General features: G+C 39.7%; 1 protein-coding gene, 1 pseudogene and 2 gene segments (V, D, J or C); 2 read left to right on the top strand and 2 right to left on the bottom strand.

The window, feature by feature from the left end:
- Positions 1-1150: 1150 nt before the first annotated feature.
- On the top strand, positions 1151-8675 carry LOC120568497 (the record flags this gene model as incomplete). The annotated part of the gene is made up of 5 exons (XM_039816057.1): positions 1151-1203; positions 2572-2818; positions 6882-6966; positions 8188-8277; positions 8392-8675. Coding segments are annotated over exons 1-5 (759 nt in total), but the record flags the coding sequence as incomplete, so codon positions are not given.
- Positions 8676-21456: 12781 nt separating this feature from the next.
- Positions 21457-21996, top strand: LOC120567890 (the record flags this gene model as incomplete). The annotated part of the segment is given in 2 exon segments: positions 21457-21583; positions 21671-21996. Coding segments are annotated over 2 exon segments (372 nt in total), but the record flags the coding sequence as incomplete, so codon positions are not given.
- Positions 21997-43004: 21008 nt separating this feature from the next.
- On the bottom strand, positions 43005-43837 carry LOC120568495. The segment is given in 3 exon segments: positions 43005-43027; positions 43327-43671; positions 43760-43837. Coding segments are annotated over 3 exon segments (414 nt in total).
- Positions 43838-65854: 22017 nt separating this feature from the next.
- Positions 65855-68342, bottom strand: LOC120567881 (annotated as a pseudogene).
- Between the last annotated feature and the right edge of the window lie 3747 nt (positions 68343-72089).

Below are 72089 nucleotides of genomic sequence, written 5' to 3'. Positions count from 1 at the left end.
TCCGTTAGAACACCGGCCCTGATCATCACAGCTGAAGTGTCTGACTCTGCTGTGTACTACTGTGCTCTGCAGCCCACAGTGACAAGGAAACACTAAGGGCCCTATTTAAAAGATCTGAAACGCAAGAATAAAACATGAAACGCAAGTAGTTTTGTGGGTGGATCTTGGGCGCTGTTGCTATTATACCGGCGGGATAAATTACGCAAAATGTTTTGCTCTGAAGTAGCTAGGTGTGGTTTGGGCATAACGTGCAACCACGCAAGTGGCCCAGCAGTGTCCACTTTACTTCTGTCCTGAAGATAATCTTTCATTTCATCGCAAGAGGATCTTTGTGCGCTTGGCTCATCAGGGACAACCTCTGCACCATGTCCACAAAGAAGCATTGCTATCTCCTTCTCTTTTGCCGTTTTCTGTTTTATTGCCAACGGGTCCTCATCATCCCCCGTCTGCTCTGCTCTTTCTCCTGAGAGGCTTAGCCTTTGTGCAAGTTTTATGACTTCAGAATAGGCCTCATCCCATTTCTTATCATTAAGAAAAGGTAGCTGTTTGAAGCGCGGGTCTAGTACTGCAGCTAAAATGTACAGGCTGCTTGTCACCACAACTCAGTCTTTGAGTTTCCATCGACTATCTATTTCCTGCACAAGCTTAAGTTTCATCTTCTTCTTTGTTGGACTATCGTTATCTGTGACGGCAAGATGACATTTTTTTAGATTCTCAATCATTGGGAAGGCCGCAGACAGAGATATGTTAGTCTCCTCCGACAACAGCTCGGTCAGTGTAATAAAGGGCTTAAGAACGTCTGTGATGTCTTCAGCCATATTCCACTGCTCTGTTGTCATGTCCAAACTGCTGCTGTCACTCCACTCAGTGTAATTGGGGTCCAATAAAACGGCGGTGATGGGCCAGCGCTGCTCCAACAGTCGCTCCAACATAAAGCAGGTGGAGGTCCACCGGGTGGCCACATCCTGGATGAGTTCGTGCTCAGGAGCTTTTTGCTGCACCTGTTTCTCTTTGAGACCCTTTTTTGCTTTGTGTCCCTTTTTGAAGTAAGGCAGCATTTACGCACAGCTGCAGGGTGTGGCCTGCATACCTAACCAACTCCACGTCTGGCCACTGACCGGATCCCTTCAGTAATTCCACCGGGAGGACCATGTTGACAGCGTTGTCCATTACCACTGACACCTGCTTCACTGGTGGAATGTGGTAAGTGTCCGCGACTTGAGTGAGGCGTGCAGTTCCAGAGTGTTCTACGTGGTGCGGTAAACTGTGGTGCTGTTACAAAATAGCCTAAATTAAAGCATTTAAAGTTGGGGATAAAACATAGGCTAATTATATTTGGAATACAGTAATATATAACTGCTTATAAAGGAATAAATATCAAGGAGTAAATCAATGAAAATTTCTTTAGTGGTAAATAAAATAAATCCATGCGTGGGCCTCCAAACGCACAACCTACTCCTCTTGTGCCCCTTCCTCCTCCCCCCACTCCATCTCTGTCCACCCACTCCACCAGGAGCTCATCGCGCATTGCCAGTTCAACATCACGTCTCCTTAAGTCCTCTAATATTTTCTCATTTATGTCATCAACACATTCCATTCATGGAAATGTTGTGTAAAACACAACAAGCCATAAAGAATGCTGGGACTTTTTGAGGACTGTGCTGTAAAGTGCCTCCTGACCTTTCCAAACACCTGAAGCGCATTTTCAGTAATATTTTTCTTTGTAATTATGTATGGTTTGCAAAAATGGGAAGTGCTGAGTCTGTGTAGATAAAGTACAGAAGCAAAGTGTATGCGTGTTGTGCACACGCTACATTATATATACATATACATTATGGCCAAACATGTGCCCCTAAAATAGCATCTGAATAATGTGCCACTGACTTTAGACTAGCACCACTGACTTTAGACCAGGTTTGTCCTGGTCTGTGCCAGAATTGTTTTCTGAAACTGCAAAATAGCACCAGGGAACGTTTGCGCCTGAACACGCCTCCTCTTTTCGCTGGACCGCCCCCGGGAGCGCAAATACATTCCCTAATTTACCGACGTGCGTCTGTGGAGGGAAAAGTCCGCTGTGCATCGGGTGCAAAATAGGAATATACACGCGTCAGTGTACAAAGTCAATTGCGCTGAGTGCAAGATAGGGCCCTTAAACTCTGTACAAAATCGTTTGGAGCAGAGACAACACAATACTCCACAACGTCCACCAGAGGGAGTCACACACTGTTAAACGTCAATATTTTTCATGATTTAGTCAAGAATCACTTTAGAGAGAGAGTCAGGGAGGAGCTAAGTTGTTACTAAACTATAGAAGAGAGAGGAACTTCTACATTCAACAGAAATCAATACACAAACCATCAACATTACCTTTATTCAACATGCTGTCACTGCAGCATTGTGTGTTTTCTCTGATGTTTCTCTCTATTCTATCAGGTATGTTAGATTATGCAGGATGAACAAGTTTTATTCTAATAACATCTAAATGTGAATCATTTATTATGTATTTTACAACATGAAATAACAGTTATCTCTTCCTTTAGGTATCAGCTGTGAAGAACTCACTCCAGCTGAGAAAGAAAAGAACAGTTTAGAAGGCAGCTCTGTTACTCTGTCCTACAGATATTCATCTGCTAATTATTTATTCTGGTACCGACAATATCCAGGAAAACCGCCAGAGTTCATCATTTCCCACTCTGCATCAGGAATAGTAGGAATCAACAATAACGTAATTCCTGGACTGAAGATTAAAATGGAGGACAAACAAATCCATATGACCATCCCCTCAGCTAAGCTGTCTGACTCTGCTGTGTACTACTGTGCTCTGCAGCCCACAGTGACAGGAAACACCAAAACTCTGTACAAAAACCTTTGGAGCAAAGACAACACAATACTCCACAACGTCCACTAGAGGGAGTCACACACTGTTAAACTTCAATATGATGAGTCTAGAATCACTTTACCCTAGTAGAGTAACTGTGAGAAGTGAAATACAGAGTTACGAGGAGACGGAGAGACTCAGGGAGGAGCTGAGCTGTTACTGAACTATAGAAGAGAGAGGAACTTCTATATTCAACAGAGATCAATACACAAACCATCAACATTACCTTTATTCAACATGCTGTCACTGCAGCATTGTGTGTTTTCTATGCTGTTCCTTTCCATCCTCACAGGTATAGGTTAGAATATGCAGCTTGAAAAAATGTAATTCTGATAACATCTGATTGTGAATAAGTCTTTTACAACATTATATAAAAGTTATCTCTTCCTTTAGGTGTCAGCTGTGAAGAACTCAAACCAGTGAAAAATGAAGTGAACAGCTTGGAAGGCAGCTCTGTTACTCTGTCCTACAGATACTCCAAACAAGCAACTGGTAATGATGAGTTTTACTGGCATCGACAATATCCAGGAAAACCACCAGAGTTCATCATATTCATCTCAGGGATGAACTTTACAAAAAAAGCTGAATCTCTGACATTGGACACAAGGTTCTCTACTAAACTGTCTGATGAAAAGCATCGTGTGGATCTTCAGATCTCCTCTGCTGCAGTGACAGACTCTGCTCTGTACTACTGTGCTGTGAGGCCCACAGTGACAGCAAACCCACAGTCTCTGTACAAAAACACAAACTGACACACTGACAAGCTGCTGGAAGACTTTTTTCTACACTGCTGTACTGAACTTTGTACCTCCCCTAGATGGTGGCATTATCAAGTAGGCGGTGCACTACTTCTGCACTGTGTTCAACCATTCAGTCAAAAATAAGTGCTGCTGTGAAGAGAACAATTCTCAGACTGAATGTTGAACATCAGCTAGTTTCTCCTGTTGATTTAAACCTTGTTGTAGAGATGGAACATTGGCTGTGGATTATTCTTGCTGCTCTTTTCCTTGGTAAGATACTCAGAACAACATGGTTTTATTATTTTCTAAAGATTTATATAAACTGCAGTTCAGAGCAGAAATCTCTGAACAGTTGAGTTGTTTCTGTCCAGAGTAAAAATGTACGTTGACATTTGCTCTGTCTTCTCCTCCCAGCCTCATGAACAATGTTAGTCTAATGGCTTCATTTTCTCTACTTTTTTTCAGGAATAATAGCTGGAGACAAAATCTCTCCAGTAAACCCACATGAAGTCAGGAAAAGAGAAGGAGAATCTGTTACACTCTGATGTGAATATGAGACAACGTATAGTAATCCTTTACTTTACTGGTACACACATCATTCTGACCTTCAGGCACTTCAGTTTATACTCAAGCAAGCGACCATAGTAGTATGGAATACATCCCAGATAAGCAATATATCCAAAACAACAGTGAAAACAACTGAACTGACCATAAAGAGACTAACCCTGGCAGAACAGGTCTTTACTACTGTGCTCTAGAAACACAGTGATACAAAGTGTAGAAGAGGCTGTACAAAACCCTGAACACAGATATCTGACTACTCTTCAAAGAGGAGGGAAGTGGTATTCAAACCACAGCTTCATATCAGATGGATTCTGATTATTCCAGTTTTATCAGAGTCCCTGTGGTTACAGCTGCTAATGTAACACTGTGGGAGGATCCACATGAGCAGCAAATCCACATCAATGACAAACCAACTGTATGATGGTTCAAACACAAGACATCATGACAACAAATAAATTGACTCTGACTTACCTACTAAATCCTCTTCATACCCTGTGGGCCATTAGGCCACAATGAGCTCCTTCTATTGTTCAACATGTTGATCTGCATCCTAAATAGATACTGAAACACTAATAAAACAGAAAACACTGGTAGGTTATATTCAACATCTTTGAATTTGACCTCAAACTGCTGCAGAGGACCAAAAGATCCTGAACTGTCACTTTACATTCTAGTAACATTCTGAAAAGAGCAAAAAACTTAACATGTTGAAACCATAGACTTTAAATATTAATGGAGAGAGCATTTTTGACGTCACCCATTGGTTTGTGCAGAGCTTCTCTGAGTCGTTGAGTTTCTCTATAGCCTACAATATGATACCTTTCTCACTATTACAATTTGTTTTTACACCCAGCCACAGTCTGGATCATTGGGGACAGCTGCGTGGGGCCAAGAGAGCAACAGAGACCATAGAGAACAACCTTGGTCTGAGTAAAGTTTACATCCAATGGTTCAGCGGGGTAGTCTGAGATGAAGAGCCTTTTCTTCTTCTTGAACCGGTCCCTACGAGGAAGACCCGCCACGGATGTCCTCCTTCTCTCTAACATAAATACACTTCAGAACAGTTTCTTCCTCCAAGTTTTGAGCCTGCTGTATATAAAATGTCTCATGGTATAGTTTGAAAGTTAATTTGCAAAACAAAACTTGTAGTTAATTGAAAATGCAGAAGCTGCTGTTTATCAGTGCAGGTTTGGTAACACTTTACTTGAAGGTATCTACATAAGAGTGACATGACACTGTTATGAACACATGAACTTTAACTCTAACCCTAACTCATTATGACAAAAACCGAATGACACTTAATAAAAGAAGCATAGTCATAAACGTTTATGACTTGTTTATAATATTTATGACATGTTTATGACATTGTCATGTCACTCTTATGTAGATCCCTTCAAGTAAAGTGTAACTGCAGGTTTATTGTAAATTCATTGTAACAGAAAAGAATGATGAACATTTAAAAATGGCATGTTAAAGAACTTATTCAACTACCAAAACTGTTATGATTCAATCTAATGTACATGAGGTTTACTACACTGACCTTTTTGAAGTCTGAAAAGAATAAAGCATACAAGGACATGCAGTGTCAATAACTAATAAATCTAAGTAAATAATATATTTTGTATGCCTAAAAGCTATTAATGCTTCTTGCGTTCAGCTCGACCTGGGCGCTGCAAAACTGCCAGGTTTTTTCCACTGATTTTATCGGCTCAAAGAACGGACGTATTCTCTCCTGTAGCCAATCATTGCTACGCGGTCCGTGTTGTTGCCAGATCTTGGAGATGCTCGGCTCAGCCAGTCACTCAGACCGCGTTTGCGTCATATCGTGTCCACACATCATCAGAAGCATTAAACGGCCATAATACATACTTCTAAAGTGGTGACACGAGTACACACACAATACATGTAACCTCTGAATACTGAGGACAGAATAATAAACTACTAAAAGTTGGCTTGTCCTTAAGCAGAAAAAGCTGAACTAATAAATCAAGTGAGAAGTTGGTCATATCCCCAATAGACTTCTATAGAAACCGACCTCCTTTTAGCAACTGCATGTCTAGCCCCGCTGGAATTCAGATAGAATGCAGGTTTAAGCTAGCCTGGATGCCAGCCAAACTTAGCCCCGCCCACAACATTCGAGGTCGGGAAGTTCACATTCACATTCTGACTAGAATCTGAGTATGACCATGTCAGGCTAGGTTTAAGCATTTGCAGCAGGTCATTAATTTTACAGTTTGTGGTTGAAATATTAATTCTCAGTTTACTTTCAATCTTTTTGTTGAGAAATATTCAAGGGGACGTAGCGGATTAACAACAGTTACCACCTTTTATACGTTCGGGAACAAAGTTAACCCGTACCATACGGTGGCCGAGACGGTTCAACACAAATACAAAAGCCACAACACAAACACAAAAGCTAAAACACAAATACAAAAGCTTAAACACAAATACAAAAGCTACAACGCAAAAGCCACAACACAAACGCAAAAGCCACATACGCTCACTTCTGTTGTCACTCGCTTATGTATTTGTCTTGTAGCTTTTGCGTTTGTGTTGTGGCTTTTGTGTATGTGTTGTATCTTTTGCGTTTGTGTTGGAGCTTTTGCATTTGTATTGGAGCTTTTGCGTTTGTGTTGTGGCTTTTGCGTTTGTGTTGTGGCTTTTGTGTATGTGTTGTATCTTTTGCGTTTGTGTTGTAGCTTTTGCGTTTGTATTGGAGCTTTTGCCTTTGTGTTGTGGCTTTTGTGTTTGTGTTGAACCGTCTTGGCCACCGTAGTACCAGCTGTAAAACATGAAACGAGTAAGCTGAAACTTTTAATGATGACAATGTACGAGAGAAGTCACACTAGGAAAGGAGAGACGCACAAAATGTGTTCAGTGTAAAGTTTGGGTAGGGGGAATAACCCAGGGCTGTGAATGAGCCCTGTCACTATGATGAGGTTACTCCTTCTGATCCACCAACTGAGGGCCCTTATCTTGCAACCGGCACAGCCACAATGTCCACCAGATGGAGTCACACACTGTTAAACTTCAATATTTTTCATGATTTAGTCTAGAATCACATCTTAGGAGTGTATCAGAGAGAAGAGAAAATAAAGAGCTACGAGGAGATGGAGAGACTCAGGGAGGAGCGGAGCTGTTACTGAAGAGAAGAGGAACTTCTATATTCAACAGAGTTCAACATTACCATTAATCAGCATGCTGTCACTGCAACATTGTTTGTTTTCTCTGATGTTTCTTTCCATTCTAACAGGTATATTAGATTATGCAGACTGAAAAAGTCTTATTCCAAAAACATCTGAATGTAAATCATGTATTAAGTCTAACAGAGTTATTTCTTCCTTTAGGAGTCAGCTGTGAATAACTCACTCCAGTAGAGAAAGAAGAGAACAGTTTAGAAGGCAGCTCTGTTACTCTGTCCTACAGATACTTGGAATTGTCAACTAGTAATTATTTCTTCTGGTACCGACAATTTCCAGGAAAACCACCAGAGTTCATCATCTCAAACACTGCATCAGGAGCAGAAGTAAACAACAAGAATGTAATCCCTGGATTGAAGATTAAAGTGGAGGACAAACAATTCCATATGAGCATCCCCTCAGCTAAGCTGTCTGACTCTGCTGTGTACTACTGTGCTCTGCAGCCCACAGTGACAGGAAACACCAAAACTCTGTACAAAAACCTTTGGAGCAAAGACAACACAATACTCCACAACATCCACCAGAGGGAGTCACACACTGACAAACTTTAAGACAATCACACAACAACTCCACCAAAGCCAGAAACATCCACCAAAGGTCTTCTTTCTCTTCACTGCTCTTTTATCTTTTTACTTTTCAGCAAAAGGTTATTCTCTGGCCCCGCCCACTGACGTTTAACTCAACCAATGAGATTGTTTCTGTCTCCAGAGCAGAAATGTTTGAGGAACTAAAAGCACAATCAGCTTGATGTTGAGAAGAAGGTCTGCACATCAGAGAGGCTGTTTAGTTTCTCATTCTACTTCAGTGGAAGAACATTGCTCATCTGCTCTGTTTGGCTTTAACAACTCCAAAAACATGTTGCTTTACCTGTTTTTACTTTTCTCTCCCTTTATAGGTGAGTGTTAGAACAGAGATCAAAGTCTCATATAACCTGCTGTATTAACCAGTTATTTCATAACTAGAAGTTTATCTTTTTAAGTTAATGACGTGAATAATACTCATTTTGCAGCCCTAGGTTCCATGAACAGCATACAGCCAGAGAGTACTGAAGAACATGTTGCAGAGGACAGAAACATCAACCTGACCTGTACATATGAGGGTGCTATCTTCAGTATCCAGTGGTACCGACAATACCAGAGATCCAGACCAGAGTTCCTGCTCTACATCACAGAGGGAGGATCAAGTCAGCTAACTAGTTCTGATTTCTCAGCTCACATTGACAAGTCAAAGAAACATGTTAAACTGGAGATCATCTCAGCTAAGGTGTCTGACTCTGCTGTGTACTACTGTGCTCTGCAGCCCACAGTGACAGGAAACACCAAAACTCTGTACAAAAACCTTTGGAGAAAAGAGAACACAATACTCCACAACATCCACCAGAGGGAGTCACACACTGATAAACTTCAATATTTTTCATGATGTATTCTAGAATCATTTTACGTAGAGACTCGGGGAGGTGCTGAGCTGTTACTGAACTACAGGAGAGAGAGAGGAACTTCTATATTTAACAGAGTTTAATACACAAACCATCAACATTACCTTTATTCAACATGCTGTCACTGCAGCATTGTGTGTTTTCTCTGATGTTTCTCTCCATTCTAACAGGTATGTTAAACTATGGAGCTTGAAAACGTTTATTCTAATCACATCTGTGTTAATGTTACTCATGTATTAAGTCTTTTACAACATGAAATAACAGTTATCTCTTCGTTTAGGTGTCAGTTTTGAAGAACTCACTCCAGTCCAGAAAGAAGAGAACAGTTTAGAAGGCAGCTCTGTTACTCTGCCATACAAATATTTGGAAATGTCATTGGGTGATTATTTCTTCTGGTACCGACAATATCCAGGAAAACCACCAGAGTTCATCATCTCAAACACTGCATCAGGAGCAGAAGTAAACAACAATAATGTAATCCCTGGACTGAAGATTAAAGTGGAGGACAAACAAATCCATATGAGCATCCCCTCAGCTAAGGTGTCTGACTCTGCTGTGTACTACTGTGCTCTGCAGCCCACAGTGACAGGAAACACCAAAACTCTGTACAAAAACCTTTGGAGCAAAGACAACACAATACTTTACAACATCCACCAGAGGGAGTCACACACTGTTAAACATCAAACCTTTTCATAATATAGTCTAGAATCAATTTACAGAGAGACTCAGGGAGGAGCTGAGCTGTTACTGAACTATAGAAGAGAGAGGAACTTCTATATTCAACAGAGATCAATACACAAACCATCAACATTACCTTTATTCAACATGCTGTCACTGCAGCATTTTGTGTTTACTCTGATGTTTCTCTCCATTCTAACAGGTACAGCTCAGGCCAAAAGTTTGGACACACCTTCTCATTCAATGTGTTTCTTCATTTTCATGACTATTTACATTGTAGATTCTCACTGAAGGCATCAAAACTATGAATGAACACATATGGAATTATGTACTTAACAAAAAAGTGTGAAATAACTGAAAACATGTCTTATATTTTAGATTCTTCAAAGTAGCCACCCTTTGCTTTTTTTGGTAACTCTGCAAACCCTTGGTGTTCTCTCAATGAACTTCATGAGGTAGTCACCTGAAATGGTTTTACCTTCACAGGTGTGCCTTGTCAGGGTTCATTAGTGGAATTATTTCCCTTATTAATAAAAAAGCAAAGGGTGGCTACTTTGAAGAATCTAAAATATAAGACATGTTTTCAGTTATTTCACACTTTTTTGTTAAGTACATAATTCCATATGTGTTCATTCATAGTTTTGTTGCCTTTAGTAAGAATCTACAATGTAAATAGTCATGAAAATAAAAAGGAAACGCATTCAATGAGAAGGTGTGTCCAAACTTTTGGCCTGTACGGTATGTTAGACTATACATCATGAACAAGTTTTATTCTAATAACATATGAATGTTAATCATTTATTATGTATTTTGCAACATAAACTAACAAGAGTTATGTATTCATTTAGGTGTCAGCTGTGAAGAACTCACTCCAGTCGAGAAAGAAGAGAAGAGAACAGTTTAGAAGGAAGCTCTGTTACTCTGTCCTACAGATACTCCAAACAAGCAACAGCTGGGTATCAATTATTCTGGTATTGACAATATCCAGGAAAACCACCAGAGTTCATTATCTTTCACTATGGAACGCAAAATCCAACAAACTCTGTCTCTTTCAGTGAGTGAGGACAAAACCAAAATTATTCTCCAGATCTCCTCTGCTGCAGTGACAGACTCTGCTCTGTACTACTGTGCTGTGAGGCCCACAGTGACAGCAAACCCACAGTCTCTGTACAAAAACACAAGCTGACACACTGACAAGCTGCTGGAAGACTTTCTTCTTCTTCACTCCTGTACTGAACACACTATTGTTGTATCTCTTTTTGGTGTTGTAGTTTATAGATGTCCCAAAGCAATCGTCTCACTACCGTCTCACTGCAGGCTGCTCATAGAGAATAATGTTATTTCTCCAGGTTGGAGGATGGCTTGTTTTGATGAAAATTAACTTGTAGCTCATTGTTTATGTTACTATGGTAGGAAATATGCATTGTTTGTGATTTAATGACATTTCTCTATAATTTTACATAGGTTTAAAAAACCGAGGGAACAGATTTTTATTCTGTGTGCACGGTTTAGTTTTTTATTTCGCAGCTGACCCCAGGGGGGCTCCGTATCAACAGAAGTGGCCATGCAGGAACTCATAGTGCACCTTTTAAAATAATCACACAACAACTCAACCAACATCAGAAACATCCAACGAAGGTCTTTCTCTTCACTGCTGTTTTATCTTTTTACCTTTCAGCAAAAGGTTATCATCTGGCCCCGCCCACTGATGTTTAACTCAACCAATGAGATTATTTCTGTCTCCAGAGTAGAAATGTTTGAGGAACTAAAAGCACAATCAGCTTGATGTTGAGAAGGGCTGCTAATCAGAGAGGCTGTTTAGTTTTTATTCTACTGCAGTGGAAGAACATTGCTCATCTGCTGTCTGTTTGGCTTTAACAACTCCAAAGACATGTTGCTTTACCTGTTTTTACTTTTCTCTCCCTTTATAGTTGAGTGTTAGAACAGAGATCAACGTCTCATATGACTTGCTGTATTAACCAGTAATTTCATAACTAGAATTATGTCTATAAAGTGTTTAACACACTGTTAAACTTTAAGACAATCACAAATTGTTTAGAGTTCCTCAACAGATGATAAAGAGGAAGGACCAATGATGTGAAGGCCCAGATCCATCAGAGTATCAATGCTCTTCCTCTCTCTCCTCCCCTCTCACTGCAGACATGAAACACTGGCTGACTAACATCCTGATTCTGACTCTCTGGCTAGGTAACTATTTAAACTACTGATTGTTTTTCTTTAGTCAATCATCTTTACTACTTAATCTCTTCCTCTGCATGTTCTCTTCTTCCACAGACATTGTACATTTGAGACAACTTATCTAAGTCCATCTTTATTCTGGTACAAACAACAAGTCAATGATTTCCCAAAGTACATGCTTAATAGGGCTGTCAACGAATATGCTAAATTCAAATATATATTCAAATAGTTTTTAAAAAACGAATTTCGAAGGTGAAAATTAATATTCAAATAAAGAAAAAGTGGAAAAAAAACACTTGCGGTAGCAGAGGCAGTCTGGCTGTCTGCTTTGCGAGTGGGCGCGCTAGACAAGAGTGGAAAGCGCAGACAAAGCAGACTGAAATATCGGTTTCTACATGTTTATGCCTGTACAACAGGTATGTGGGTATACTGATAAGTATTGACTAATTATCTGATCATTGAGGGTTTATTGTAGGCTAGCCTACTTACAGCAACGAGTGTAGCGTTAGTTAATCTGCGCCAGCGGAAGTAAATAATGTATAATCTGTAGCTATCGTTTCAAATCAGTTGCATGTGCTGCGTGAAGTAACACAAACACATCGGCTCTGCTGTGTGTGTGTGTGTGTGTGTGTGTGTGTGTGTGTGAGTGTGTGTGAGTGTGTTTAGCGTGGGCATCACTGTTCAGAATCCTGTCTATCTTCCATAATGCAACGCTTGTATCCAAATGAATTGTGTTGTTACGATGTGATTAGCTTCACTGCTGTTAGCCACCTCCACTGAGCCCCAGGGACTCGCTGTAACGTTAGAGCACTCTAAAGGGTGTCTGCCTTTCATTTGATCGGGTCTGCTTGCTACGTTGCCATCCTCTTGAACGACATTAAACACAACATATAGTTCATGAGTGGTTTCATCTGCCCTGTTTAACGTGTTGAAGCTCCCCGGCGGCGCAGTAGCGCTGCAGCTGGCCGCCGTGACCGCTGAGGGCTGCTTGAAGGTGCCATCCTCACGCTGCTGCTGCCGTAAAACTGGACACGGCAAAGTTAAGTTAACGTTAAGTTAACTTTAAGTGCCGCTGTGGCGACATCGGGTCCTCTTCCAGCATTGCTGGAGGAAAACAGGCATCTTGCATCGTCTTGTTTTTGTGTAGGTAATACATTGTCAAATATGTTTGAACTTAAATAGACTTCCTATACAAGTAGTTATGTCTCTTTGTACTAATTTGTCCTGTTATTGACGTAATGTGCGTCATTGACAAAATGCGCATGCATGTGCAACCAGATGTTCCAATAGTTTGAATATTCAGTGTTATTTCAGAGGCAATATTCGAACATCATGTTTGAGTAATTTTGACAGCCCTAATGCTTAAGCGTTTCTCAAACACAAAAGAGAATGCTCCAGAGTTCCAGATGGACAGATTTGATGCTACAATCAACAAGACATCAGTTCCTCTGAAGATCCAGAAGGTTCAGCTGTCTGACTCTGCAGCCCACAGTGACAAGAAACACCAAATCTCAGTACAAAAAACCTTTGGAGCAAAGACAACACAATACTCCATAATTTCTACACACTGTTAAATATTGAAAAGTATGTAATGATGATTGTCTAGATTATTTGTATAGGTGACAATAACAATAACAGAAATGAAGCACCAAATATGAAAGGAAAAGTGTTTTACTCAACAGTATGATAATGAGATGTTGTGGGATATTATGTTTATGACCATAATATCGTCATAACTGATGTAACAGCAAATCCCCTGACATCCAACAGCTCTATTTCAACTCTGGTTAGCATCACAGAATCAGGTTATAGTTTTGTTCTTATCGTTATAAAAGATGTTTCTCTTAAGGCTGATTTATTGTGGTGTGCCAGAGGGTTCAATCCTATGTCCCCTCATTCCTTGGATGATATTATTTCCGTTTTCCTGACAATCTGTAGTTCAACATTAAATTAAAGTCCAGTAATTGTGGCCACTGTTTTATATCATATAAAGTGTTTCTAAAAATGATTAAGCCTGGAATTGAGATTTAATTTTCCTCCCAAAATTCTGTGAATTAAACTTTACTAAGATATTTAGTGATGAAATTATGTTGTTTCAACTTCTTCATCCTTCTTGTGTTTGTAAACCCTGAAAATCTGATCCAAGCATTAAATCATTGCATTTAAGTTTATGTAATTCTTGTTTTAAAAGGATAATCAACAAAATGTTGCCACTGGTCTGTTAACCGGAGGAAGCATAACAGAGAGGTGAAGATACAGATCTAAGAGGAGATGGAGAGACTCAGGGAGGAGCTGAGCTGTTACTGTACTATAGAAGAGAGAGAAACTTCTATATTCAACAGAGTTCAATATCCACACCATCAACATTACCTTTATTAAATATGACGTCACTGCAGCATTGTGTGTTTTCTCTGATGTCTGTCGTTATTCTAACAGGTATGCAGTGGCGGTTTCTCTAGGAGGCCAAAGGAAGCCTGGCCTCCCCATAAAAATATAAAACATAATTTAAAATATAAAATACATTTTATTTGTAAATAAAATAAAATAAAATAATTTCACGATAAATCTTATAATTTAAAATATATTTGTATATTTTAAATTATGTTTTATACTTTTAACCATAGGAATTATAAATTTACAGTTGTGTCTTTTACTGATTTTGTAATTTCCCTTATCAAAACATTCCATTATTATTTTCTTCTATAGCTGGTAGAGCGAAACAGTGCCCCACTGTCACTGCATTCGTGGTGCAGTCCTGTCTGTACTCTGTCTAGTGACCAGTAAAATGCGACGAACGCTCAAAGGAAGCCAGCTTTTCCTGGCATCCCTTAGAGAAAAAATAAATATTTTCAGCCAATCAGATTGAGGCTAAGTTTGACCGAGCTCGACATTGCGACATAGCTTGACGCCACCCCCATTGCAAGAATTTATTAAATACAGACAGACTCTGATTACTAGAGCTGTTGTAAACAGGGACTGTGAGGTTTCTTTTAGAAAAACTTCTTTTAGCCATAATGCACTATCTATTAAAGGCAGTGCATTATGGAACACACTACCCCCAACTATAATGGAATGTCCCACTCTGGCCACCTTTAAAAGCCAGGTAAAGGTGTGGCGTAGAGCTAACCAAACGTGCAATCACCTCTGACTACATGCTGTACCTTATTAGCCCAGTAGAGTGTGCTAATGAATTGCATCTTTGTCGTAGCACTTACTAATAAATTGTCTTGTTTGTTTTTCTTTCATTTCATTTTTTCCCTGCCTTATATAACAAATGTTATTACTGTATATATTTTGTCTTAGAGCTAACCAAGCGTGGGTCATCTGTACTTGTATGCTGTACTATATTAGCTCAGTAGAGCATATGTATGTTGTGTCTCTGTTTTAACATTTACTAATGATTTGTCCTGTTTTCTTTTATTTCATCCTGTTTTACATAGCAAATGTTACTACTGTATATCTTTTGTCCTTTTATTGTAATTTCTACCTGCCAAATGGACTACATATGGAAATTAGCCCTTGGGCTACAATCTGGCACTTTTACGTGTACTGCTGTTCATCAAATGTGAATGATCAAATGGAATGCTCAATTCATCGTAATTAAAAAAAAACAGGGAAGCCAGGTTGAACCTGGCTTCTCTCCAATCACATGCCTCAGACAGATGTAACTATGGTAACAGTACGCTACTACGCAGCGGTGCCGGCCGGCGTCAGCTGAGCTAAGTCAGTTAACAGCAAGTTTACACAATGGATGGCGATCTTGAGTTTCTTGTTAAAAATGACTACACTAAACTTGCTTTTGAGCTACAACTGAAAGTTAAACAAACCAGTAGGCCTACACCGAAGCTGGATTTAACTCACGGGAGAGTAAAGGGAAAAGTGCGATCTTTTTGTGATAGGAACTATGCCAAAACTGAATGGCTAACAGGAAGCGTTAAATTAAAACGGCTTTTCTGCTGGCCTTGCCTCTAGTTTGACCGGTCAAGCTGCAGCAGCTCTTTGAACAACCCATGGAGCCAAGCCGGATTTGCTGATCTTGCAAACCTCTCACGGGCCATAGAGAGGCATTCAAAATCACAGAGTCACATAACATCTGAACTCAAACTCAAACTTTTTGGACGAGTGAGGATAAATGAAGCACTGGATCAAGCGGCTGTAATAAGTGCGTCAAGGCATAATCAACAGGTGGATAAGAATGGTGCCATTCTGAAGAGACTGATTTCTGACCTCTCCAGCACACACGCTCTCCTTTTCCATGTGAAAGACATTTGATTTGTCATGTATTGCTTTCTATGAATGTGTGCGAACCAATGAAATCAAATAAAAAATCGTGACAAAAGCATTTCGTTTTTACATGCGGGTGAGAGAAGGGCGACATTCATTTATAATTAAACATTACAGTTGGTGCTAAGTGGAGCGTCTGTCATAGTGTGAATGGTTAGGTCAGTTGCATTGATTCTTAATTTCCCACGAAGCTGATTGTGGTTATGTGTCAGTTAAACTTTACATCTCCAATCCTATCTGTCCACGAGGAGTGGCACTGTCCTAAGTTGAAAGACTACGGCTTTATTATCGAGTAAATAGGCGTGTGTGTTCGTGTTGGCCGCTGTCCATTTCCTAAGGTTCTGAAATTAAAGGGCGTTCGCCCATGGACCCACAGAGGAAAACATAAATCGGTGCCTATGTAAGGCAATATGATCTCCATACTAAGCTCACTGGCTTCCTCAGTAAAATTTGCCACGCACCGCCACTGCAGGTATGTTAGATTCTGCATACAGGAAAACTGGAATTGCAATATTTTCTTAATCTGTTGAATCAATGAGTTTTATAAAATGCTATGAGAAATTATCTCCTTTAGGTGTCAGCTGTCAAGAACTAACTCCAGATGAAACAGAAGAAAACCGTTTAGAAGGCAGCTCTGTTACTCTGTCCTACAGATACTCCAAACAAGCGACTGGTGATGATTATTTCTTCTGGTATCGACAATATCCAGGAAAACAACCAGAGTTCATCATATTCATCTCAGGGATGAACATTACAAAAAAGCAGAATCTCTGACATTGGACACAAGGTTCTCTACGAAACTGTCTGAAGAAAAGTATTGTGTGGATCTTCAGATCTCCTCTGCTGCAGTGACAGACTCTGCTCTGTACTACTGTGCTGTGAGGCCCACAGTGACAGCAAACCCACAGTCTTTGTACAAAAACACAAGCTGACACACTGACAAGCTGCTGGAAGCCTTTTTTCTACACTTTGTACCTCCACTAGAGGTATCAAGTAGGAGGTGCACTAGTATTTTCTAAAGATTTAAATAAACTGCAGTTCAGAGCTGAAATCTCTGAACAGTTGAGCTCTTTCTGTCCAGAGTAACAATATACAGTTGACATTTTCCACTGTCTTCTCCTCTCAGTCTAATGGCTTCATTTTCTCTACTTTTTTCAGGAATAATAGCTGGAGACAAAATCTCTCCTGTAGGGAATGAAGTCAGTGAAAGAGAAGGAGAATCTGTCACACTTGAATGTGAATATGAGACAACGGATCGTAGTCCTTTACTTCACTGGTACAGACATCATTCAGACCTTCAGGAACCTCTGTTTATACTCTAAAAAAGATTTCCCAAGCTTTAAACATCCCAAGGAGCACTGTGCAAGCGATAATATTGAAATGGAAGGAGTAGCAGACCACTGCAAATCTACGAAGACCCGGCCGTCCCTCTAAACTTTCAGCTCATACAAGGAGAAGACTGATCAGAGATGCAGCCAAGAGGCCCATGATCACTCTGGATGAACTGCAGAGATCTACAGCTGAGGTGGGAGACTCTGTCCATAGGACAACAATCAGTCATATACTGCACAAATCTGGCCTTTATGGAAGAGTGGCAAGAAGAAAGCCATTTCTTAAAGATATCCATAAGAGTGTTGCACACCAAACATGTGGAAGAAGGTGCTCTGGTCAGATGAAACCAAAATCGAACTTTTTGGCAACAATGCAAAACGTTATGTTTGGCGTAAAAGCAACACCGCTCATCACCCTGAACACACCATCCCCACTATCAAACATGGTGGTGGCAGCATCATGGTTTGGGCCTGCTTTTCTTCAGCAGGGACAGGGAAGATGGTTAGAATTGATGGGAAGATGGATGGAGCCAAATACAGGACCATTCTGGAAGAAAACCTGATGGAGTCTGCAAAAGACCTGAGACTGGGACGGAGATTTGTCTTCCAACAAGACAATGATCCAAAACAAAGCAAAATCTACAATTGAATGGTTCACAAATAAACATATCCAGGTGTTAGATTGGCCAAGTCAAAGTCCAGACCTGAATCCAATCGAGAATCTGTGGAAAGAACTGAAAACTGCTGTTCACAAACGCTCTCCATCCAACCTCACTGAGCTCGAGCTGTTTTGCAAGGAGGAATGGGCAAAAATTTCAGTCTCTCGATGTGCAAAACTGATGGAGACCTACCCCATGCGACTTAGAGCTGTAATCGCAGCAAAAGGTGGCGCTACAAAGTATTAACTTAAGGGGGCTGAATAATTTAATTTTGCACGCCCAATTTTTCAGTTTTTATTTGTTAAAAAAGTTTGAAATATCCAATAAATTTTGTTCCACTTCATGATTGTGTCCCACTTGTTGATTCTTCACAAAAATACAGTTTTATATCTTTATGTTTGAAACCTGAAATGTGGCCAAAGGTCAAAGTTCAAGGGGGACGAATACTTTCGCAAGGCACTGTATTACAGTGCAGTGGTGGCCTAAAGGTTAGAGAAGCGAGCTTGTGACCGGGAGGTCGTCGGTTCAATCCCCAGACTGACAGGATAAAATCTGGGTGGGGAAAGTGAAAGAACAGCGCTTGTCCCTCCCTCATTACCACCACTGAGGTGCCCTTGAGCAAGGCCCTTAACCCCAACTGCTCCAGTGGAGCTGCACAGTGGCCAGCAGATCAGACTGTGGTTGTACTGGGAAGCTTCCAGGGTATGAATGTGTAACTGTGTGAATGAGATCAGGGCGTTCCTGCAAAAGAGAGGCTGCCTCTCAGTGAACCTCCCCTGAATAAATAAAGGTTAAATAAAAAGTTTGAAACAATAATTAAAACTCCAGGGAACACCTCAAAGTCTGCAAAGGCCAGGAGACAGGGCAGAGACAGCAGACAAATTAAATGCGTGTTCCATGTTGTGGTTATATCACTTATTACAGTATATATTCTTTTATTTTCATAATTGCTTAATGTCAGAGTCAGTTCAGGACCCACTAGAACATGGGAACAAGTAAAAGTGAAGTACAAGAATTTTCTTCAAACTGGTAAGATTTTCTACTTCTACTGTTTAGTCTCTTTTACACAAACATTTTAAATTATGTGTTTGTCTGTTTATAACAGCAACCAAGAAAAAGGCGGAGCATAAAAAAACAGGTGGTGGTCCTGCACCCCCACATTATACCCCGGCAGAAGAGCTGGCCCTTGGGCTAAATGCGAACTGACCCATTGTGGAAGGCATCCCTGGGGGCAGTAACAGCAGCACCTTAATTATAGGTAAATAAGTTTGAAATCAACTTGCTACACTGTAAATAATTTGTTGCTGCATTAAATTAAGTATGTCTATGATCCAAATTGCTGGTAGTCATTTCAACAGATACATATTGAGTCAATTGCTGTGACTTGTGAAGGTGAAAACTGCATAACTTAATGTACAAATGTTTTGCAATATGTTATTGATCATATTTTTTCCTAGTGTAGTTCATTGTAATGCCATTGTGTTCTCCTCTTTTGTGTAGTTTTACATAATACACCAACACTTTTACCTGTTCCCAAGGAAGTGGTGGCTGAAATATGTGCAGTAAGTGGACTTTTTCTAACTTTACATCAAAAGGAAAGAGTGCAACACTTTGTAATACCCATTTTTATTTTGCACAGGACAGTGAAGAAACCCTCTCAGATGACTGTCCTTTGGAGGAAGTACTTGTACGTGCATAAATAACTTAATTTTATTCTAGTTGCGTGCATATTATTTCTGACTGCAATATGAGTTGCAGGAGGAAACGCCTACAGACACACAGCACAAAGTGATACAGAGGTGGGCAGTCTACTTTTCCTTTTTATTTCTGTTGCATGAGGCTTGTATTAATTTTTCTTTTTTCTGAATGGCACAGGGTGATATCCGTACCCTATGTAAACGGAATCTTCAACAGAAAATTTTGTATTTTGACCTTAAAAAACTAAAATTAAGGGGAGAAATAGAACTTGACATCTTAATGACTGGCACTATAGATTGAGTTGCTTCAAAAGGAACTTCAGAGTAAGTGCTAAAACACTAATTTTCACAAAGAGTACTATTGCTAACCTTGGATAACAATATATCTTACTGCAGGCAAAAGATGACCATCACTGGCTTATCAAGACAAAAAATAATTGAAATAAAACTCAATAAACTAAGCATGTTGTCTTGTCTTCTATTATTCATTTAATGAAGGTTTAAAAAACCCCATAAAAAATCAAAAATGGTGTTCCACAATTCTGTCCCATGCAGCTCTGCCACTAGATTGGTCCAAGTGCACTGGCTGGAGGTCATGATCAGGCTGCACCTCCACCACAGGGGCCCTTTCTGATAGTGGCAATATTGTGGAGGATGGCACATGCAACAATAATGTCGCAGGCCCTGTCAGGTGCAACCCTCAGACCCTTCAGACACTGAAATCTTCCCTTTAGTTGCCCAAAGGTAATTTCAATGCGTGCCCTTGTCCTGGCTAGAGCTGTATTGAAACAGGTTTGTGGTCCAGGGTTTGGGTCAGGGAATGGCGTCATGAAGTACTGCCTGCAGGCATAGCCCCTGTCACCAAGCAGGATCCCGTCGTAAGCTCCTGGAAAAATGCAGTTTTGTTAGGCTCAGAATAAAATTATGTAATAAAGTGAGTTTGAAATAAAAAATTTTCCTTACCACGTTCAAATAATGTGCATAAACTCTCTGAAAATCCTGGAGTCATGCACAGAACCAGGCCATTTGGCTTCCACATTTGTGATGTGGAACATGGAGTCACACACCATCTAAAATATTGGTAATCAGTCAACTGCATACTTTTTGATTACATATATATATATATATATATATATATATATATATATATATATAATCTGGAATATTAAGGATCGTAATAGCAATTTACCTTTATTCAACATGCTGTCACTGCAGCAATGTGTGTTTTCTCTTCTGTTTCTAGTTATTGTTAAAGGTTTGTTAGATTCTACGTTAAGGAAAAGTTTGACTCCACTGTTTTCTGAATGTAAAACATTTCACGAGGATTTTACAAAAAAAACCATTAAATTAAAGTTTTGTCTTCCTTTAGGTGTCAGCTGTGAAGAAAAGAACAGTTTAGAAGAGAGCTCTGGTACTCTGTCCTACAGATACTCCAAACAAGCAACTGGTGCTGATGAGTTTTACTGATATCGACAACATCCAGGAAAACCACCAGAGTTCATCATCTCTCATTTAGGATCAGGAAGAACATTGAAAAGTCCAATCCCTGGAATGACGATTGAAGTAGAGAACAAAATAATCCATATGAACATCTCCTCTGCTAAGGTGTCTGACTCTGCTGTGTACTACTGTGCTGTGAGGCCCACAGTGACAGGAAACACCAAAACTCTGGACAAAAACCTTTGGAGCAAAGACAACACAATACTCCACAACATCCACTAGAGGGAGTCACACACTGATAAACCTCAAGACAATCATAAATTGTTGAGAGATTTTCAACAGATGATAAAGAGGAAGGACCAATGATGTGAAGGCCCAGATCCATCAGAGTATCAATGCTCTTCCTCTCTCTCCTCCCCTCTCACTGCAGACATGAAACACTGGCTGACTAACATCCTGATTCTGACTCTCTGGCTAGGTAACTATTTAAACTACTGAGTGTTCTCCTTTAATCAATCATATTTATTAATTCATCTCTTCCTCTGCATGTTCTCATCTTCCCCAGAGTGTAAAGGAGAAGACAGAGTGATCCAGCCAACAGGAGATGTCATTACTACTGAAGGAGAGACAGTTACTCTTGACTGTACATTTGAGACCAGTGACACATATCCCTATTTGTTCTGGTACAAACAAGAAGTCAATGATTTCCCAAAGTACATGCTGAAGCGTTCCTCAAACACAAAAGACAATGATCCAGAGTTCCACATAGACAGATTTGATGCTACAATCAACAAGACATCAGTTCCTCTGAAGATCCAGAAGCTTCAGCTGTCTGACTCTGCTGTGTACTACTGTGCTGTGAGGCCCACAGTGACAGGAAACACCAAAACTCTGTACAAAAACCTTTGGAGCAAAGACAACACAATACTCCACAACATCCACCAGAGGGAGTCACACACTGTTAAACTTCTTCATGATGTAGGTTTGTTTGTAAGAAAAGTAACAAGGAGAAGTGAAAATACAGAGCTACGAAGAGACAGAGAGACTCAGAGAGGACCTAAACTGTTACTGAACTATAGAAGAGAGAGGAACTTCTATATTTAACAGAGTTCAACACACAATCTATCAACATTACCTTCATTCAACATGCTGTCACTGCAGCATTGTGTGTTTCCTGTGCTGTGTCTTTCCATTCTAACAGGTATGTTAGATTATGCAGCTTGAAAAAGTTTTATTCCAATAACATCTGAATGTAAATCATGTATTAAGTCTAACAGAGTTATCTCTTCCATTAGGAGTCAGCTGTGAAGAACTCACTCCAGTCGAGACAGAAAAGAACAGTTTAGAAGGCAGCTCTGTTACTCTGTCCTACAGATACTCCAAAGCAACTGGTAGTGATTATTTCTTCTGGTATCGACAATATCCAGGAAAACAACCAGAATTTCTCATCTCTCAATTTGGAACGCAAAATGCTGCAAACTCTCGATTGTCTGCTTCAGTGAGTGAGGGTAAAACCAAAATAGATCTGCAGATCTCTTTTGCTGAAATGTCTGACTCTGCTGTGTATTACTGTGCTGTGAGGCCCACAGTGACAGGAAACACCAAAACTCTGTACAAAAACCTTTGGAGCAAAGACAACACAATACTCCACAATGTCCACCAGAGGGAGTCACACACTGTTAAACTACAATATGATGTAGCCTGGAATACCTGTACCTAGTAGAGTAACAGAGAAGTGAAAATACAGAGCTTCGAGGAGACAGAGAGAGTCAGGGAGGAGCTGAGTTGTTACTGAACTATAGAAGAGAGAGGAACTTCTATATTCAACAGAGATCAATACACAAACCATCAACATTACCTTTATTCAACATGCTGTCATCGCAGCATTGTGTGTTTTCTCTGATGTTTCTCTCCATTCTAACAGGTATGTTAGACCATGCAGCCTGAAAACTTTTATTCTAATAACATATGAATGTGAATCATGTATTACGTTTTTTACAACATGAAATAACAGTTATCTCTTCCTTTAGGTGTCAGTTTTGAAGAACTCACTCCAGTCCAGAAAAAAGAGAACAGTTTGGAAGGCAGCTCTGTTATTCTGTCCTACAAATATTTGGAAATGTCATTGGGTGATTATTTCTTCTGGTATCGACAATATCCAGGAAAACCACCAGAGTTCATCATCTCCAACTCTGCTTTAGGAAAAGAAGTCAGCAACAATAATGTAATCCCTGGACTGGAGATTAAAGTGGAGGACAAACAAATCCTCATGAACATCCCCTCAGCTAAAGTGTCTGACTCTGCTGTGTACTACTGTGCTGTGAGGCCCACAGTGACAGGAAACACCAAAACTCTGTACAAAAACGTTTGGAGCAAAGACAACACAATACTCCACAATGTCCACCAGAGGGAGTCACACACTGCTTAACTTCAGTGTATTTTATGAGACAATCTGGATTCTTTTCACTCATGAAACACATTGGTCGACTGTTTTTCCAACCAGCTGAGATAGTTGTCAAAAGACTCCACACCAGACCTATTTAAATTACTGAACGTATCAGAGGGGTGTGTGTATGTGTGTGAGTTCAGTCTGCTCCAGTTTTCTCAGGGTGGCCTCCTGTAGCTTTGGGGTAAGTTTAAATTGTCACCTTACGTTGAAATGTTTTCAACTCAAGAAGACAACTCAATTTAATTTGCGTTGCCTGGAGCTAGTTAAATTGAATTTTTGTGCAATAGTACCACTTCATTCACTTTGCATTGAGTCTGAACACAACGTCCAAGTTGGATTGATGAAAAACTGACATCTTAAAATTATACAGCCGTCCAGCAATTGTTATTTACTAGCATGGCATTCAGTCATGTTGCTATATATATACACATATATATATATATATATATATATATATATATATATATACACATACAGTACCTCACAAAAGTGAGAACCTAGAGATTGGAATGGGTTACTTTCCATGAAATCATGTCTCAATGCAAATCAAACTAGCTATTAGGCTAACTGACATAAAACCATGCCAATCTCTAGGTATGGTGAAGGGTATGTGATGATGTGGGGGGACTATTTTAATTCCAAAGACCAAGGGAACTTTATCAGGATGCATAGTATCCTGGATCCATGAAATAACTGGCCTTTAAAAATAAAAATCTGCCTGCCTCTATGGGAATTTAACATAGGGGTGGACTGACTTTTGTTGCCAGCGGTTTAGACATTAATGGCTGTATGTTGAGTTATTTTGAGGGAAGTGCACATTTACACTGTTAAACAAGCTGTAAACTTAATACTTTACATTGTAGCAAATTGTCATTTCTTCAGTGTTGTCCCATTAAAATATATAATGAAATATTTACTAAAATGTGAGGGGTGTACTCACTTTTGTGAGATACTGTATATATATATATATATATATATATATATATATATATATATATATATATATATATACATATATATATATCAGTGACACTATTACAGACCTGTAATATTCTGACAATTTGGTACCAATTACAAGGACCTCCATTTAAACGCAAGTGAACCAAGGTAAAGTTTCATTCCTTATTTTGCTGTTTATGACATGTGGCAACTTCTGTAAATACTTGTTAACATCAATATCCCAGTCATAATTACCACTGGGAAACTGATGCCAACTGTTGCCATACAATGCAGAAGTGTCTCAAAAATCAAAGAAACATGGATGCCTCTAATCAGCCAAAGCCCATCGCTCAAATAGTACATAGTGTTGCTTTAAGGTATATAGTGCTATGTTGACCATGTACAGTATATATTAACCTTGCCATCATGAATGTGTGAGGATGTAAATGGTTGCAAGTTGTAAATCTAATCATAGATTAGTGTACTTGTATACTGCACACGGGTTTGGAAAAAGAAAGGGTAGAGGTGACTGTTGACTGCTGTTTTTTCTTCTAAGAATCAAACACAAAGGCAACGACACCATACATGAGTAAATTCAACTGTTGAGATTGTTTTGAGGACCCACCCCAGAGCAGACAAACAATTAATTCGGAAAACGTTTGGAAAAACTGATAACAAATTCAGCAGATTGTGTAATATTATAAACTGCCCAGAGAAGCCCATTGTTACCACCAAGTGAAAACCATCAGATACTTTGTTGCTGCATAACTACCACCTGGTGGTACACCGATGTCACACGAATGACGACCTCTCCTGAGAAACTGTAGCATCTAAAACAAGACTGCCCAATTTGGGGCCCTGCGGCAAAGTTTGGCCCGTGCTCCCTTTGTTTTGGCCCACCATGGCATTTGACATGCTTATGCTTATCTCCTCTTATAAGTGCTGTACAATTCTAACTGTAATGACTATATTCTCCAGTAATGTCCAGTAATTCAGATGATTTATTACATATTAAGTGCTGCTGTTCCAGTCTAAAAATGAGATTTTTCTTGCCCCTAAAGTTTTTGTAAAATGAGTGTAATCAAAAAATGCTAAACCGTCGGTTAGGAATACCGATCAAAGTCGAAGTATAATATTTGACGCCAAGCTTTTCTTTGAATATCAGCTGACTCAAGATGTACTGTGATTTTTTCCCATGAAAAAAAACATTTATAATTTACAAAAGGCTGCTGCTAGTCTGTTAACAAGGTGGAAGTGTAACTAAGAGGAGTGAAAATACAGAGCACCAACAAGCTGGAGAGAGTCAGGGAGGAGCTGAGCTGTTACTGAACTATAGAAGAGAGAGGAACTTCTATATTCAACAGAGTTCAATACACAAACCATTAACATTACCTTTATTCAACATGCTGTCACTGCAGCATTGTGTGTTTTCTCTGCTGTTTCTTTCCATTCTAACAGGTAAGTTAGATTAAGAATCTTGAAAAAGTTATATTGCAATAACATCTGAATGTGAATTATTTATTATGTGTTTTGCAATGTAAACTAATAACAGTTATCTCTGTTTTTAGGTGTCAGTTTTGAAGAACTCACTCCAGTCCAGAAAGAAGAGAATAGTTTTGAAGGCAGCTCTGTTTCTCTGTCCTACAGATACTTGGAATTGTCATCTACTGATTATTTCTTCTGGTACCGAAAATATCCAGGAAAACCACCAGAGTTCCTCATCTCACACTCTGCTTTAGGAGGAGTAGTAAACAACAATAATTTAATTCTTGGACTGGAGATTAAAGTGAAGGACAAACAAATCCATATGAACATCTCCTCTGCTACGGTGTCTGACTCTGCTGTGTACTACTGTGCTCTGAGGCCCACAGTGACAGGAAACACCAAAACTCTGTACAAAAACCTTTGGAGCAAAGACAACACAATACTCCACAACATCCACCAGAGGGAGTCACACACTGTTAAACTTCAGTGTATTTTATGAGACTGACTGCAGAGGTGGCTTCATCACAGAGAACTGTTTGATTCCAGCTGTGAACATCAGACCAAACAACTCACAAAACTTATTCATCCTGAACATTCAAAAACAGCATTTCACCTCTGCAGACATGGAAACACTCACTGTAATTCTGTTCTGCTTCACTCTCATTGGTACGTAAGTTTTTGATTATAAATCCTGAAATACAAAGACATTTTCAAAGTTTTAAAGATCCACTTCAGATTTTAGATGGAGTTCAAAGTTACACATTTCAAAAATACAAATCTAGATGTCATCACTTTATCACTAATAAGTGTGATGTTTTTCAAATGTTGGATATGTGACTTTGCAGCAGAAGTGTAAATATAACATGTTGTTTTCCTCACTAGGTAACACGATGGAAGATGATATTACTGCCAGCAGTGCTGAAGTGTTTTCATCAGAGGGCCCTGATGTTACTCTGTCCTGTACCTATTCAGTTAAAGTCAGAAATCTCCAGTGGTATCGACAGGATCCTGGATCAGCTCCTCAGTTCCTTCTCCTGATCACTGATACTAAACCACCTTCAGTAGTGGAAGCAAAACCTCCTCACCCTCGACTGACTGCTAGACTGAATGAGGAGAGAAATCAAGTTGATCTGCAGATCTCCTCTGCTGTAGTGTCTGACTCTGCTGTGTACTACTGTGCTCTGCAGCCCACAGTGACAGGAAACACCAAAACTCTGTACAAAAACCTTTGGAGCAAAGACAACACAATACTCCACAACATCCACCATCCACACTGTTAAACCTTAATATGATATAGTCTGGAATTCCTTTACCTTAGAATAGTAACTGAAAGAAGTGAAAATACAGAGCTACAAGTTGACAGAGAGACTCAGGGAGGAGCTGAGCTGTTACTGAACTATAGAAGAGAGAGGAACTTCTATATTCAACAGAGATCAATACACAAACCATCAACATTACCTTTATTCAACATGCTGTCACTGCAGCAATGCGTGTTTCCTCTGCTGTTTCTCTCCATCCTCACAGGTATGCTAGATGATGCAGCTTGCAAAATTTTATTCTAATAAAATCTGAATGTTAATCATGTATTAAGTCTTTTATTACATGTAATAACAGAGTTATGTCTTCCTTTAGGTGGAAGTTTTGAAGAACTCACTCCAGTTGAGAAAGAACAGTTTATAAGGCAGCTCTGTTACTCTGTCCTACAGATACCTGGAATTATCATCTAGTGATTATTTCTTCTGGTACCGACAATATCCAGGAAAACCACCAGAGTTCATCGTCTCCCACTTTGCATGCCTCCCAAACAGCTTGTTGGCATGTAGAAAGCGTCTGATGGTTTTTTTTGAGACTTCGTGACAGAAATATCTTATTTACAGTGCCCTCCACAATTACTGGCACCCCTGTTTAAGATGGGGTCATGGACTTCTAAAAATTCTCCTTTTTTTTAAACAACATAGAACTCAAATGCAAAAAAAGAGAAGAATCCAACCTTTTATTTAAGTACATTACTTAAATAATGTACTGGTAAAAAAAAATAATCACACATTAAGAAAAAAAAAACTTGAAATCATGTGTCCCACAATTATTGGAACCCGTAACAATTCCGCTGAAAAATTTAATTGATTTTTTTTTTTAAATATATTTTTCTGTAGTTGCTAAAGTTGGTCAGGGTATCTAAGAACTTTTAAATAGTAATTCATGACTTCCTGTTTCCCTGGGGTATAAATATGACGTGACACAGAGTCCTAATTCTCTTACCCATTTGTCAACATGGCAAAGACAAGAGAACACACAATTCAAGTAAGGCAGATTTGTGTCGACCTTCGTAAGTCAGGCAATGGCTACAAGAAAATAGCCACTGGCCTTAACTTGCCCGTATCTACAGTCAGAGGAATCATTAAGAAGTTTAAAACAACTGGAACAGTGACAAACAAGGCTGGAAGAGGTCCCAAGTTTATCTTGCCAAAACGCACAGTGAGGAGGATGGTAAGAGAAGTAAAAAAAAGTCCTAAGCTCACTGTCACAGAATTGCATCAAAGAGTGGCATCTTGGGGCCACGAAGTCTCAAAAAAAACCATCAGACGCTTTCTACATGCCAACAAGCTGTTTGGGAGGCATGCAAGGAAAAAGCCTTTTCTCACTAACACTCACAAACGTAAACGTCTGGATAAGATATTTCTGTTACGTTACCTGATATGAAGTGGTCACAGCATAACCAAAATCCATTGTTTGTGGGCTCCCATCGCTCGGTTTGGTTCTGTCTGCTTCTAGCACGTTTTATGGAAGCAATCCATTTACTTCTTCTCTCGGGATCTTTAGCCAGAAATCCTATAAAATGCTATCCATTATCTTTTTTTCCGATGGTTCTGGCATCCTGGCACACAGCAGCTATCCCCCATGCTGAATAAAGGCGTTTATTGAAATAGGCAGCAAATTATTTCCCCTTGGGATCAGTAAATTATCTATTTATCTAGCTAGCTATCTACAATAGGTACAACTAGCTAGTAACTTAGCTAGCTAACTCTGGCTCAGCTCCGATCGCAGTGTTTTGATATTGACGGGGATCGCGTGACATCAACTGCCGGAACTCTTGCTAGCTAACATTAGCTCTTGCTAACGACAGAGTGACATGACGCATAGCAACGACACAAAGCAACAAAACGAAGCAAGAGACAGAAGACGACGCATAGCAATGACGCATAGCAACGACGCATAGCAACGACGCATAGCAACGACGCATAGCAACGACGCATAGCAACGACGCATAGCAACGACAGAGTGAAACAACACAGTCATGACACATGCAGCATTGACACAGCAAGACGACACAGTCAAACGACAAGGACAGACGACAGGAGTAAGTTGACTTGACACAGACAAAAGTTGAGTCATGTGGGCAATCACATACACCTAGACAGTTAATAGACACAGACATGGAAGACGACACATAGCATAGACAGACAGACGAAGACATAAACAGTTAATAGACACATAAACATGGAAGACAACACAAAGCATAGACAGATAGCGTGTCGACTTAATTTTGGCACAAAAGGAACCCCATAGTTTCTGTCACTTCCTGTTCAGCCTGATGCCGCTGGAATCAGCTGGAAACTGTCCAACTTGGGAGCGGACTTTTGTCACCGCCCCCGGCTGCTGCCGCCTGCTCTTTTCTACTTTACAGGCGAGCAGGGCCGGATTGGAACTCATTTTCAGCCCTGGATTTTCATGCCTTAGATCGGCCCACTTTACTTCACGAATGACTATATTAAAAAAATGTAATCAAAACCTTAGTATATAAGTCTGCAATAGCGCCCTGTTCTCTACATCCTTGTAATTTGGTGTATTTTGTAAAATATCACTATTTCCAAGTGTTGCTTCACAATGTAGATTTATTAGAAAAGTTAACATCTTAACAACAACCCAATGATGTTGAACAATATCAGAATCTGTTTCTGTGCAAATAAGTAATCACAGATTAAATAAAGAACAAGATACATATTGCACTTTCTAATGATATCTATTTTTTCGTTTGAATATTTCATACAACTTTCATAATGGGTCACAAGTAATATTTGGGCATAAAAAGTGATTATATTGTAGCTAATCTGATCATGTTTGCTTGATCACACACTGTGATACAACAGCTTACAGTAGATGTGCCATGCACACTGACAGCAGCTATCCCTAATGCACACTACTGGCTCTGCTTCTGACACTAAATCATATTTTATAAATTGTCATAATTCTCAGCATAAATCTCTCCTTTTTACAAAGCTTTCTGATCAAGTCAAGTCAGTGTCAATATGGTAGTGCCGAATCATCTGGCATCATTAATTATCCCAGGGCATTTTTCATATAGAGCAGGTCAACACCACACAATAATTCTTATAATATTCAGTCAATGAGCAACCCTACCTGCCCAAACTGGAGTTCTGGGCTCATATAGCTGCTGCTTGGTAACCTTACTGGCTCTTATTGTCACTGTTAGCAGCAAACTGGATTAGTAGCTGCTGCGGAGCTACAAGAACAAGTTTGATTCATAAACATAGCCGCTGGTTTGCAGTCACTTCTCCTAACTAACTCAGCTTACCTGTCTCAACGTCTTCATTTGGCATTTTGCTAAAAATGGAAAAAGTTCATCTGGCCGCGTCACTTTCTAGAGCTCTCCTTTTTTAAATTGACGGATTTCCAGTGCCGTTTTGCACTATCTACTACCCGTTTAAAACAGATTATTTTTGCTCGCGGTGGCATCCTTCAACAAGCACCAGTGACGTGTGTACGCTGACGTATTTTTTATTTATTTTTTTAGCAAGGTGCTGCCGTCGGAGGACTCTGAACATAAATAGGCCATCATTAACCAGGCTGCACTCTGCGAGTGGGCTGCATGAATGAAGAGAACGGTGGGCTTCAAGAACAAATAAATACTGTAAATACAAAAAGTGGGCTGCGAGTGCAGGCGGCATAGGGACAGCATACATAATATTCAACTATGATTTCAACCCAGTGCCATACCTGAACACCGGCCCTCACAACCAAACAACCAGACCGGCCCACCGGGAATTATCCCGGTGCTCCCGATTAGCCAATCCGGGCCTGCAGGCGAGGAGCAGTTAATCTCGAACGAGCCTACAGACAAGCTGCTGGAAGACTTTTTTCTACACTGTTGTACTGAACTTTGAACCTCCACTAGAGGGAAACATTATCAAGTAGGAGGTGCACTACTTCTACACTGTGTTCAACCATTCAGTCAATAATAAGTGCTGCTGTGAAGAGAACAATTCTCAAACTGAATGGTGAACATCAGCTAGTTTCTCCTGTTGATTTAAACCTTGTTGTAGAGATGAAACATTGGCTGTGGATTATTCTTGCTGCTCTTTTCTTTGGTAAGATACAAAGAACAACATGGTTTTAGTATTTTCTAAAGATTTATATAAACTGCAGAAATGAAAACCATTATTTTAATAACATCGGAATTTTTATAAACTGCAGTTCAGAAATCTCTAAATAGTTCAACTGTTACTGTCCAGTCTAATGACTTCATTTTCACCACTTTTTTCAGGAATAATAGCTGGAGACAAAATATATCCTGTAAGAGATGAATTCAGTAAAAGAGAAGGAGAATCTGTCACACTCAGATGTGTGTATGAGACTAATAAAGACTACATTCACCTTCACTGGTACAGACATCATTCTGACCTTAAGGCGCCTCAGTTTATACTCTGGAAAGGAGCAAAAGACTCCACATCTGATTATATCCCAGATGAGCGATATCAATCCATAACAACAGTGAAATCAACTGAACTGACCATAAAGACACTAACCCTGGCAGACACAGGTCTCTACTACTGTGCTCTAGAAACACAGTGATACAAAGTGTAGAAGAGGCTGTACAGAAACCTGAACACAGATATCTGACTACTCTTCAAAGAGGAGGGAAGTGGTATTCAAACCACAGCTTCATATCAGATGGATTCTGATTATTCCAGTTTTATCAGAGTCCCTGTGGTTACAGCTGCTAATGTAACACTGTGGGAGGATCCACATGAGCAGCAAATCCACATCAATGACAAACTACTTGGTAAATCTTCTTCATACCCTGCGGACCATTATTCCAGAATGAGCTCTTTCCATTGTTCAACAGGTTCTGCATCCCAAATAGGTCACTGAAACACAAATACAACTCTTTAGTCAGCACTGTGGCCCAATAGTTAGCACTGTCGCCTCACAGTAAGAAGGTACCGGGCCTTTCTCTGTCGAGTTTGCATGTTCTCCCGGTGTGTGCGTGGGGTTTTCTCCAGGTACTCCGGTTTTCCCCACCAATAAAAAAATACGTTCCCCTCCCTCTCTACCAAGCTAATGTGTGGTGAGCGTCTGGCATCGTAAGGTGGGTGCTACACATTGATGGTGTTAGAGTCCCCTGCCCCTCGAAGCGCTTTGAGTGTCTATGATAAAGCGTTACTATATATATATATATATATATATATATATATATATATATATATATATATTAGTCATTAGTCATTGGTAGTTATTTTCAGACATCAAAAAAATTCACTTGATGTTTATTAAAACTTAAGAATTTAATGAAAACTCCACCATATTTGACTTTCACCTGTCACGGCTGCAGAGGACCAAAAGATACTAAACTGTTACTTCATAACCAAGAAACATTCTGAAAAGTGCAACAAAAAGTTGCAAAATTCTCACAGAATGTATAGCCAAATGCCTTGAGAAGGCCCTCTTTTTCCTTGGATTAATGGAAGGTAAACATTCTTCTCCAACACTCATTGGCTCTTTGACATAAATTCAAAGTCTTAGACTGACACGCCTGAACTGTTACCCCTAGATGCAGAGAAGGTGTTTGATTGGGTGGAATGGGACTTTAATGTTCAATGTTTTACACAGGTGGGATTTGGGGCTAATTTTATTTCATAGATTAAGGCAGTGGTCATCAATTACCTTTTTCCAAGGGCCAGAATGTTTCCAGCCAGACACTCTCAGACTTTCAAATGAAGAGAAAAAAATATATTTATGTACAATAAGCCCACCATTGTTTGATATTATTACTTTCTTACTAAATTGATGTTCTTATTTACTTGTTTCAGTGGGAATAGACTCATAAAATAACTGGAAATCCAAAATGATAATTACATACGGTACTTAACTAGGAAAATGATCCCAGAGTATGGCAGTTCACTGAGGAGTGATGGTTACAATCTGTGTTATGGAAACTATGTTCAGTGTCCTGATTTGTGGAAAAGGTGTCCAGGAAGAAAGGCCTGTTGTCAGGTAAAAAGAGCCTGAAGGGAAAAGTTGACATGGAAAACCCCAGTTTTAATGAAAAACGGACTGATACACATTTATCTTGCCGACTTTCAGTTTTGTTAAACCTGTGTGCCTGATTTTCAATGAAAAAATGACAGATTAAGACACATATGTTGCAGTTGTGGTTATCTAAAATACTAAAGCAAGACTAAAGTATAATTAACTTTAACTTAAAGACGAGCCCCCACTATCATCTTTGCACAAACCAGTACAGAATGCATCAGTAGAATGTTGGGGAGGTTTTTTTCCAAATCATGTTGGAGGGTCATAGAAAAATGTATTGCTGGCGAAGGGAGGGCCAAGTCTATTTTGACTAAAGATATCAAAACTCTTCTAGTAACCCCTTATTTAAAAAAAACGAACAGTCCATTATAAGACAAGTTAAACTAGGAAAGAAGAGAGGCACAACATGTGTTAGTTGTAAAGTTGACAGTAGGGGGAATAACCCAGGGCTGTGAATGAGCCCTGTCACTGTGATCAGGTTCCTCCTTCTAATCCACCACCTTAGTGTAGTGCCGGAGCAACATAAAACCTTTCAAACCTGACAACGCCACCTCCTATTGAGGGTTAGGAGGAACCCTTTGAACCCTTACTATATTAATTAGTATGATGTGTGACCAACTCTGGTTTTCCCCTAACAAGGACAATTTACAGGAGGCAAATATTGTACAAAAATAAGTTTGGTTTCATTACAGAGTTTAAAAGATTTCCAATTAAAATGGCAATTTGACAGAATAATAAAACAAATTAGATGGCAGATACATGTGGTCTTACTCTCCTCAAAGTAGGAAGGTCGGGTTGGCACGCGCACACCACTCCGGGAGACGACTGCGGGAGACAGAAAGAGGAGACAGAAGGCCCAGCACCGACAAGGACATGCACTTATTTCTACACTTATTTCTACACGATTCACTACAAAGTATCATGCAAATCACTACAAAATATCATGCAAGTCATTACAAAATATCATGCAAGTCACTACAAAATATCATGCAAGTCACTACAAAATATCATGCAAGTCACTACAAAATCTACAGTGTCGAGGCTACATACACACCATAACAGAGTGTCACCCAGTGCAGTCTCACCACGAGGAGGGTCCAGGTACCGTTCGTTCATTTGTTTTTGCTGTCACATATGAAATCGAAAAAACGAGAAAACAACTCCTTTTTCCGAGAAAAGGCACAATCTATTTTTGTAGGATAGATAGATAAATAGATAGATAGATAGATAGATAGATAGATAGATAGATAGATAGATAGATAGATAGATACTTTATTGATCCCCATGGGATCCCCATTCAAGGTTCCAGTAGCTTAAAGACATCACACACAACATACACATACATCACTAACAGGATCATAAAAAAGCAACTCCACATGAATAGCATGGACAATGAAATAAAAAATACTAAATAAATAAAAAAAATCCACATGAATGTACTAAGGGATGTATAAGCATGAGACGCTTGCAGTGATAGGGCAGGGACTGACCCTGTGATTCAGTATGAGAGTGTGTGTCATGGTGGTAGTGCAAATAGGTCCAATAGTGCGAGGATAAAGTCTAGAGACCAGCATTAAATATGGACAATATAAGAGATCAAAAGTCAATATTAGAGGTTTGAAGTATTAGGGTTACAGCCATTGTTCATGTATTAAGTTATGTTAGACCTCAGTCCAGGCTGGTGGGAGGAGGGAGGGAGGGATTGTGCATATATGGGCTAATATAGCCAGTAAACAGTGTAAACAGTAAACAGTGGGCCAGTGGACAGTCAGTACATAACTGTTATTATAGGAGGTAGTGGAAGTGGTGCAGAGGGAGGAGAGGCAGACAGACTATGCAGAGAAGTCTCTCTCTCTTCTTCTCTTTAGTGAAGCATTGTAGAGTTGTCTGGCCCTGGGGACAAATTACTTTAATGCGTTAGCATACATCTACATAATAGTTATAATAGAGTATGCTAACGTTAGATTGTAGTGGAACGAAGCAGCACTTTCTAAGGTCAAAAATCGCAGATAAAGGGTTTTGAACCAAACACTACACAATCGGACATGTTTCAGCAGGAATGTGACCCGGAATTGGGGAGAATTTAACAACACTACCAGCTAAGATGTTTACTGTAGCATGTAGCTACTATAGTGGTATAGCAGTGGTCGTTGGAAGAGCTGTCATTCCGTCTTCGAAAGGACACTTATGTACGTTTACACTTCATCGCATTAATAATATACAGTCTATGGTTATTAGTCTTGATTGTTTGTATGACTATTGTATAAGAAAGATTTAATAAAAAATAAAGTTGTGATGTTTGGTCGCTGTTGGTCGTCAAGTGTTTCAACGCATGTGGTTCAAATGGCACAGGGACTGAGCCCAGTTCCACGCAAGCCCAACACAGTCCAACTTTTTCCTGAATGCAGATACTTTATCATGTTCCAAAAGACATGGCACTCCTTTCCATAGATCATTTTTTATATTTTTAAATATTCCCCCGCTTTTTACGCCTACTACACTAACCTTTTCTCAGAGTCTCTCTCTCTCTTTTTCCAAAGTGACAGATAAAATCTCTTACTTTTGACCTAAACAGGTGTTACTTTATGTGAATGTATACATTTTAAATGGTTTCTTTAACAAATGTCCTTGGTAACTTTGGCCCAAAGTAATCTGTGATAAACAGTATTATGTTTCATCTGATTATTTATTATCGTCAAATTAATCCAGCAATTATGTTTTTTAGTTCTCGATCGAATTTAACCCTCATGCCCTCCTTAAAAAAACTTACTCTCAAAACCTTCGAGGCAAAAATGTCCACGCACACAAAAACTGCTATTAAATCATCATATATCAATATTTTTTTCTGCCTTTTTTTCATAAATCACTTAAACAACTTCTAACCTAATCAAAACTACCAAACATTCAATCATTTTCAGGATTTTAACCCTTTAAATGCCAGTTTATGTATTTGAAGTATTTCAAAAAAAAAAAAATGATTTTTTTTCCAGATAATGAATAATATCTAGATGGGGCTTTGGTGGGGATTAGAGGCTTGGATATGTCAAAGATAAGCAACAAAATTAATTTGATTGCATTAGTATTTTTTACATAGTGCCAGATACTCCCTTTGGACACCTTCGAGGCAAAAATGTACATGTCCAAAAAACTGATATTAAATCATCATATATCAATATTTTTTAACTTCTAAATTGCTCAAAACTACCAAACATTTAATAATTTTCTGGATTTTAACCCTTTAAATGCCAGTTTTAAATCTTTGAAGTAACAATTATTTATGAAAAACCCAACAAAACATTAATTATTTTCCATAAAATAAATCATAGGGGAATGGGGCTTTGGTGGTGATTAGAGTCTTGGATATGTCAAAGATAAGCAACAAAACTGATTTGATTGCATTAGTATTTTTTATGTAGTTCCAGATACTCCCTTTGGACACCTTCGAGGCAAAAATGGCCCCATTGACTTCCATTATAACCACATGTTTTGATCTCACTGCCTTTACAGTATAAAACCATGCATTCTGTAATGTCAGCATTTCATTTGGAAGAAAACTAGTCATATTTGACATTACAGGTTCATGCAAACTCACACACACACACACACACACACACACACACATACACACACACACACACACAAACACACACACAAACACACACACACACACACACACACACAGAGCTCCATAATATAACTATAATTTCATGCATCGGCCTACAAGGCCAAAATGGTTGAATCTGGTGAAATACTGTAAAAATGTCAAATATGACTAGTTTTCTTCCAAATGAAATGCTGACATTACAGAATGCATGGTTTTATACTGTAAATGCAGTGAGATCAAAACATGTGGTTATAATGGAAGTCAATGGGGCCATTTTTGTCCACGAAGGTGTCCAGAGGGAGTATCTGGAATTATATAAAGAATACTAATGCAATCAAATCAGTTTTGTTGCTTATCTTTGACATATCCAAGCCTCTAATCACCACCAAAGCCCCATCTACATATTATTCATTATATGGGAAAAAAATCATTTTTTGTGTTTTTTTTTATAAATAATTACATACTTCAAATACATAAACTGGCATTTAAAGGGTTAAAATCCTGAAAATGATTGAATGTTTGGTGGTTTTGATTAGGTAAGAAGTTGTTTAAGTGATTCATGAAAAAAAAGCAGAAAACAATATTGATATATGATGATTTAATAACAGTTTTTGTGTGCGTGGACATTTTTGCCTCGAAGGTGTCCAGAGGGTACAAAATGAATCATTTAAGTTTAAAAGACATGTAAGAGTAAAAAACACTGGATTTAAAAAATTTGGCTGAAAAGAAGGTTTCCTACAAAATTTCATGCCATAAGAAGTAACACAACAAAAATGATCACAAAATGAAAAAAAAAACTTGAGAAAAATGTACAAAAATGACCGAAGAGGGCATGAGGGTTAAGATGTATAAGCTCAGATCAATGAGGCATGTGGGCCATAAATAACAAATAGACAAAACAAGAATTTAAGTTAATAAAAACATCTAAAACAAAGAATAAATGTATTATTTAAATTTGTATGATGAGTATTAATGGAACAGTCATTTTGTCAGTCATGACAGACTGAGAAAGTAATTTGTCCCCAGGGCCAGACAACTCTACAATGCTTCACTAAAGAGAAGAGGAGAGAGGGACTTCTCTGCATAGTCTGTCTGCCTCTCCTCCCTCTGCACCACTTCCACTGCCTCCTACAATAACAGTTATGTACTGACTGTCCACAGGTCCACTGTTTACTGTTTACACTGTTTACTGGCTATATTAGCCCATATATGCACAATCCCTCCCTCCCTCCTCCCACCAGCCTGGACTGAGGTCTAACATAACTTAATACATGAACAATGGCAGTAACCCTAATACTTCAAACCTCTAATATTGACTTTTGATCTCTTATATTGTCCATATTTAATGCTGGTCTCTAGACTTTATCCTCGCACTATTGGACCTATTTGCACTACCACCATGACACACACTCTCTGAATCACAGGGTCAGTCTCAGAGGCGTCTCATGCTTATACATCCCTTAGTACAGTCATGTGGATTTTTCATTGGATTTTTTTTATTTATTTAGTATTATTATTTTTTTATTTATTTAGTATTTTTTATTTCATTGTCCATGCTATTCATGTGGAGTTGCTTTTTTATGATCCTGTTAGTGATGTATGTGTATGTTGTGTGTGATGTCTTTAAGCTACTGGAACCTTGAATGGGGATCCCATGGGGATCAATAAAGTATCTATCTATCTATCTATCTATCTATCTATCTATCTTACCCTCAATTAATAGTATATATATTCCATCATTTTAATGTCCTCGTCCCTGAATATTCCAGCTCTGAACCCTTCCTCAATAAGATTCAAAAGGAAATGAAACCTTGAACATCCAAATAATTTCCTTCATAGGTAAAAAATGCTGCCAGGTCCGTTTGAGGCATATGGGGAATTGATGACATAAGCAAAGGAAAATGACTGACTTGGATGTGGGCAGGGGCTTGTTGTCCCCAAGGCTGTGAATACACTTGGAATGGTTGAACACAGTGCAGAAGTAGTGCACCGCCTACTTGATAATGTTGCCCACAGAGTACAGACCAGAGTCTGTCACTACAGTAGAGGAGATCTGAAGATACATTTTGGTTTTATTCTCACTTGCACAAACCAGACAGTCCAGAGTTCCGCGGCATTTTTCGTTCCAAATTGAGAGATGAGAAATTCTGGTGGTTTCCTGGATATTGTCGATACCAGAAGAAATAATCAGTATAACCAGCTTGTTTGGAGTATCTGTAGGACAGAGTAACAGAGCTGTCTTCTAAATTGTTCTCTTCTTTCTCTACTGGAGTGAGGTCTTCACAGCTGACACCTAAATGAAGTGATAGCTCTGTTATTTCATGTGGTAAAAGACTTAAACAATTATTCACAATCGGATGTTTTTGGGATTCCATTTTTTTAAGCTGCATAGTCTAACATAATGTACCTGTTAGAATGGAGACAAACATCAGAGAAAACACACAATGCTGCAGTGACAGCATGTTGAATAAAGGTAATGTTGATGGTTTGTGTATTGATCTCTGTTGAATATAGAAGTTCCTCTCTCTTCTATAGATCAGTAACAGCTCAGCTCCTCCCTCAGTCTCTCCGTCTCCTCCTAGATCTGTATTTTCACTTTGTTCAGTTCAACCCAGTCTAATGGCAGTTCGTGAAATGGTCACGTAATTTAAGCTATCAATTCTTTTACACAGACAAGTTCATCTCGTTATTTTCGTGATGGTCAGCACTTTTTTTAACTAATGTATCAAAAGCGACTAGGGTAGCGATTAGTATGAAAGGCAGAAAATATGCATCGGGAGGTTTTGGATTGATCTCTGTTGAATATAGAAGTTCCTCTCTCTTCTCTAGTTCAGTAACAGCTCAGCTCCTCCCTGAGTCTCTCTGTCTCTTCGTACCTCTGGATTTTCACTTCTCTCAGTTACACTTCTATGGTAAAGTGATTCTAAATTACATCATGTAAAAGTCTCAGAGTGTGTGATTCCCTCTTGTGGATGTTGTGGATTATTGTGAATCTCTGAAGCTCCATTTTCCTATTGAAGGAAAAAGCACCCCAAATCATGATGGAGCCTCCTCCACTGTGTAGCGTAGAAAACATCTCGGTAGGATCTCCTTCTCATGCCAGTAACGTTGAAAGCCATCAGGACCGTCCAGGTTGAATTTTTTCTCGTCAGAGAATAAAACTTTCTTCCACCTTTCAATGTCCCTGGTTTGGTGCTCCCTTGCAAATTCCAAACGGGCAAGTTTGTGGCCGGGGGGCCTTTGAAGACTTTTTTTGTTCTTGAAGCCCTTCTCTCGCAGATGACATCTTATGGTTATTGGGCTACAGTTAGCACCAGTAAGGGCCTTAATTTGGGTCGAAGATCGACGGGTTGTCTTCACAGACAACCCGTCGGATCCTGCGGCTCAGGGCAGGTTAAATTGTTTTGGGTCTACCACTTGACTTTTTTGTCCCATAACTCTCAGGATCTTTTAAGAAATGTAAAATGACTGTCTTACTGCGTCCAACCTTGGCAGTGATGGCACGTTGCGAGAGGCCTTGCTTGTGCAGCTCAACAATCCTGCCATGTTCAAAGATAGAAAGACTTTTTAGAGCAGATTTTAACTTTTTATGCCTATGGTCTTAAACTTTTGATCAGCAGATGAACAGCCTGTTTAAGTTTAAATGCAGTTTTCAATAAATTGCCTACTCTCTATTTTTTGTCTCTTGCTCCTGTTTCTTCTTTTGGCATTTTGAAGCAGTACTTACAACCCAGTTATGATCCACTAGCGTGAGATGCGGAAAACTTGCAATGTTTCCCCGGTCTTAAGATTTTGTTCAAGAGTGTATTACAGTATGTTACATGGCAAACATTAAGTAGCTCACATTGAAGTACGCGAAAATCTGATATGTTTTTCCCACACAATCAGAAACCTCATGATAAATAATTTAAATGAAGGTAAGATTTGACTTTCTTTTTAAAATATACCTTTCCAACCCGTTCTCTTTCGAACTCCGGGGGTCTGATCGCCGAAAAGGCACCTTTCAGCGTGTTTGTGTGCTTACCGGGGAGAGCCGCACAGTTAGATTTAGCGAGTAGTATGTAAGGGCGAATTTCTGCATAAGGACATCGGTTGGGGTGGCGGATGGGTCAAATGCAGCACTATCACCCAGGAGACCGGGGTTCGCGTCCCGCTTGTCACGCTTGCTAGAGTAGCTTTTTCTTTCCTCTCGTGTCACAGAACCGTGCACACCCACGACCCTTTCCTAAACCCAACCGTCCCGTTCTTCCCACGTGTCACGGAACCATACAACCTTTTCCTTAACATAACTGCGTCAAACAACAATAGTCCTGACCCAAGCGTGTTTTACTTGAAACGCTAAAGGAGACTTTTAAGCGTCAATAAGAAGCGAAAGGCTCCTGACCAGAAGTCCTTATTTTACGAGTTTGGTGTGAGAATGTGTTGACCTGTAATAAAACGAATGTTACCTTGGGATTTAATTCAACAAAGAACTTGCTCTATTAATGAAAGTTTTTTCAAGATTGTGCATTTTGGTAAAGGTAAAGTCATCTGCCCCCTCTGGCTCCTCTTTTAAAAAGTTTAGATATCTGAACTGTAAGTTTGAATAACAGAGCAGGGCGGACTGGGGGTACAAACCAATACTGATTACCAGGCCCAATGGGAGAGAGGGCCCATGAAAAGTCTGGAATATATTTTATTTCACCTGGATATTTTCATTTCTTAATTAAATTTCATAATGCATGTCAGATTAAATGTAAAGTTAGTGTATTGGCTGAATAACTTGGTTGATTGACTGACTACATTTTGTATACAAAAGACTATCAAGTCTCACCCACCCGCTTGCTAATGCGCCAAATGGTTTAGTCCATCTTTAGTCCAACTTCTGCTGTAGAAATTTTCAAAGAAATCCAAATCAGGCTACCAAAAGACAGGAAAGACAGGAGGAGGAGAAAACAAAATGAGGGGAAACAATTGGTAACTGACTTCTTTTCTCTCAAGAAAGATGAGCACAAACTAAAAAACCAAATCCATGGTGCTGAACTGCTTGAATATCTCCGTGACGTTAGCACTAAATCGGACTGAGACAACCCATATAAAGAGCAGAACATACACTTTCAAATAATAATTTGGTTATACATGTAATCTGAGGTAAAGGCTAAATAGATAAACTACACTAGCAGTGCTGTTTGCGCACAACACACCATTACAATAGCCTAATTAAAAACATGTTTAATTTTAAATAAATAGGCTATAATGTCGATAATTATATCATAGTAGTTTATCAGTGTGTGTGACTCCCTCTGGTGGACGTTGTGGAGTATTGTGTTGTCTTTGCTCCAAAGGTTTTTTGTACAGAGTTTTGGTGTTTCCTGTCACTGTGGGCCTCAGAGCACAGTAGTACACGCAGAGTCAGACACCTTAGCTGAGATGATGTTCATATGGATTTGTTTTTGTTTGTCCTCCACTTTAATCTTCAGTCCAGGGATTACATTATTGTTGCTTAATTCTTGTCCTGAAGCAGAGTGGGGAGATGATGAACTCTGGTGGTTTTCCTGGAAATTGTCGGTACCAGAAGAAATAATCACCCAATGACATTTCCAAATATCTGTAGGACAGAATAACAGAGCTGCCTTCTAAACTGTGCTCTTCTTTCTCTACTGGAGTGAGTTCTTCAAAACTGACACCTAAAGAAAGAGATTATTTCATGTTGTAAAACACTTAATACATGACTCACATTCAGATTTATTACATTAAAAGTTTTTCATGCTGCATAATCTAACATACCTGTGAGGATGGAAAGAAACATCAGAGAAAAACACACAATGCTGCAGTAACGGCATGTTGAATAAAGGTAATGATGATGGTTTGTGTAATGAACTCAGAATACAGACGTTCCTCTTTCAACCACTGTTCAGTAACAGCTTTGCTCCTCCCTGATCGTCTCTGTCTCCTCTTAGATCTGTATCTTCACCTCTCTGTTAAGGCCTTTTTACAGTCGCTGCAGCTGACCTGTTGCACACCAATGTATGAAGATATAACTCTATTATTTCATATAGAAACAGACTCAATAAATGATTCACATTCAGATGTTATTGGAATAAAACATTTTCATGCTGCATAGTCTAACATACCTGTGAGGATGGAGAGAAACCGCAGAGAAAATAAACAGTGCTGTAGTGACATCATGTTGAATAAAGGTAATGTTGATGGTTTGTGCATTGAACTCTGTTGAATATAGAAGTTCCTCTCTCTTCTATAGTTCAGTAACAGCTCAGCTCCTCCCTGAGTCTCTCCGTCTCCTCGTAACTCTGTATTTTCACTTCTCTTTGTTACACATCTAAAGTAAAGTGATTCTAGACTACATCATGTTAAAGTTTAACAGTGTCTGACTCCCTCTAGTGGATGTTGTGGAGTATTGTGTTGTCTTTGCCCCAAAGGTTTTTGTACAGAGTTTTGGTGTTTCCTGTCACTGTGGGCTGCAGAGCACAGTAGTACACAGCAGAGTCAGATAGCTGTAGCTTCTGGATCTTCAGAGGAACTGATGTCTTGTTGATTGTAGCATCAAATCTGTCTTTCTGGAACTGTGGAGCATTCTCTTCTGTGTTTGAGAAACGCTTAAGCATGTACCTTGGGAAATCATTGACTTCTTGTTTGTACCAGAACAGATAAGAATAGGAAGCAGTTGTCTCAAATGTACAGTCAAGAGTAACTGTCTCTCCTTCAGTAGCAATGACATCTCCTGTTGACTGGATCACTCTGTCTTCTCCCTTACACTCTGGGAAGAAGAGAACATGCAGCGGGAAGAGATGAATCAATAAAGAACAATGATTAAAAGAGAACAATCAGTATGATTAAATAGTTACCTAGCCAGAGAGTCAGAATCAGGATGTTAGTCAGCCAGTGTTTCATGTCTGCAGTGAGAGGGGAGGAGAGAGAGGAAGATCATTGATACTCTGATGGATCTGGGCCTTCACATCATTGGTCCTTCCTCTTTATCATCTGTTGAGGATCTCTCAACACTGTGATTTTCCTGAAGTTCAACAGTGTTTGACTCCCTCTGGTGGATGTTGTGGAGTATTGTGTTGTCTTTGCTCCAAAGGTTTTTGTACAGAGTTTGGGTGTTTCCTGTCACTGTGGGCCTCACAGCACAGTAGTACACAGCAGAGTCAGACACCTTAGCTGAGGAGATGTTTATAACGTATTTGGTTGTCTTCCACTTTAAAGTTCACTCCAGGGAATATATTATTAATTAATACTGCTGTTCCTGAATGAGTCAATAAGTATTCTGGAGGTTTTCCTGGATGTTGTCGATACCAGAAGAAATAATCAGTTCCAGTTGGTTGTTTGGAGTATCTGTAGGACAGAGTAACAGAGCTGCCTTCTAAACTGTTCTCTTCTTTCTGGACTGGAGTAAGGTCTTCATAGCTGATACCTAATGGAAGAGATAACTGTTATTTCATGTTGTAAAACACTCAAGAAATTGAGAAAACATTGGTATCAAACTTTTCCTTAATGTAGAATCTAATATAACTTTTGCAATAACTAGCAACAGAAGAGAAATAACAAATTGCTGCAGTGACAGCTGAATAAAGGTAATGTTGATGGTTTGAGTATTGATCTCTGTTGAATATAGAAGTTCCTCTCTCTTCTATAGTTCAGTAACAGCTCACACTGCAGAAAGAGATGTGTTAAAAATGACACAACATGTGTAGTCCCTGAACACACTCACCACATGTGTTAAAATTCTACACATGCTGTGTCATTTTTAACACAAGAGTTGTGTCATCTCTTTTTGCAGTGTATTCTCAAAGACTTCGGTAAGGAGACAATAAAAATTAGATGTAAATACTTAAAATTTCCTGTCCCGCCAAAGGTGAAAGAAATGCAATTTAAAATTATGAGTAGGATTTATCCCCTAATGATTTCTTAAAACAGAGATTTAAAATGGATGTGAGGAAACTGTACACTGCAAAAGAGATGTGTTAAAAATGACACAACGTGTAGAATTTTTAACAGCGTGGTGAGTGTGTTCAGGGACTACACATGTTGTGTCATTTTTAACACCACTCTTTTTGCAGTGCAGCTCCTCCCTGTGTCTCTCTGTCTCCTTGTAGCTCTGTATTTTCACTTCTCCTAGTTACACTACTAAGGTAAAGTGATTCTTGACTACATGATGAAAACAATGTAGTTTAACAGTGTGTGACTCCCTCTGGTGGATGTTGTGGAGTATTGTGTTGTCTTTGCTCCAAAGGTTTTTGTACAGAGTTTTGGTGTTTCCTGTCACTGTTGGCTTCACAGCACAGTAGTACACAGCAGAGTCAGACACCTTAGCAGAGGAGATCTGAAGATCCACACAATACTTTTCTTCAGACAGTTTTAGTAGAGAACCTTGTGTCCAATGTCAGAGATTCTGCTTTTTTGTAATGTTCATCCCTGAGATGAATATGATGAACTCTGGTGGCTTTCCTGGATATTGTCGATACCAGAAGAAATAATCAGCACCAGTTGCTTGTTTGGAGTATTTGTAGGACAGAGTAACAGAGCTGCCTTCTAAACTGTTCTTTTCTGTCTCGACTGGAGTTAGTTCTTCACATCTGACACCTAAAAGGAAAAGATAACTGTTATTTCATGTTGTAAAAGACATAATGAATAATTCACGTTCGGATGGTATTAGGATTAAACTTCTGCATAAACTTGTTCATGCTTCATAATCTAACATACCTGTTAGAATGGAAAGAAACATCAGAGAAAACACACAATGCTGCAGTGACCACATGTTGAATAAAGGTAATGTTGATGGTTTGTGTATTGAACTCTGTTGAATATAGAAGTTCCTCTCTCTTCTATAGTTCAGTAACAGCTCAGCTCCTCCCTGAGTCTCTCCATCTCCTCGTAGCTCTGGATTTTCATTTCTCTCAGTTACACTACTAAGGTAAAGTGATTCTAGACTACATCAGGAAAACATATTCGAGTTTAACAGTGTGTGACTCCCTCTGGTGGATGTTGTGGAGTATTGTGTTGTCTTTGCTCCAAAGGTTTTTGTACAGAGTTTTGGTGTTTCCTGTCACTGTGGGCTTCACAGCACAGTAGTACACAGCAGAGTCAGACACTGCATCAGAGGAGATCTGCAGATCTATTTTGGTTTTATCCTCACTCACTGAAACAGACAGTCCAGATTTTGTTGCATTTTGCAATCCAAAGTGAAAGATCAGGAACTCTGGTGGTTTTCCTGGATATTGTCGATACCAGAAGAAATAATCACTACTAGTTGCTTGTTTGGAGTATCTGTAGGACAGAGTAACAGAGCTGCCTTCTAAACTGTTCTTTTCTGTCTCGACTGGAGTGAGTTCTTCACAGCTGATACCTGAAAGAAGAGAAAACTTTATTTCATGTTGTAAAAGACATAATGAATGATTCACATTCAGATGATATTGGGATTAAACTTCTGCATAAACTTGTTAAAGCTGCATAGTCTAACATACCTGATAGAATGGAAAGAAACATCAGAGAAAACACACAATGCTGCAGTGACAGCATGTTGAATAAAGGTAATGTTGATGGTTTGTGTATTGAACTCTGTTGAATATAGAAGTTCCTCTCTCTTCTATAGTTCAGTAACAGCTCAGCTCCTCCCTGAGTCTCTCCGTCTCCTCGTAGCTCTGTATTTTCTCTTCTCTGTTACTCTTCTAGGTAAAGGCAAAGAATTTCTAATAAGGGAAGAAGTTCCACTCTCTTGTTACTTCCGGCTTCTGAACTGGTTGCAGTTCCACCAGACTTCTATGGGGCTCACAGGCCAGTGCAGAACCTTTATTTATCCAGGTAAACTGTTTGAGAACAACTTCTCATTTACAAACATGACCTGGCCAAGAGGCTACAGAAATAAATGGTAACATACTCCACAACTATACATATACATGTCATACACATAACACACTATGGAGCTATACCCCTCAAAATCCACTTTTCTCAGGATATAATTTTTTGGCTAGTAATTTTAATGTTGCATTCGAAAGGGGAGGCAAAGAACATACCAACACGTTCTCATTCCATACCCGTAAAATAAGGATGTTTGGACAGTGGCTGTCAGCGTCTGATGCAACGAAAAGCCTTTCAAGCGTGTTTGTGTAACGCACTGGGAAGACGCCGCAGTTAGATAAGATTTAGCGTGTAGTATGTAAGGGAGAATTACTGCGGATGGGTCAAACACAGGACGTTCACCCGGAGAGACGGGTTCGCGTCCCGCTTGTCACGCCTGCTAGAGTCTCTTTTAGAGTCACTTTTTACTTTCCTCCCACGTGTCACGGAACCGTACTTTTTGTTCTAAAAAGCCTTTTAAAATGTCAATGACGTCATACGGCCAGAGATACTGCTTTTACGGCAAGCTCTGAGTCGCTTTCTTTTCTCTCGAGGCATCAACAACACAGCTGATAGGTTAGACTCTCCCCTGTTAATACAACACAGCTGATAGGTTAGACTCTCCCTGTTAATACAACACAGCTGATAGGTTAGACTCTCCCTGTTAATACAACACAGCTGATAGGTTAGACTCTCCCTGTTAATACAACACAGCTGATAGGTTAGACTCTCCCTGTTAATACAACACAGCTGATAGGTTAGACTCTCCCTGTTAATACAACACAGCTGATAGGTTAGACTCTCCCTGTTAATACAACACAGCTGATAGGTTAGACTCTCCCTGTTAATACAACACAGCTGATAGGTTAGACTCTCCCTGTTAATACAACACAGTTGATAGGTTAGACTCTCCCTGTTAATACAACACAGCTGATAGGTTAGTCTCTCTCTCTCCTTAATACAACACAGCTGATAGGTTAGTCTCTCCCTATTAATACAACACAGCTGATAGGTTAGACTCTCCCTGTTAATACAACACAGCTGATAGGTTAGGCTCTCCCTGTTAATACAACACAGCTGATACGTTAGACTCTCCCTGTTAATACAGCACAGCTGATAGGTTAGTCTCTGTTAATACAGCACAGCTGATAGGTTAGACTCTCCCTGTTAATACAACACAGCTGATAGGTTAGTCTCTCTCTGTTAATACAACACAGCTGATAGGTTAGACTCTCCCTGTTAATACAACACAGCTGATAGGTTAGTCTCTGTTAATACAGCACAGCTGATAGGTTAGACTCTCCCTGTTAATACAACACAGCTGATAGGGTAGTCTCTGTTAATACAACACAGCTGATAGGTTAGTTTCTCCCTGTTAATACTATACAGCCCGATAGGTTAGTCTCTCCCTGTTAATACAACACAGCTGATAGGTTAGTCTCTCTCTGTTAATACAACACAGCTGATAGGTTGGTCTCTCTCTGTTAATACAACACAGCTGATAGGTTAGACTCTCTCTGTTAATAGGCTCGTTTGAGATGAGCCAGATCTGCGCAGAATCGATCACCGGCACTTCGGCCCAATGCATGCCGGTTAGATTTGTGTCCGACTTGATCCCGACTTGCTCTGACGTCATGCACCCGTGGGCAACAATAATCTCACGAGACCAAGGCGGCGCAGTTCTGAGACGCAGGTAGCGCAGTTGCTTTTCACCAACTGCAAGAGCCAGGCGGACGGAGGTGGACCCAGGGCATGCTGGGAAACGCCGGCTTCTCAGCTGATCGAACAGCTGATTGGTTCAGAATCGACTCAACATGATGACGTTTTATATAAACTTTTTATTGATTTTTGAATCGGAGGGATTTTAACTCGCGATTGTCTGATTTAAAAGCTTATTCTGTACAAAACACATCTAGTGTGGCTGATAGTTATGTTTAGAAGTCAGAGAGACTAAATCTGTTCAGATTACGGATCACCTACAGTCTGTTGTTTATTAAAATCAGCAACAGATCGCATGTAGAGAAATTTTGACAGCTACTCTGTCATAATAAAACCAACTGGAGACTGTGTAGGAGCTGATATATGGGTCTGATAACATTTTATTAAACCGAATCGGACCCGAACGGATCACAGTGTTTGTGTCACTTCCTGTTCAGCCTGAAGGCTGCTGGAATCAGCTGGAAAACTGTCCGACTTGAGAGCGGACTTTTGTCCCCCGCTGCTGCCGCCTGCTCGTCTACTTTACAGGCGGACGGCGCAGTTCATCTCGTACGAGCCTAGTACAACACAGCTGATAGGTTAGTCTCTCCCTGTTAATACAACACAGCTGATAGGTTAAACTTTCCCTGTCAATACACATGCTGCTAGAAAGAGGTTTGCTAATGTTTGAAAGACCACGCCGAAATATTCAATCTGACATTCTGGCTCTGCTTCGCATGCCGTCCAGGCTGGAGCTCCGATCGTAATCAGTCCTTCACTGACCAATCAGCATTCATTAGCAGAATGCTAGCGTGTTATGGGCAACAACGACTCAACCTGTAAGAAATCAAAAGGACATAAGTACTGCGTTCATTCAACTTCGACCTATAATCCATGTTGAACTTGCTGTTATGGTTTCGGTGTTTTGCTTTGCATATTCTTTATTTCTGTTCCCTGTTGCGTTGATGTATTCTGGTCTGTGTATTTTGTGTTCCGGTTATTCCTGTCTTCTCTGTTATTCCTTGTGTTGCCTACTGGTTTGTCAAGTGTGTGTGTTTAGTTGATGTCATGTTTTTGTCTGTGTTCCTGTTTCCTGTTTTATTTTGATAGTCTGGTTTTCTGTCTTGTCTCGTCCAATTTACTTCCTGAGTGTTCCCGCCTTTGTTGATTGTCCTGCCCCGCCCTGATGTGTTTCACCTGATGTTACCACCTGTTCCTTGTTTGCTCCCTACCTCATGTATTTAACCTCTGTGAATCCCTTTTGTGTCTTGTCAGATCGTTTTGTAGCCATGTCCTTGTGTTTCCTCCCTGTGCCTTGTGCCTGCGTCAGTGTACTCCTGCCTATGTTTTTTCCGTCAGTTCATTTTTGTGAGTTTCCCAGTCTTTGTACTGCCGCTTTTTGTTTATATTAAATCCTCCACTTCAAATGTCCTCTTGCCTGCCTGCCTGCTCTCTCTGCATTTTGGGTCCTCAACGTCCCTCGCCCGCAACATAAAACGCAACAGGGAACAGAAATAAACAAAATGCAAAGCGAAGCACCAAAACCATAACACTTGCAAAAACTACAATCAAATCTGAGGTTTCTCAACGACAATCAGGCAAAAGAGACACATTTAGCTGTCTACCTCCATAGACTCCCATTCATTTTTCACTGGACGCGATCACCCCCAGTGGAACTCTGGTGGAACTGCAACCAAATTCGGTACAGTGGCGCTGAATAGGGAGTGGAACGGCTTTCCATAAACTGGCTTTGGTAAAGGTATTCCAGGCTACATCATATTGAAGTTTAACAGTGTGTGACTCTCTCTGGTGGATGTTGTGGAGTATTGTGTTGTCTTTGCTCCAAATGTTTTTTACAGAGTTGTTGGTGTTTCCTGTCACTGTGGGCTGCAGAGCACAGTAGTACACAGCAGAGTCAGACACTTCAGCAGAAGAGATCTACAGATCTATTTTGGTTTTACCCTCACTCACTGAAGCAGACAGTCGAGAGTTTGCAGCATTTTGCGTTGCATATTGAGAGATGAGAAATTCTGGTGGTTTTCCTGGATATTGTCGATACCAGAAGAAATAATCAGCACCAGTTGCTTGTTTGGAGTATCTCTAGGACAGAGTAACAGAGCTGCCTTGTAAACTGTTCTTCTTCGTCTCTATTGGAGTGAGTTCTTCACAGCTGACTCCTAAAGGAAGAGATAACTCTGTTAGACATAATACATGATTTACATTCAGATGTTATTGGAATAAAACCTTTTCAAACTGCATAATCTAATACACCTGTTAGAATGGAAAGACACAGGGTTTGTATTTTGCATTATTTCTTCTGATTCCAGATGAGAGATGAGCAGCAGAGAGCAGAAGCCAACAGGCAAGTGTTATTTACATACACTTCTGTTGTACTTACAAACTTTACAAGTTTGGTATCATTTCGGGCATTATAAGTGGGGTAACTTACGATATACATCACTGGATCCATTAGCCCCTCGCTAAGCTATTCAGCTGATAACGCTACTCTAGGCTAACTCTCCCAATGTTGCCACCGAGGTGAAAAAAGCTTCTGGGGGTGTTTGGCTCAAGGTCATGGTGCAAAGCACCCTAGGGTGAAATTACTCCGAACCATCACTTTAAGTGACACCGAGGATGAAGAATTCAATGGACTCATGTGAAATGAGATCGGGAGCTCGGTCAACTTGCTTCCGGTAACTTGCTTGTTGGACTCGCTGGCTTGTTATGTTAATTTAGCCTATTCAGGTTCCCAGGTATGTTCTTTATGCTATTGTGTAGCTGAATAACTGTCAATGTCATACGTTAACATACCGGACACCTATTCAGTTGTTGTTCTGTGTGCTAGTGTGTAGTTGAATAACTTGCCTTTCCAGATTAAATGTGTGTTCTTGGTCTTGGATTTTGTGAAATAAATTTCTACTTACAGTCCAGTGCGATTTATGTTTTATTATCCTCTTCATGGTGCATTTTTTGACTGATGTGACTTATACTCCAGAGTGACTTATAGTCAGGAAAATATGGCAGTAAAGTTAGTCACTTACTTTATGGATCGATAATCTGTAAATGCATGTGTGAAAGAGAAAATAAATGTTTGAATAAACATACCTTTATCTCAGATTCAAAACACACCAACTGGATCGCATAGAGTTGGAAGTCTTTTTCTTTTTTAAATGAAGGGAGTAACTTTACGTTGCCCCACGTTTTTGCTGCTATAGCGTCAGCGAATTGCAGCGGTAGTAGCCATTACTTTATAAGTCGATTGGTCATCTCATTTTGGGTGAACATCAAATTATGAATTAAGGAGGGAACCCACAGAACCTACAACAATAGACGTTAATGGCCAACGTAGAACCTCTGTAAATGAAATCATTCATCCTCGACTTACCATTCTTGGTGCCAACTATTAAATGAAGATTGAAGTTGTTGAATATCCATTTGTAATTTTTGACCCGCATGTTTTGCATATTGCAATCCATTATTTTTTGGCCACCACATAGTCTTTATATGTAAACAGAAATATCATAATTTCCAACTGCCACTCAGCCACATAACTTCACTTCTTCATGATTCTCTGTGATCTGTCAGGTTGGGATATGGTGGATCTGGGCAATGATGCATTCATGAAGTATCGCCTTGCTGGGAATTAATATCATTAGTTGATTCAAGAAATAAACGGAAATGAGTTTATTTGTCAAACTAAAATTATATATTTTTTTCCTCTTTCAGTTTGGGAAAAGGTATCAAGTCTTTAAAGTCAAAAGGCTCAAGTCCAAGTGAAGTCATGAGTCATTGGTGTTGAACTCCAAGTGGAGTTGCAAGTCTTTTCTTCTCGAGTAGTATCTAAAGTCATCAACTTAGGGCTGCGCCTCTGGTTAAAGGACTCTAAACATTTACATCACATTTAGCATATTTAAATTATTGTCATGAGTCTCAAAGATTGTATTGGAGAAGATGACAGGATGTTTGTTAAGTTACACTTAACAATAAAAAATAAAAAACTAGAGAAAAATGACTTTCTTGTCAAGTTCTTCTGTTGATGGTTTGTGTATTGATCTCTGTTGAATATAGAAGTTGCTCTCTCTTCTATAGTTCAGTAACAGCTCAGCTCCTCCCTGAGTCTCTCCGTCTCCCCGTAGCTCTGTATTTTCACTTCTCTCAGTTACACTTCTAGGACAATTATTGTGGACTACATCATATTAAGGTTTAACAGTGTATGACTCCCTCTGGTCGATGTTGAAGCTGACTTCTAAACTGTTCTTTTCTTTCTCAGCTGGAGTGAGTTCTTCATAAGATAGCTAAAGGAAGAGATAACTGTTATTTCATGTAGTAAAATACTCAATAAATGATTCACATTCAGATGTTATTGGAATAAGACTTTTTCATCCTGCATAATCTAACATATTTGTTAGAATGGAGAGAAAAAGAGAGAAAAGATAAATCACACAATGCTGCAGTGACAGCATGTTGAATAAAGGTAATGTTGATAGGTTGTGTATTGATCTCTGTTGAATATAGAAGTTCCTCTCTCTTCTATAGTTCAGTAACAGCTCAGCTCCTCCCTGAGGCTCTCCGTCTCCTCGTAGCTCTGTATTTTCACTTCTCTCAGTTACACTTCTAAGGTAAAGTGAATCTAGACTATATCATGAAAAATATTAAAGTTTAACAGTGTGTGATTCCCTCTGGTGGATGTTGTGGAGTATTGTGTTGTCTTTGCTCCAAACGTTTTTCTACAGAGTTTTGGTGTTTCCTGTCACTGTGGGCTGCAGAGCACAGTAGTACACAGCAGAGTCAGACAGCTGAAGCTTCTGGATCTTCAGTGGAAAGGTCTTATCCTTGATTGTTGCATTAACTCTCTCTTGCTCTTTAGAAATATCAGTTTTTACAGAGAAACACGGCAGCAGCATCTTTGGGTAATCATTTTCTTTTGTTTGTACCAGTACAAAGTGGGAGTTGGGTCACTGGTCTCAAATGTACAGCCAAGAGTAACTGTCTCTCCTTCAGTAGTAATTATATCTCCTGTTGGCTGGATCACTCTGTCTTCTCCTTTACACTCTGGGGAAGAAGAATATATGCAGAAGATGATATGAATGAATAAAAATGATTGATTAAAGGAGAACGATCAGTAGTTTTAAAGTTCATCTTGCCAGAGATTCAGACACAGATTTCCACTGACTGCTGTCTGATTTCAGATTATATCAAATAGAGTTATTAAGAAGGTATTACAACCCAACAAAAATGATCAGTTTTGCTTTTTTGTCAGTTACTTGTGAAAAGTGTTGAGAGAAGAAAGCTGTTTCTGTCCAGAACTCAACTGTTCAGAGATTTCTGCTCTGAACTGAAATTTATATAAATCTTTAGAAAATAATAAAACCATGTTGTTCTTTGCCCTTACCAAAGAAAAGAGCAGCAAGAATAATCCACAGCCAATGTTTCATCTCTACAACAAGGTTTAAATCAACAGGAGAAGCTAGCTGATGTTCAACATTCAGTCTGAGAATTGTTCTCTTCACAGCAGCACTTATTATTGACTGAATGGTTGAACACAGTGCAGAAGTAGTGCACCTCCTACTTGATAATGTTGCCCTCTAGTGGAGGTACAAAGTTCAGTACAACAGTGTAAAAAAGTCTTCCAGCAGCTTGTCAGTGTGTCAGCTTGTGTTTTTGCAAGAGACTGTGGGTTTGCTGTCACTGTGGGCTGCAGAGCACAGTAGTACACAGCAGAGTCAGACAGCTGAAGCTTCTGGATCTTCAGAGGAACCGATCTTAACTTGGGATTGTGTGTAGACGAAAATCTCTCCTTGAACTCGTCTGGTGTGTTCCCTTCATCCCATTGAATACGCGTCAAGAATGAATTTGGGGCGGTTGTTTCCATCCTGTTTATACCAGAAGAGATAATTATTAGTTGCACTGCTGTTATATTGACAGCCAAGTGTTACTGACTCTCCTTCAGTAGCAGTCACATGTCCTTCTGGTTGCAGCACGTTTCTTTTGTGCTCGGCATTCTGTAAAACAGCAACAAACAGAATCAGTGTGCTGTTAAAGAATAAAATCAATGTTGGATTGATATCAAAGAAACAGAGTTGTGTTCATACCAAGGCTCATAGCAGCCAGCAACACTGAGATGAACAGAGGCTTCATATCTGCAGTGTGGAGTAACTCTGAGCTACAGCAAGTATAAAGAAGGCTGTGATCTCTCTGTTTAGTTTTCATCAACACTAAGTTGGTGGATTAGAAGGAGGAACCTGATCACAGTGACAGGGCTCATTCACAGCCCTGGGTTATTCCCCCTACTGACAACTTTACACCTAAGGCGCTGACACATCAGGCCGATTATCGGCCGTGGGACAGTCTGGCCGAGGTCAGTGACTCAAATCTGTTCGGTTGTGCGTGTCGTCGTCCGTCTGGGGGCTGTCGGCGTTCATTTTGGCCCGAACTGACATGTTCAGTCGGCCGCAGGGGCCGCCCGGACTCACCAAATGGGGAGCGGAATGAGGTGACTAGAGTCTCTCAAAATCTGATGAAAATCTTTTAAACTGACCTTTGTTGATCTGAAATGAAGACAGATTTAGCAACTGCGTACCCTATTTCTCGCTTAAAAAATTTTCAAAAACATGTTTCAGTGAACTATTTTAGTACAATATGAGATCGTATTCTGAACGGCCGCCATGACAGTCTGGCTTTGATTTTCGGAGAAAACAAACCCATGTGACACGTTCGGTCAATCAGCTGCCTGTTTTCATTTCTTGGGCAACATTACAGATTACGCCATCTACTGTTATAGAGACGTATACGTCTCGTCTCATCTCTCTCGTCTTTTTGGTCTGTTCTGTGGCAGTCTTTTGGACCTCGCGCCGACTGATCATATCGACGGGGTTTTCTGTCAACGTCGGCCGTCCGGCTATATGTGTCTACACCTTAACACATTTTGTGCCTCTCTCCTTTCTTAGTGTAGCATGTCTTGTATGAAGTGGTCTTTGTAGTTTTCAGCTGACATGGTGCCTGTTTTACAGCAGGAGCAGATTTACATTGTTGTCAAACATATAAAAGGTAGTAAGTGGAGTTAACCTGTACATGCCTTTTAAGATTTCTTTCTAGAAAGTTTGAAAGTAAACTGAGACTTAATATTTCAACATGTAACATTTTATGCTCTTTTGAGAATTTTTCTTGAATGTAAAGTGAATGTAAAGTGACAGTTTAGTATATTTTGGTCCTCTGCAGCCGTTTGAGGTCAAATTCAAAGATGGTGGAGTTGTTGGAGAATCTTCTGTTTTCATGAAATTATTAAATTATTAAAATCTTCTGTGGTAAAAAATGTGATTCTACTGAGTTCTTCTGTGAATTATGATGTAATATTATGTAATATAAACAACCAGTGCTTTCAGTTGTATTAGTGTTTCAGTGTCTATTTGGGATGCAGAACAACATGTTGAACAATGGAAGGCGCTCATTGTGGCCTATCTATTTTCATTGTTTCTATCGGCAGTTGGTATGAACAGAACCAAAAGTTTAAGTCCGCTGGATTCCATAGTTACGTGTCTGCGACCGGCACAACATTTCCTACATTTTGACCAACCATGATGTATGAAGAGTGAAAACTGTAGTGGAGAGAGCAATTTGTTTGGAAAACTTTCAGAGAATTGTACTGCAGCTCCCCCCTCTGTCCTCCCCTCTAGCTCTCAACATTCTGTCCCATTACACACACATTGGAAAATCTGAAACGGTCTGCAAATGGGACGATACATAACCTGTAATTTGGTAGAAACTGTCCTTGATATCAAATTGCCCATTCAGCCCAATAAAGGATAAAGTCTTGTCTTCGGTTTAAACTTTTAATTATATTTCTACATTAAATTATGGCGATACAGTAAGGCCCCATAGAGGGGTTGTTTTGAGCTATGTTATGCAATTTCTCTAAGATTTCCCATCAAAGTCTATGGGGAATTTTAACATTGTGGGATAATGGCCCACATGGTATAAAGACGATTTAGTAGGTCAGTCAGTGTCCATTTATTTGGTGTCATGGTGTCTTGTGTTTGAATCATCATACAGTTGGTTTGTCATTGATGTGGATTTGCTGCTCATGTGAATCCTCTCCACAGTGTTACATTAGCAGCTGTAACCACAGGGACTCTGATAAAACTGGAATAATCAGACTCCATCTGATATGAAGCTGTGGTTTGAATACCACTTCCCTCCTCTTTGAAGAGTAGTCAGATATCTGTGTTCAGGTTTTTGTACAGCCTCTTCTACACTTTGTATCACTGTGTTTCTAGAGCACAGTAGTAGAGACCTGTGTCTGCCAGGGTTAGTGTCCTTATGATCAGTTCAGTTGATTTCCCTGGTGTTTTGGATTCATACCGATTATCTGGGATATATTCACCACTAATAGCTCCTTTCCAGAGTATAAACTAAGGTGCCTGAAGGTCAGAATGATGTCTGTACCAATGAAGGTCAGGATCACTAATCGTTGTCTCATACTTACATGTGAGTGTGACAGATTCTCCTTCTCTTTTACTGACTTCAATGTCTACAGGAAAAATTTTGTTTCCAGCTATTATTCCTGAAAAGTAGAGAAAATGAAGCCATTAGACTAACATTGTTCATGATGCTGAAAGGAGAAGACAGTGGAAAATGTCAAGTGTACATTGTTACTCTTGACAGAAACAATTCAGCTGTTCAGAGATTTCTGTTCTGAACTGCAGTTTAAATAAAACTTTAAAAAATAATAAAACCATGTTGATCTTTGTATCTTACCAAAGAAAAGAGCAGCAAGAATAATCCACAGCCAATGTTCCATCTCTACAACAAGGTTTAAATCAACAGGAGAAACTAGCTGATGTTCAACATTCAGTCTGACAATTGTACTCTTCACAGCGGTACTTATTATTGACTGAATGGTTGAACACAGTGCAGAAGTAGTGCACCTCCTACTTGGTAATGTCGCCCTCTAGAGGAGGTACAAAGTTCTGTACAAAAGTGTGGAAAAAAGTCTTCCAGCAGCTTGTCAGTGTGTCAGCTTTTGCTTTGTACAGAGACTGTGGGTTTGCTGTCACTGTGGGCCTCACAGCAAAGTAGTACAGTGCAGAGTCTGTCACTGCAGCAGAGGAGATCTGAAGAACCATTCTGGTTTATCTCCTCACTTACCGGAAACAGACAGTCCAGAGTATGTAGTTAGCATTATTTTTCCTGATTCCAGATGAGAAATGAGGAACTCTGGTTGCTTTCCTGAATATTGTCGATACCAGAAGAAATAATCAGCAGAACCTTTGGAGTATGTACAGGACAGAGTAACAGAGCTGCCTTCTACACTGTTCTCTTCTGTCTCAACTGGAGTGAGTTCTTCACAGCTGACACCTAAAGGAAGAGATAACTCTATTGTTTCATATTGTAAAAGACTTAATGAATGATTCCAATTTAGATGTTATTATATACTTTTCAAGCTGTATAACATACCTGTGAGGATGGAAAGAAACATCAGAGAAAACACACAATGCTGCTGCAGTGAAAGCATGTTGAATAAAGGTATTGTTGATGGTTTGTGTATTGAAGTCTTTGAATGTAGAAGTTCCTCTCTCTTCTATAGTTCAGTAACAGCTCAGCTCCTCCCTGAGTCTCTCCGTCTCCTCGTACCTCTCTATGTTCACTTCTCTCTGTTACACTAGTAAGGTAAAGTGATACTGCGCGCCATATTCAAGTTTAACAGTGTGGGATTCCCTCTAGTGGATGTTGTGGAGTATTGTGTTGTCTTTGCTCCAAAAGGATTTTGTAAGGAGTTTTTGTGTTTCCTGTCATTATGGGCTGCAGAACACAGTAGTACACAGCAGAGTCAGACACCTTAGCTGAGGGGATGCTCATTTTCATTTGTTTGTCCTCCACTTCAATCTTCAGTCAAGCAATTGGACTCAACATTCCTCCTGTTCCTAAATGAGAGGAAACTCTGGTGGTTTTCCTGGATGTTGTTGATACCAGAAGAAATAATCATCATATTTAGCTTGTTTGGATTATCTGTAGGACAGAGTAACAGAGCTGTCTTCTAAACTGCTCTTTTCTGTCTCGACTGGAGGCGTTCTTCACAGCTGACACCTAAAGGACGAGATCATTTCTCATTGCATTTTATAAAACTCATTGATTCAATTGAACAAATATATAAAAATATTGAAAGTAAAGATTTCCTCAATGCAGAATCTAACAAACTTGTTAGAATAATGAGAAACATCACAAAAAACAAAATGCTGTAGTGACAGCATGATGTATAAAGGTAATGGTGATGGTTTGTGTATTGAACTCTGTTGAAAATAGAAGTTCCTCTCTCTTCTTTAGTTCAGTAACAGCTCAGCTCCTCCCTGAATGTCTCCTCTTGTATCTTCACCTCTCTGGTATCCTTCCTCCGGTTAATCAGCCAGTTCTCATGGCAGTTCGTGTAAATGTGACGTTATTTGAATCTATTGATACGTGTTCACAGAGACGTTTTTGTCGGTTTTACGAATTTTCACCCTGGAGACCAGGGATTGCGTCCCGCGTGGTGGCTTTTGTTTCCGGGAGGGGGTGCGTCCCTGCGGTGTGGCGTTTTGTCCAGTGTGTTACTGTGGTGCGTCTCCGGCGTTTAAGGCGCCCCTTTCCCCGTAAGTTTTTTCCTAAACCCAACCTCCGCCATCCCATTATTGTGGTGCGCGCCCCCGCGCGGGCTGCCTCGCGGGCGCCTCCCGGCTTATGGAGCAACCTTTTCGGCCGCCTCCGGCGTCCTTCCCCGGGAAAATAACGTACATTTACACGTAAAAATGATAAAAACGTCTCCATGAACCGTACGTATGAATAGATTAAGAATATCGTGGACATTTACATGAACTGCCGTGAGACCGGGTTGGGTTAACACACTGGTGGTAATACTGTGTACCATTTTGTTATTTATCCTTCTAAACCAAGAGTTACCAACCTGATCTCACAGAATTCCGGGAAATGAACATGGCCCCTTATCTCAAAATCAGTGGCAGTTTCAAGGAATCACCAAAAATTCTGTGATGGGCCCACGGAAGACTTCCGTGGAAATGTACACGGCCCCTTAAGTTGAGGAAAAGGTTGAGGGTGGGCTTACGTTTCCATGACACACAGGACAACAATGGGAAGGTTGGGTTTAGGAACGTAACACGGGGACACCAGAGGCCTGTACTACGAAAGCAGGATTTGCGCGTTAACGAGGTAACTTCAGGTTCAACCCAGGGTTTTGTGTATCACGACGGTGGATCGGTTGTTACCGGGTTCACTCGCCGTGGTAACTCATGCTGAACACCTGACCTGGTCGGGAGCAGGTTAAATTGGAGATCAGAGATCAACCGGTGTTAAAAAGCTCCGCCTACTGACCAATCAATACTCGATTGATAACGGGCCACCGTTCTTAGAAGATCAGGCGGAGCTCGGTGCAGAGAGAGAGAGAGAGAGAGAGAGAGAGAGAGAGAGAGAGATGCGTCCATAAAAAGTTAAAACATTTAGAGACAACCCCGTTAACATTCCCCTGATTGGTATTTTTATGAAATATATATATTTTAATGGGAGGGAATTACATATTGGCTACTTGAGCCGGTGTCGCCAATGCGCATACGGTTTTGATTTATGTTTTTATATTTTCATTTGCTCTCACGCTCCCACTGCGAGGGTTGCGAACTGAAATAATAGGCTAAAGCAATGGCAGTTTATGGAAAGCACAAGTGTAATTATGGTCAGATCTTGGTCCTGACTGATGGGGAAGTGATATTGGAGTTGTGATTTAAACATCTACAGCGTCGGCTATTTATTTTTTTGCCATCTGTCTTCCTCTTTTAGGAAGCAGCGACTGTAGGCTATTGCGTTTTCCCCTGCAAAACCGAGTCTGTGTTCTTCATATTTATGTAGAATTATAATTTGCTCTTCTTATATATAGGAACATAAGCGTCTCTGGTAGATGTTTGCGATTGGTCGGGTGTGTGCGCAAAACACCGCCTCTTTGTGTGAACGGCGCCGCGCTGGATTGGGAAACCCTGAGTTGACTGAACTAGTTGATAACCAGCGCCGTAGTACAGGTTATGCGGGACCGCGGTTGTTAGGTTTGGTGAAGCCGGATTACTGAAAGAAATCCAGGACATGTTGATCTTGCTTCGTAGGACGGGCCTCTGGTTCCCTGGTCTCCTGGGTGAAAATCCTGTGTTGTTTGACCCATCCTCCACCCTTACCAACCTCCCTACGCGGTTTTTCGGCTTTCGTACTACTCTCTACCGTAAGTCGTTCCAAATACTACTGTGATGGAAGTTTACTTTGCAGCAGGAGTGGATTTTAGGAAATAGAAAAGTGAAACAAATAAAGAGAGTTGAAGACTAAACCAAGTTTGTTTTTTGTATTTTATTATTTATTTGCAAATATAGGAGTAACACAATTTCACAAAATGCACAGAGGCTCAGTGAAAAAGTCTCTTCAACGAGTCAACAGGAATACTGAGCTTAAATAAATCCTCAGAGTGACAGCACACACACACTTGGCTTACAATTAATCAAGACACTGTGGACATTCAGGAGCCCATTCGCCTCTAAACGTAAACCCAGCCGAGCTACAGCTGTAACGGTAGTACAGCCATGAAAGCAGCAAACAAACGAACAGGATCAACGGAGATAGATTCTACATGACATAAAAAACAGAAAACAGCATGTTTCTAACAGTTGCGTGACCAGAGACGTAACAACCCCCTGGTAAATATTGGAGATGTATTTGAAAGATGGAGACAGCTTAGAGCCCAAAAGGACGCAGAGTTGGCTTATTTCCTCCTGAACGGGTTAGCATTAGCTTCAGGCTAATTTATCACAGCTACTAGGGATGGGCATTTTTGTCATTTCAACATTTGTGTACTCACATTGAATTATATAGCTAGAGTACCGAGAAGGTTACTCGCAAAACAATTGAGACATAGCCAGTAAAGTGATCACGACTGGTCCTGACTAACGCCGCCATGCTAACCCTGTTAACTGCTAACGTTACCGGAGGACCAGGCAAGCAGCGCCCATGGCTGTTTACAGCGTAGTTCAGCGGCTGGAGCCGACAATGGTGAGTTATTTTAAGCCACGAGAGGGGGCTGTATATCAGAAAGAGAGGACTGTGAGTTTGCAGTGTGTTTAGCGATTGTTGCCATAATTCTAAGCCAATGAAGTGTGTTCCGTCGGCAAGGTAGTGGTATTTTTAGCGTTTCGTATTGTAATTCTAAGCCAAGGAAGTGTGCCTGACTGGCGGTGTGGAGAGGACAGTGAGGTTGTTGTGTTTTTAGCAGTTCATACTGTAATTTTAAGCCAAAAAGTGTGTCTGTCAGTTGGTTACAGAGCTCCGCCGTGAGCACAGGCCTTTATGACTGTCAATATATCCAGAATCTACCGAGCACTCCACTGTGCTGTGAAGTAATGTATGGCTATGTGAGAAAAGCGTCTAGCAACATTGTTGTGAATGCTGCGGTCTCAGCCTGGCAAACCTCCGTGTTCGAGTCTGGGGAGGAGGGGGGGGAAAACGACTCTCCAGTATTTTGAATTGGTAGTGCAGTAACTATTTTAACCGCTAGCTGCCAGTATTACATACAATATTACATATTGCACCTTTAATCAATTTTAGAAACACTTTATATGATAAAAACCAGTGGCCACTATTACTCGAATTTTAATGTTGAATTACAGATTGTCAGGAAAACTCAGATAATATCATCCAAAGACATGTAAACAGAGAATGAGGGGCCTAAGATTGAACCCTGTGGTACACCACAATAAATCAGCCTTAAAGGGGCACTATGCACCTTTTGGCCATTTCTTCGCTGTTTTCTGGCTTTTTGATATTTGTCAGCTCCTATGTTTACTTGTGTCTGACTCCTCACTTGGTCACTCTGCCGTTTCCTCTTTCTCTGTTCCTCCGACAATGCTTTCCTAGCTTTCTGATTCTTTTTGCCGGCTCAGCTATGAGTGATAGTGTGAAAAACTCCATCGCTACCATGTCCTTATAACTAGCCGGTTCCTGGATGTGTGCAGTGCCGTGAAGCAATTTGTTACATTGCGGGACCTGATATCAAGCTATGCTTCCTGACGCTGATGCCGAACCATATTGAAAAGTTGCAAGGGTGATTTTTACACTCACAGGCGCTTAGGGGAAGCGGATGACCACCATTCAACACGCAAAAAAATCATATAACCATTCCAATTACTCTGAAGCTGTTCAGTTAAGGTAAATTAATCTAAAGAAACGGCATAGTTCACCTTTAATAGAAAAACACAAACTTCTTTTTTAAAGATAAGAACAAAACTATGACCTGATTCTGTGATGCTAACTAGATTTTAAATAGAGCTCTGTTGGATGTCAGGGATTTGCTTGTTACAATCAGTTATGAGGTATTGATCATGAACATAATATCCCACACATTATATTCAGTTAATGTTGAAAAAACACTTTTCCTTTGATATTTAGTGCTTCATTTTCTGTTATTGCCACCTCTACAAAGAATCTAGACTGTATCATTACATAAAATGCAATGTTTAACAGTGTGTGACTCCCTCTAGTGGCCGTTGTGGAGTACTGTGTTGTCTTTGCTCCAAAGGTTTTTGTACAGAGTTTTGGTGTTTCCTGTCTCTGTGGGCTTCACAGCACAGTAGTACACAGCAGAGTCTGTCACTGCAGCAGAGGAGATCTGAAGAATAATTTTGGTTTTATCCTCACTTACATGAACAGACTGTCCAGATTTTGTTTCTTTTTGCGTCCCCAAGTGAAAGATGAGGAACTCTGGTGGTTTTCCTGGATGTTGTCGATACCAGAAGAATTGATCAGCAACAGTTGCTTGTTTGGAGTATCTGTAGGACAGAGTAACAGAGCTGCCTTCTAAACTGTTCTCTTCTGTTATTTGAGTGAGTTTTTGACAGCTGACACATAAAGGAAGAGAAAATTTCTCATAGCATTTTATAAAACTCATTGATTCAACAGATTAAGAAAATATTGCAATTCAAGTTTCCTCCAAGCAGAATCTAACATACATGTTAGAATAATGACAAACAGAAGAGAAAACACACAATACTGTAGTGACAGCATGTTGAATAAAGGTAATGTAGATGGTTTGTGTATTTAACTCAGTTGAATATAGAAGTTCCTCTCTCTTCTATAGTTCAGTAACAGCTTAGCTCCTCCCTGAGTCTCTCCTTCTCCTCTTAGATCTGTATCTTCACCTCTCTGTTATGCTTCCTCCAGTTAACAGACTAGTGGCAATATTTTGTACCATTTTTTTGTTTATCCTTCCAAAACAAGAATTACACAAACTTAGATGCAATGATGTAATGCTTGGATCATCACTTTCAGGGTTTCCAAACACAAGAAGGATGAAGAAGATGAAAAAAAATTTAATCACTAAATATCTTAGTAAAGTTTAATTTGACCTGATTCACAGAATTTGTGGAGGAAAATGAAATCTCAATTCAAGGCTTAATCGTTTTTAGAAACACTTTATATGATAAAAACAGTGGCCACAATTGCTGGACTTTAATGTTGAACTACAGATAGTCAGGAAAATGGAAATAATATCATCCAAGGACATGTAAACAGAGAATGAGGGGACCTAGGATTGAACCCTGTGGTACACCACAATAAATCAGCCTTAAGAGAAAAAACACAAACTTCTTTTATAATGATAAGAACAAAACTATGACCTGATTCTGTGATGATAACCAGAGTTGAAATTGAGCTCTGTTGGATGTCAGTGGATTTGCTGTTACAATCAGTTATGAGGTATTGTTCATGAACACAATATCACACAACACATCATTATCATCCTTATTGTTGAATAAAACACTGTTCTTTTCATCTTTAATGCTTCATTTTCCGTTATTGTGACCTCTACAAAGAATCTAGACCAGGGATCTTCAAGAGGTGGTCTTGGACCCTAGGGGGTCCTCAGAGTCAATGCAGGGAGACCACCAATTATTGTTAATTTTTAAAGTCTTTTCAAAAGTTAAATTCTTAACATGAATCCAACATATTATCAGCAGTCCTCACTGCTTACTGGCCTATAGGTAAGGTTGTTACTAAGGCCATCCACAGATACAGTTAATCCTAAGGATTGCCACTTGTATGTTTTACATTAAAACATTATTAATGAAATCATGCCACAATTATTATGGTAATAGCTTAGTATTCTATTGAAAAAAGGCTATAAGGGCTATAGGCCACCCCTAAAATGTATTGTGGGCCCAGTTTATTATGCAACTTAATTTTATACAATATATGTGGTAGGAGGTCTCTGCTCCGTCTCTCTTTTATTTAAGGGTCCTTGGCTTAAAAACATTGAAGACCCCTGATCTAGAATTCATCATTACATACTATTCAGTGTTTAAAAGTGTGTGACTCCCTCTGGTGGATGTTGTGGAGTATTGTGTTGTCTTTGCTCCAAAGGGTTTTGTACAGAGTTTTGGTGTTTCCTGTCACTGTGGGTTTCACAGCACAGTAGTACACAGCAGAGTCTGAAAGTTTAGCTGAGGAAATCTGCAGATCTATTTTGGTTTTATCCTCAATCACTGAAACAGACAGTCCAGATTTTGTTTCATTTTACGATCCGAAGTGAAAGATGAGGAACTCCGGTGTTTTTCCTGGTTATTGTCGATACTAGAAGAAATAATCAGCACCAGTTGCTTGTTTGGAGTATTTGAAGGACAGAGTAACAGAGCTGCCTTCTAAACTGTTGTTTTCTGTCTCGACGGGATTGAGTTCTTCACAGCTGACACCTAAAGGAAGAGATAACTCTGTTATTTCATGTTTTAAGTTGTAAAGCCTCAACAAATGTTTTACATTCAGAAAACATCGGAGTCAAACTTTTCGTAAACGTAGAATCTAACAAACCTTTTAAATAACTAGAAACAGAAGAGAAAACACACAATGCTGCAGTGACAGCATGTTGAATAAAGGTAATGTTATGGTTTGTGTATTTTTCAAATGTGTAACTTTGAACACCATCTAAAACCTGAACTGGATCTGTAAAATTTGGAAAATGTCTTTGTATTTCAGGATTTGTAATCAAAAATATAAGTACCTATGAGAGTGAAGCAGAACAGAATTACAGTGAGTTTTTCCATGTCTGCAGAGGTGAAATGCTGTTATTGAATGTTCGGGATGAATAAGTTTTGTGAGTTATTTTGTCTGATGTTCACAGCTGTAATCAAACAGTTCTCTGTCGTGAAGCCACCTCTGCAGTCAGTAGGAGGAGACTCAGATGTTGATTTAGTTTCATTCCTCCAAGGCTTCATCACAACTGTGTTTCATTAGTGAAAAGAATCCAGACTGTCTCATGAAATACACTGAAGTTTAACAGTGTGTGACTCCCTCTGGTGGATGTTGTGGAGTATTGTGTTGTCTTTGCTCCAAAGGTTTTTGTACAGAGTTTTGTTGTTTCCTGTCACTGTGGGCCTCAGAGCACAGTAGTACACAGCAGAGTCAGACAGCTGAACCTTCTGGATCTTCAGAGGAACTGATCTTATGCTGGAATTCAGTGTGGATGAAAATTTCTCCTTGTCCACCGTTTCCCCCGTTCCAACCTTAAAGCGGCTGAGAATGAATATGGGGCTGTTGTTTCCATCCTGTTTGTACCAGAAGAGATAATCATTAGTTGTACTGCTGTTATATTGACAGCCAAGTATAACTGCCTCTCCTTCAGTAGCAGTCACATCTCCTTTTGGTTGCAGCACGTTGTCTTTTGTGCTCTGCATTCTGTAAAACAGCAACAAACAGAATCAGTGTGCTGTTAAAGAATCATATCAATGTTGGATTGATATCAAAGAAACAGAGTTGTGTTCATACAAAGGCTCATAGCAGCCAGCAACACTGAGATGAACAGAGGCTTCATATCCGCAGTGTGGAGTAACTCTGAACTACAGCAAGTATAAAGAAGGCTGTGATCTCTCTGTTTAGTCTTCATCAACACTAAGTTGGTGGATTAGAAGGAGGAACCTGATCACAGTGACAGGGCTCATTCACAGCCCTGGGTTACCCCCTTCCTGACACCTTTACACACTAAACACATGTTGTGCCTCTCTCCTTTCTTACTGTAACATGTCTCGTATGAAGTGATCTTTGTAGTTTTCAGCTGACAGGGTTCCTGTTTTACAGCTGGTGCAGATTCACTTTGTTCTCGAACGTATAATAGGTGTTAATTGGAGTGAAACTGTACATGCCTTTTAATATTACTTTAGAGAAAGTTTGAAAGTAAACTGAGACTTAATATTTCAACATGTTATGTGTTATACTCTTTTCAGAATGTTTAAAGAATGTAAAGTGACAGTTTAGTATCTTTTGATCCTCTTCCTCTGTTTGAGGTCAAATTCAAGATGGTGAAGTTGTTGGGAAAGCTTCTGTTTTCATAAAATTCTTAAGTTAATAAAATCTTTGGCACTAAAAATTGTGATTCTACTGAGTTCTTCTGTGAATTATGATGTTATGGAATATAAACTACCAGTGATTTCAGTTTTATTAGTGTTTCAGTGTCTATTTGGGATGCAGATCAACATGTTAAACAATGGAAGGAGCTCATTGTGGCCTATGTATTTCCATTGTTTCTATCAGCAGTTGGTAAAAACAGAGCCAAAAGTTTAAGTCCGGTGGATTCCATAATTACTGTGTGACCAGCACAACATTTCCTACATTTTGACCAACATGATGTATGAAGAGTGAAAACTGTAGTGGAGAGAGCAATTTGTATTGTATTAATATCAGAGAATCGTACTGCAGCTCCCCCTCTGTCCTCCCGTCTGGCTCTCAACATTTTGTCCCACACACACACATTGGAACATCTGAAACGGTCTGAAAATGGGACAAAACATAACCTGTGATATGGTAGAAACTGTGTTTGATATCAGAATGCCCTTTCAGCCCAATAAAGGCCAGAGTCTTGTCTTCGGTTTAAACTTTTAATTATTTTTCTACACTAAAGTATGGTGATATAGTATGGTCACAATGAGGGGTTGTTTTGAGCTATGTTAAGTCATTTCCCAAAGATTTCCCATTAAAGTCTATGGGAAATTTTAACATCGTGGCCTACTGGCCCACAGGGTATGAAGGTAGGTAAGTCAGTGTCCATGTATTTGTTGTCATGGTGTCTTGTGTTTGAACCATCATACAGTTGGTTTGTCATTGATGTGGATTTGCTGCTCTTTGGATCCTCCCACAATGTTTCATTAGCAGCTGTAACCACAGGGACTCTGGTAAAACTGGAATAATCAGAATCCATCTGATATGAAGCTGTGGTTTGAATACCACTTCCCTCTTCTTTGAAGAGTAGTCAGATATCTGTGTTCAGGTTTTTGTACAGCCTCTTCTACACTTTGTATCACTGTGTTTCCAGAGCACAGTAGTAGAGACCTGTATCCACCAGGGTTAGTCTCTTTATGGTCAGTTCAGTTGTTTTCCCTGGTGTTTTGGATTCATATCGTGGATCTGGGATATATTCACCACTACTAGCTCTTTTCCAGAGTATAAACTGAGGTGCCTGAAGGTCAGAATGATGTCTGTACCCAGTAAAGTGTAGGACTATACGTTGTCTCATATTTGTATCTGAGTGTAACAGATTCTCCTTCTGTTTTACTGACTTCGTCTTCTATAGGAGAGATTTTGTCTCCAGCTATTTGTCCTGAAAAAGGAAAGTAGAGAAAATTAAGTCATTTGAATTCACATTGTTCATGAGGCTAAGAGGAGAAGACAGTGGAAAATATCAACTGTACAATGTTACTCTGGACAGAAACAGTTCAAATATTCAGAGATTTCTGCTATGAACTGAAGTTTATATAAATCTTTAGAAAAATAATAAAACCATGATGTTCTTTGTATCTTACCAAAGAGAAGAGCAGCAAGAATAATCCACAGCCAGTGTTTCATCTCTACAACAAGGTTTAAATCAACAGCAGAAACTAGTTGATGTTCAACATTCAGTCTGAGAATTGTTCTCTTCACAGCAGCACTTATTATTGACTGAATGGTTGAACACAGTGCAGAAGTAGTGCACCGCCTACTTGATAATGTCGCCCTCTAGTGGAGGTACAAAGATCAGTACAACAGTGTAGAAAACAAGTCATTTATCAACCTATTGTAGAAACCAGTGCAGATATGAGCGCAGAAATCATCTTACGACAGGCTTCACGTGTGATTCATGAAACGTTCGTATCACACCAATCAGAGCGTAAGAATGGTCGTACATTGATAAATGCAGCGGCTGGAAATGATCGTAATTTAAATATCATGCCCCAATATATTCTCGGTTTTGAGGCCTCGCCCCTGCCATTTACGACATGGTGAGACTTAATCTGCAGCACTTTTCAGAGGTGGAGATTGAAACCCTGATATCTCAGGTTAATTTGCACTAACGTGTGTACTATTTGCCAGCCTGAAAACTGGTATTAAAGGCTATAGAAAGAATGTTGGATGGAAAGAGATCACTGATGCGGTCAACAGTGTTGCCGTAGTAAATTGGACTCCAGCTGAAGTTTATTTAATTCATACACCCAGAGGTTAATTTGGGCCGGAGCGCACCGTAGCGCAGCTCCCCCTCCTCAGGTCCACAACACACCCTGCCGGTGCTCATCTCCGTCTCCTTCAGCATCAAACATTTTGCCGGGGGTTCAGCCCCAAATGTTTTGAGTTTAACCCCAAATGTATTTTGAAAAGTTAACTGACAAATATGAAACTGGACCGCTTCGAGTTTCCACTCTTGCTGTAAAGCTGCGCAGCTTCAGGTTTATGGATGCGCTCTGCCGGACATGCTGCGGCAAATGTGTCTCGTTTGAGCTCCGTGTATTTCTGCCATAAGTTTGGGTTTCCACCTCCGATGTTTAGCAGCGTATAGCCACTTCATTAAACGTCTCAAACGGGGCTCTGTGTTTCAAACAGGGCTCTGTGTCTGTCAGGAGGTCTGAGATCTACCGCATCAGCAGAGCAATCACGTAATTCACAGCAGACTACGGTGCAGGTAGCCTATAGATTAGGCTATTTTCTAAAATATAGTGACTTTATTCTCGTAATAGCCTATATTATAACTTTATTTTTTCACAAAATATCACGACTCCTTCAAATCTCAGAGAGCACAGATGGGATGAGTTATATTTTGAATGTGCCACAAGTTTTGGACATGAGCAGAAATCTTGCTCAATCATCTGAAATATTACAATCAAGAGGTTTATTAATAAATTAAATGAATAATGTATCACTGAGGTGAATAATTGTCATATGCACATTTACGGAGGTTGCTTCCCCAACAAAAGATGCAAAAAGGGAAGAATAAATGATGCTTAAGCTACATGTGTGCTGACTCAGATATAATTAGAAAAGTCAATCTAAAGGAGAATAAATAGATGAAAGCAATACAGAATTCCTGACAGCCTTACTGCAATATTTTCCATTATGTTGTTATATTTGGATTGTAGCCTAATGTTTTCCTTTACATAAAGATAAAGGTAGAAATAGGTGCATAAAAATTCACCAAAATGCAGAAAATGAAGTGTTTAATGCTAAAAACATTCTGGGGGAGGACCCCCAGACCCCCACATCATAAGTCACCAAACAAATCTGGAAGCAAAACCTTGGCCTTTGGGTTGCCAGGCCAGTTATGATTAGACCAAATGTTGGTGCCATCTAACAAACTGGAAGCTAAAATGAACATACACTGGCTATTAACAAGCTGGGCCAGCCAATCACTGTTGAAAAGGCTATAATAGGGGTTTCTGATTCTCTTAAATCAACATAATTTTCTTGTTTAAAAAGATGTTTACATATTTGCCAACCAATATTTTCAAACATGTTCAATTTCATACATTTTCCAAGGGTGAAATCCATTGCCTGCCTGTTAACATTAGCCTATAAAAGGGTAAAATAATAATAATAATAATAATAATAAAGTAAGTGAATTGTGAAGTATTTCTCTTTGTTTGAATAACTTATCAACCCTACCTTACACATTAATACTGGAAAAGAGCCCATTTGGTGTAAAAACACATTAAGTCATTTTACGTACGATTTTTGAATGACGACCATTCTCCGTAAATAAGGGCTCCCCCTCCCTACAAAAGCCAATTTAACCACTGCATACACCCTTGACATATGTATGCTATATTCCCTAATAGTAATACAGGCTTATATTGCAATCTCTTAGGCCTCTATGGTGTACCTATATTTAAATAAACACACAGTAGCTGAGTTTATGCAGTGTCTTTTATTTTACTCATGTTTTTTCATGAGTCAGAATGAGGCAACAGCGTTGAGGAAGAGTGCGTGTCCTCCGTCCCCGGTGCTGGACCACCACCCCGACCCTGTCTCCTCACAGCAGAGGGGCTGAAAAACAAGCCGAAATAACTTGGTCAATGGCAGAAATACAGTACAGGCCAAAAGTTTGGACACACTTTCTCATTCATTGCGTTTCGTTTTTATTTTCATGACTATTTACATTGTAGATTCTCACTGAAGGCATCAAAACTATGAATGAACACATATGGAATTATGTACTTAACAAAAAGTGTGAAATAACTGAAAACATGTCTTATATTTTAGATTCCTCAAAGTAGCCACCCTTTGCTTTTTTATTAATAAGGGAACAAATTCCACTAATTAACCCTGACAAGGCACACCTGTGAAGTGAAAACCATTTCAGGTGACTACCTCATGAAGCTCATTGAGAGAACACCAAGGGTTTGCAGAGTTATCCAAAAAGCAAAGGGTGGCTACTTTGAAAATCTAAAATATAAGACATGTTTTCAGTTATTCCACACTTTGTTAAGTACATAATTCCATATGTGTTCATTCATAGTTTTGATGCTCTTTATTGAGAATCTACAATGTAAATAGTCATGAAAATAAAGAAACGCATTGAATGAGAAGGTGTGTCCAAACTTTTGGCCTGTACTGTACGTCGTTCACTTGTGGCCATCAATGACACTTTAAAAGAGAAACGAAAACCCTGAAGAATAAATAAAAATGTTGTGCATCGTCATGTTTCCTGTGTTGAGTATCATTGCCAAACATAACACTATTCCTTTGTAAACAGCATAATACTAGTTGTACATTATATATTTTATACCAGATTTTATCACATTTTGCCACAACTTTCCCTCCTTTGTGACTATAGAGTCACACTTCCTAGATAAAATCTGTCCTATTGACGGGTTCATTACCACAGTATACCCACTTGGTGTTTTGTACCACAGTGACTGTTTCGTGATTATCAAACATTAACAAAAGAGAGTTTCATCAACAGATGTTAATTCCTGGCATAATCCACACCTCTTTACTTTTGTTTGGAATTCAGTGTAATGGAGGTTGCATCATACATAATCTCTCCAATGAGTTGGCTGCATAAGACATTATATTCAAATAATATTGCAAAAGCTGTTTTTGGTGCTAACATAGTTCAAGCAAGCATAAACAACAATTAAAGCTCACGGCAGCGATGGACGGGCCCTCGCTTCCGGAGCGTCCCGGATTACCGGGCGGCGCCGTCCCTGCGACCGTGCATTCGCGGGACTCAGACGCCACAAATCGTCACCAATGAAAAGGGAACTCCCCCGAAGGTTCAACGATACCTCAAACAAGACTCTACGTCCACGGTTCATTAGGTGTGAAAAGGGGCTTGGCTAAAGC

Source organism: Perca fluviatilis, chromosome 11, assembly GCF_010015445.1.
Source record: "Perca fluviatilis chromosome 11, GENO_Pfluv_1.0, whole genome shotgun sequence".
Classification (NCBI taxonomy): Eukaryota; Metazoa; Chordata; class Actinopteri; order Perciformes; family Percidae; genus Perca; species Perca fluviatilis.
This window is presented reverse-complemented; position numbering and strand designations above follow the sequence as displayed.